This window comes from Camelus ferus, chromosome 25, assembly GCF_009834535.1.
Source record: "Camelus ferus isolate YT-003-E chromosome 25, BCGSAC_Cfer_1.0, whole genome shotgun sequence".
NCBI classification, from domain to species: Eukaryota; Metazoa; Chordata; class Mammalia; order Artiodactyla; family Camelidae; genus Camelus; species Camelus ferus.
In genome coordinates, this window is record NC_045720.1 from 1,205,747 (window position 1) to 1,268,483 (window position 62,737).

The 62,737-nt window shown below is 57.9% G+C and overlaps 3 protein-coding genes and 1 long non-coding RNA gene across 12 annotated transcripts; 2 read left to right on the plus strand and 2 right to left on the minus strand.

Moving 5' to 3' along the window:
* Positions 1-1,024: 1,024 nt before the first annotated feature.
* Positions 1,025-12,506, minus strand: RHPN1 (rhophilin Rho GTPase binding protein 1). Of its 3 annotated transcripts, none has more exons than XM_032467798.1 (15): positions 12,326-12,506; positions 9,323-9,438; positions 8,163-8,291; positions 7,831-7,906; positions 7,132-7,209; positions 6,588-6,712; positions 6,328-6,494; positions 5,891-6,084; positions 5,315-5,471; positions 5,128-5,241; positions 4,656-4,850; positions 4,108-4,184; positions 3,768-3,914; positions 3,502-3,663; positions 1,025-3,075 (listed from the first exon to the last, which is right to left on the minus strand). In XM_032467798.1, the coding sequence occupies exons 1-15, from the start codon at positions 12,404-12,406 to the stop codon at positions 2,911-2,913; spliced, it is 1,983 nt and encodes a 660-aa protein (XP_032323689.1). In that variant the 5' UTR covers positions 12,407-12,506; the 3' UTR covers positions 1,025-2,910. The 3 variants fall into 3 exon arrangements, with proteins under 3 accessions (XP_032323689.1, XP_032323687.1, XP_032323690.1); XM_032467796.1 differs by having other exon boundaries at positions 5,315-5,474; positions 6,588-6,715; XM_032467799.1 differs by lacking the exon at positions 8,163-8,291 and having other exon boundaries at positions 5,315-5,474; positions 6,588-6,715.
* Positions 12,507-12,712: 206 nt separating this feature from the next.
* Positions 12,713-26,660, plus strand: LOC116659819. The gene is made up of 6 exons (XR_004315183.1): positions 12,713-13,192; positions 14,562-14,896; positions 20,485-20,583; positions 20,932-21,031; positions 21,487-21,577; positions 24,154-26,660. It is a non-coding gene; the product is annotated as an uncharacterized LOC116659819 (long non-coding RNA).
* Positions 26,661-29,068: 2,408 nt separating this feature from the next.
* TOP1MT (DNA topoisomerase I mitochondrial) lies at positions 29,069-43,225 on the plus strand. The gene is given in 16 exon segments (XM_032468010.1): positions 29,069-29,344; positions 32,335-32,447; positions 33,975-34,096; positions 34,897-35,019; positions 35,471-35,658; positions 36,315-36,420; positions 36,422-36,460; positions 36,749-36,888; positions 37,112-37,298; positions 39,114-39,181; positions 39,439-39,554; positions 40,127-40,254; positions 40,615-40,709; positions 42,563-42,642; positions 42,645-42,708; positions 43,126-43,225. Coding segments are annotated over 14 exon segments (1,500 nt in total). The 5' UTR covers positions 29,069-29,344; positions 32,335-32,447; positions 33,975-34,030.
* Positions 43,226-47,620: 4,395 nt separating this feature from the next.
* ZNF696 (zinc finger protein 696) lies at positions 47,621-58,526 on the minus strand. Of its 7 annotated transcripts, XM_032468002.1 has the most exons (5): positions 58,264-58,426; positions 57,271-57,330; positions 56,288-56,328; positions 53,301-53,405; positions 47,621-49,354 (listed from the first exon to the last, which is right to left on the minus strand). In XM_032468002.1, exons 1-5 carry the CDS (start codon positions 58,326-58,328, stop codon positions 48,249-48,251), a joined length of 1,377 nt encoding a protein of 458 aa, XP_032323893.1. In that variant the 5' UTR covers positions 58,329-58,426; the 3' UTR covers positions 47,621-48,248. The 7 variants fall into 7 exon arrangements, with proteins under 7 accessions (XP_032323893.1, XP_032323898.1, XP_032323899.1 ...); XM_032468007.1 differs by lacking the exons at positions 57,271-57,330; positions 58,264-58,426 and adding an exon at positions 58,442-58,524; XM_032468008.1 differs by lacking the exons at positions 56,288-56,328; positions 57,271-57,330; positions 58,264-58,426 and adding an exon at positions 58,442-58,526.
* Positions 58,527-62,737: the final 4,211 nt, after the last annotated feature.

Genomic DNA, 62,737 nt, shown 5'->3' on the forward strand with positions numbered 1-62,737 from the left:
CCCCTCCCTGGCCCCACCGCCTTCCGCCTGCTCCTCTCCTCACATTAATCTGCACCGGCCTCACTGCTGACCCAAGCGAAATGGAGTTTGCCTTTTCCCCTCTCGGCAGTTTTCTGTTGGCAAAGCAAAAAGGATCACAGCGCGCACTCACCCCAACCTCCCCGCCCAGGGAGGACCACTCTGGAAAATGAGATGCCCCTGCATGGGGCTGAGGGGTGGGGAGGGGTGTTGGGGGCAGTGGCACATGGCCGCGTGCACGTGCCCTCCCTGTGTGCTGTCCCTGGGTACCAGTCAGCACAACGTGCTCAGCCCCGCACTCTCCCACGTCATCCATGGGTCCTCCCCGCATTGGGCAGTGTCCTGGGCTGTCTCGGCAGCTCCTGGGCCTGCCCCAGGTGACACACAAGTGGGACACTCGCATCTCCCCAGGTATTCATGGAGTTTCTGGATGAGCTGGCGTGATCCCTGTCCGTGACCCATGGCCCATCTGTGACACAGCGACAATGGTGACGTGGCTAAGCCAGAAAGTGGGGGTCTAAAGCCGAGACATGAGAGGTGGCTAAGTCTAAGGAAGGCAGAGGAAGGCAGAAGGCAGAGTGAGACTGGAGCGCTGGTGCGGGCAGGCAGATGGGAAGTCTCGGGGAACTAGGGAGATGCCAGGAAAACTGGACAGGCCAGTCCGTCCCCGTGTGCCGAGATGTGGGTGGACACAGGGTGGCATTCCTCTCTTAGGGCCCAGGGACAGCAGACAGGTGCCTCAAGTGGCAGGAAGTATGCAGGCAGAGACTCCCACGGGCCCTGAGGGGTGCTGTTTGGTCTATGGCCCTCAGTCAGCACTTCCTTCCCCTCTGGAAAAGGGGTTCATTGCTTCCTGGAGAGCTGGGGCTCCCCTGGATGCACAGCCCAGCCCATCCCTGAGGAGTAAAGACCCTGGCTTGCCTGAGGGACAGGAAAGAGGCCACTTGTCTGTGTAGGGGCTGGGAGAGCCCTGGCAGGGCCTGAGTGGGGAGGGTGTGGTCTTTGGGAAGGGGCCCTCCCTGCCTGCAGCAAGAAGCAGGTGGCAGCTCCTGATCCCCCTCAGGGCCAGGCTGGCCGCAGGACGTGGGGGACTTGCTGGATCTTGGACAGGACCTGCCAGCCCTGTCGTCCCCGATTAGTGGGTAATGGCTTCCTTGACACACAGTTTTATTAATCAAATTAATAAGTGCTGAGGTGACCTTGGCTGGTTCTGCTGAGAGGGGCATTCTCGGAGCAGGTGGGTCTGGGAAGGACACACCTGGATGCCCTGTCCCCAGGCGCAGGCAGGTGGGGGAGCCCTGCCCTTCCATTTGGGAGGCTGCTCTCTCTCAGCAGCCCCCATTAGCACCCCCACAGGTCCCCCCTCCCCAGGAGCGCTGAAGTCAGGACGCAGGCAGTAGGTCACAGGGGCTGGGCTCCCAGGACTGCTCTTGCCTGGGGACCCCACGGAGGGTCAGGGACGGCACCTGGAGAGAGGGGGTGGGGCTTGGCCTACAGAGGTCTTCCTTGCTCTCCTGGGTACCGTGGCCTGCCCTTCACAAAACCTGCTGCTGCCCAAAGACCCCGCCCCTCCTGCGGCCGCTTGAGCAGGCAGCGGCTGCCCCCTGGTGGCCACGAGGACCCCCCCACCCCAACCTGCCTAGGGCCGCGGGCAGCACCCCTCCCACCTCTCACTCCTCCCTCTGAGGCCAAGTCCTGAGCCATATCTCCGCGGGACCAGGACAGTGTCCCCTCCGTGGCACCTAAGGGGCTGTCTCCAGGAGGTGCGGCTTGGGGACACTGAGGGCTCACGGTCCAAGGAGCCCAGTTTGGTGCCACAGCGGCAGGGATGGGGTCCGAAGGGGCCAGAGCACGTTGGAGGCACCCGGCGCAGGGGGATAAGACGGCTCCACAGATACCTGCCTGTGGGCTGGAGCAGTGGCCTTGGGTGCCCCAGCCCCACTGCAGGGCGAGGATGGGTGGGGCGGGGCCTGGGGGAGACAGGGATGGAGACAGGGTGAGGTGGGGGCCGAGCTTGGCAGGGTGGGAAGTCGGGATGGGGCAGGCAGCAGGGACAATGACTCCACTGCAGGTTTGGATCTGGGATCTGCCCTGGTTGCAGAAAGGGAGGGGCCTGTGAGAATGAAGTGACTGGAAGTACAGAAGCAGGAAGGGGTCCCCGTTCTGTGCACAGAGGGACAGTAAAGGGTGTCACAGCGGCTGGCCTTGGTGGTGCTGTGGGCACCCCAGGCTGCTGTGTGGAGGCAGGGGCCGGGCAGAAAGGGAGCTGAGCCTTCTCCAGTGTGTAGGGAGCTGGGTGGGCTGGTGGGAGGGGTGCCCAGCAAGGCTCACTACGGGACAGGCAGAAGCTTGGCTTGGGGTTGACCTAGCCCTGAGGGCGGGTGTGGACAGGGACATGCTGGAGGGCACGGGGATGGGAGCCCAGCACAGGGGAGTGGGCACCTGGGCTGCAGGGGCCTGCTGCCAGCACATCGCCAGCCCACCCGGCTCTCCGGGGACGGTTCCCTCAGGGCCTAAGGGGAGTGGCTGGACACCCCTACCTGGGAAGCTGCCCTCCTCGAGTGGGCACTGGGGATGCATGAGGACAGGGGAGCCCAGAGGCAGCCTCTGGCACCTGGGACTGAGGGTCCAGAGCGACTGTGACACTTGCCGCATGCAAGTGCAGTGCCTGGCCGCCAGCACTGGGCTCCCACAGCTCATCCGACACTGTCTTTAATGGGCAGCTCTGGGCACTGGGCGGGGTGCAGCCAACCGGCTTGAAGGTTCTCTAGAGTGGGGAAGGCATGAGTGGGGTCCTCATTCCCAGCCAGCTGAAGCCTGTGCCCAGGTGTGCGGGGAGCCAGCCCCTCACCATCACCCTGAGCAACCCAGAGGGCGAGAGCAGCGAGCAGCTCAGGGCTGTGGGGCTGGGGACAGCCTCCTTCCAGTCTTGCCCCTCTTGGCCTTGCAGCTCCAGCCAAGGAGGGGCCTGGGGCTGGCTCGGGCAGGCCCCGGTGTCTCCCGGCCACACTCCTTCTGGCTCCTGAGAAGCGCCCCTAGGCCTGGCCGGCGGGCCCCCTGTGTTTGGAATGGAAACAGGCACCAGTCAGCACCCCTGGCCTGACCTACTTGGGGCCGGCCTGGCGAGCATGAGGGGATGAGGTGGTTGGTATACGGGGGATTCTGGGGGTTCCTGTGAAGGCGGCCATGCAGCAGGGCCCCCAGTGGGTTTGCCATGCTGGGGTGGGTGAAAGCCAGGGGTCAGAGCTCCTGCAGCAGCGTCTGCCTGGGGCCTCTGGGAGTGGGGAGGCCACTGTGGGGTGGGCAGGGGCCTCATCGAGGGCAGGAATTGCCGCCTGGTGGAGGCTGTGGCACAGGTGGCTGCTTGCCTGGAAGGCCATCCCAAGGCCCTATTAGCACCTGGGGATGTTCGGGCCCGGCAGAAGGCCCAGGGCCGGGGTGGGACAGGAGGTGGGTACCCCCTCCCAGGGCCCTGGGGCTCACCAGGCCGGGCGGCTCCACACTGGGCAGCAGTGTCACCACCTGCAGGCTAACGCCCTCATCACCCATGCCCTTCAGCTGGGCCACCACCTCCGCGTGCTTCCACCACCGGCACGGCTGCCCATTCACAGACACGATGTAGTCCCCCTCCTTCAGGCCGGCGGCCTGCAGGGAGACAGGTCAGTTGGGGGTCTTGCGGGCACCCCTCCACCCCAGCTGCAGACCCACCGTCCCCTTCATGCATTCGGCCCCGGTCAGGGGGCCCTTACCTCAGCCTGGCCCCCCGGCACGACCGCAGCAATGAGGACGGGCGAGTCTCCCCGCAACGTGAAGCCAAAGCCCCCTTCTCCGCGGGCCACGTGGATGGGCCCCACCAGCCGCCAGCGGTTCTTGGCTGAGAACACGGACAGGGGCCCCTGGGAGGGTCAGAGGTCAGAGGCTTGGCTGGGCTGCAGCATCTGGCGGAGCCCTGGCCCATAGCACCCTCACCCCAGTGTACACCCTGGGACAGAAACCAGTGGGGTCTGCAGAGGGCCGGGGCGTGGCCACCCGTCGTGGGCCTGCTGAAAACACGGAGAGAGGTGGGGGTGGCCTGGGAGGGGTGCTCACCAGCCGGTGGAAGATGTCAGCCACCTTCACCCGAGAGAAGCTGGGTGCCCTGGCCTTCGGCCTCTGATGTGTCTTAGCTGGAAGGGTGAAGGTGAAGGGAGGGCAGGGCTCAGCCCAAGGCTCATGCCCCAGAATTCTGGGACGCAGCTGGATGCAGCTTGGCCAGAGCACAGTGGGTGACTCAAGGTGCAGGCTGAGCACACCGGACCCTCTGCAGACCTCTTTGGCCCAACTGCCCCCTCACTACCAGGAGGAGCCCCATGTGGTTCCTGGGCCCTCAGCTCCCCCTGGACATCTGGCCTGTGGTGTCTGTCTCCCAGGTGGCAGCTTCCCATGGGACAGGAAACAGGTGCAGGGATGGGGCGGCATGGAGGGACCGGGGAGCGAGCCTACTGTTGGCCTGGGCTTCCCCCAGGCGGCCTGCTCCTCCTTCCAGGGCCCGCAGCTCCTGGGAGCTGATGGCAGGGGCCTCCACCCACAGTTGGGCCTCCACCCACAGTCGGCCCTCCGGCCAGGACACACCCACCCCTAGGGGCCTGGCTGCTCACGCTGGATGTCAGGGGCCTCAGTGGTCTCGAAAAAGTCATCCTCGAGGTCGAGCTCCGAGTACTTGGCCAGTGAGCGCCGCAGCGCCTGGGCCAGCACGGCCTGCAGCAGGTCCACCCTGCGCAGGGCCCGGCACACAGCATGCAGCCGCAGTGCCTCCTCCTGACCCAGGATGGCCCGCTTCAGGTGGGCCTTGCCTGCAGGGGACCAAGCTGTCACACGCTGTGTGGGGCCCTGGCTCCCCCCGCCCCTAGATGCAGCGAGAGGAGAGCAGGTGGGGGCTTCCAGTGGGAACAGCTGCCTCTCACGTGTGCCCCCACCTGCCTGTAACGCTCGCTGCCCACAATGCTCGGGCCCCTGCTCTGGGCATCGCCCACCAGTGCTGGGACACCAGGACTGCGAATGACAGGGTGGGGTGGGTCACTCACCTCCCACCCCTGCAGGGGCCCCAGGACCCTCCTCCTGGCGCCTCACCCAGCTTCCTGCTCTCCTCCCGCTCCTGGGGCAGCGCCGGGCCCCTGGGTGCTGAGGAGGCTGAGAGCCCGAGAAAGACCTGCTCAACGGCTGGGAGCTCCGCCTCGGCTACCACTAGGGGTCAGAGAGAGCCATGAGCCACTGGCCGGGCCCATCCGGCACAGGGGCAGGTGGGCGCGGCACTCACAGGGGCCGTCACACAGGGCCAGGGCTGCGTGGTAGTGCGCCAGGGCGCGGAAGTACTCAGCCTTCACGTGCACCAGGGTGGTCCAGGGGAAGGGCACGTAGTCTTGGACGGGCGGCTGGGCCATGGTCTGGTGCACCAGCCGGTACTCGGCCGCCACCTGCTGGTGCACATGGCGGGACATGGGGCCTCTTGCGGGACACCGGGACCAGCCCAGCAGCCTTGGCCCCAGCCTCTCCTCACCCTGGGGCCTCCACCCACCCCCACCAAAGCCCCAGCCGCCCCGCCTCACGCTCAGCTGAGCTCTAGGGTTGAGGCCCCCAGCTACTGCTTTGATTGGTATTGCCGCAGAAGCAGGGACCCAGGACCCTGGGGTCCTGATCAACCCCACAAGGCACAGGACAACAGCTGGCTTTGGGAGTCAACAGAAGGAGACGTGGCCACAGCACTCTGCCCCTCCTTGCCCAGACCTCAGCTCTGCCCGCTCAGCTCCAGCTGGCACCCCCCACCCAGGCCCTGCTGCCTGCTGAGCCACAGCAGCTTGGCCTGTCTCCCAGGGACAGGGGCTCCCGTGCTCACCTGGGCGGCTTCCTGGGCCAGGTGCAGCTGGGCCAGGCAGTCATAGGGGTCCGTGGGGGCCTGCAAGGAGAGGCCCTCGAAGACACACTCCTGGGCCTGGGCAGTCATGAGCTGCTCCAGCATGGAGAGCGAAGTGGGGCTCATGTCGGGGCTGGGCGCGTGGGAGAAGTTCTCCCTCAGGAGGCCGAAGGCCCCTGCGGAGGGGGAGGGGAGCTGACAGTGGTGCAGCAGGGTGCCCCCACCTGTGCCCCCCACACATGGTCGGGGAGCACCCTCTGCACGCCTCAGAGAGGGCCTGTGCGTGCTGAGCTCCGAGGGTGGCGGGCCGTCCTGCTCATCCCCTCAGCTCTGACCACAGAGAAGGGCCCCTGCTGCACGGGCCTAGAAGCAAGGAGTGTGCTGGCACAGCCACGGGGCTGGGGTCCGGGCAGCCTCACCAGCGGCCCTCTGAAAGGCCTTGACAGCACGGCTGGTGCCCCTGGGGCAGGAGCGGTCCTGGCGAGCCCCAAGCTGGGTGTGGAGAGCGCCGATGTTGAAGAGCACGCTGCCCTTCTCGAAGGCCAGGGCCTGCTGCTGGGCTGGAACACCCGTCAGCGAGTCATACCTGTGGGGTGGGGTGGGGTTGGGCAGAGTTCTGACAGCAAGAAGCTAGGAGTCTCCGAGGTGGCCCCAGGGCACCTGGCCACTCCCGCCCTACCAGTGGAAAAGCAGCCCCAGGCTCCTGGCAGGGGTGACGAAGCGCGCCTCCAGGAAGCAGAGCTGGTTGTAGTAGGCCATGAGCAGCTCCAGGCCTGCCTCGCTCCGGCTGGGGGTCCGCACGGCCTGCTGGGCAGGAGTCGCTGGGTCCCACCACCCCAACCCACCCACGGCAGGCACACCACCCTGGAGCCCCCCTGGGAGAACTCCGGGGTCTAGGGGTCAACAGGGTCACACCTGCCCTCCCCAGGGCTGCTGTGACCACACATGCCACTCCAGGACACTGTAGGGCCCAGGGGAAGGTCGGCACTGGGCGCAAGGCCCAGGCAGGATCCCTGGGGAGGGGACAGGCAGGGAGCAGCCACTCCCAAAGGGCCAGCAGCGTCCCGTGAGGACGGAACTCCCCAGCATACACAGAGCCCTGGGGGCGCCGGGCTCCCTGCTGCCCCAGGCGGGGACTGCTGCAGCGTGAACGTCAACACCCAGCTCCCTTGCTTAGTCCCTGACTGCGCCTCGGCCTCTCAGACTGGGAGGAGCCCACTCACCTGCCGCAGCTCCTCCAGCTCCCTGATTTCAGCCTCGTAGGAAGTCCCATCCTCTCCGAAGTGCCCCGAGATCAGCTCCTGGTTCGGGGGGGACAGGCACTGGGCTTCCCTGGGACCTCCCAGCCCAGCAGCAGTGAAGACCCACAGCAAAGGCAGGCGCAGGGCCCCTGGAGAAGGGCCGGCGCGCGCCCTGACGCGGGCCCCGCCAGCACCACAGATGTGGGGCCCAGAAGCTTGGTAACGTTTCTACCCAAATTCCCTTAATAATCCCCACGAACAAGTGCTGTCTGCCACTCCACAGGAAGGGACACTGAGGCCAAGAGTCAAAGCACCTTTCCACCCGACCTGGCAGGCAGCGGCAAGCTGCTCGGGGCAGCCTGGCTTGTGAGACCCCACAGGGACCCCAGGAACCCGTGGGTTTTCTCAGCACAGGTTCTGACTGGAGGGGGCAGCCCCCAGCCAGCGGGACCCTCAGAGCAAGAGTCAGGGGACCCTATAGCCATCTTGGGGCTTCTAGGGCGTGCTCCTCTGCCAAGTCCACCCCATCAAAATCCCCTCCAGCCTGGGGAGGCCAGGCGGCTCCAGGTCAGACCCTTCTTCCCTCTGGGCCTCAGAGTCTTCGTCCACTCGGTGAGACGCCTGGACCAGGAAGCCTCTAAGATGCCCCCGACCCCGGGGGGCTCACAGGCCAGCACTCACCTTCAGGGGTGTGGCCCAGTCCAGCTGCTTGGTCTCCTTCAGCCCCAGGGGGATCATGGGGACGGTGACGCCTTCACTAGAACAAGAAGCGTCGAGTCCGGACTTGGGCTGGATGGACTCTGCCGTCCCCAGTGGCCAAGGAGTGCACCCGCTACTGCTCCTGCTAGGTGTGACACTCCTCTCCTCTGATTCTGATACGTGTGCTCGCACACCCACACACATCACATCCCACAGGTGCTGCCCGGCTGGCATCCTTGCACACAGGGGCCCCCACCATGCTCTGTCCTGGGTCGCGTCCTCCCACACATGCACACGCACACATGGACACACACCTCTCGGGTTGGTCAGCATCCATGCTGCCATCCAGTCCCTCCAGCTCCTCCTTTAGCAGCTGCAGGCTGGAGTTGACGTAGCTCAGCTCCAGGGCCACCGTCTCCCTGACCTGTGCATTGCTGGTGGCTCTGGGGGAGGCCAGGCTGCAGTGAAGCCCTAGCCCTGCTGGGGGACCACAGGCCCCTGGGCTTCACTGCAACCCCACACCCCTGGGGTGGGGCACAGCAGCAGGGTCCAGGACCCACCAGATGAATTCCCCTTCCCTGTGTCCCCCCGTAGTTCATGCAGATTCCTGTCCTCACGTGTAAGCTGTGACTCTGGCCCAGGTGCATCTCCTCAGACCTAGGACTTCCAGGACATAAATGCCCTCCACCACCTCTCACTCCCCCAGGACACAGCCCACTCCTGCTCTCCACAGCGACTGGAAGCCCACTTCCTTGGAGGCGTGGGGATCAGACCCTCTCTGTGCCTGCCAGAGGGGCCGGCGGCCTCCAGGAAGGCAGGGCTGCTAAGGGAAAGAGGGGCCTGTTGGGCCCAGCAGAGCCTTGTCCTGGAGCTGGCTCTGTTCTCACCGACTGGGGCTGGAGCAGGCTGGGCCTCGGGCCATCACCCATAGAATAGGTGAGTGTGGAGGTGAGAGCACACACGCTGCTCATGTGCTCTAAGGTGGAGCTGCCTCCACGTCTGGAGGACCATTTCCCAGGTCCTCAACTTCAGGATGCCTGTAACCTTCCACAGCTCAGCCTAGAAAGTACCCTTGCTGGTCACCATGAGCATATCAGAGGCTCCCACACTGCACACCGGTGTGGACACCCCTCCAGCCCGGCTCCAGCCCAGCATGGAACTCAGCTGGCCCTGAGCTGACCCCTGCCAGTGAGGGCCACCAAGGTGGGGCCTGGGTTATCTGTGAGGATCTCAGCTGAGCAGCACGGCCACCCTAGACCCTGGTGGGAGGTGCAGCCCTGCCTCCTGGGAGCCCAACTGGAGGCCACAGTCATGGACTCACATGTGGACACAAGAGCAGGCACCCACCTGGGTCACTGCCCTGCCCCCATCACCCAGGGGCCTGGTTCGCAGGGGCCTCTGGGAACACGGCACCACTCTCCTAAGAGTCAAGGGTCAGGGATGGCAGCAGGTGCCCCACGTGCCCAGCACTCACCTGTACAGGTTCTCGGCGCCAGTCCGCATCCTCAGCTCCTTGTTGATCTGCTGGTGGATCCGGGTCCTGCGGCTCTGCAGGTGGCTGTCCTGCGAATCTGCCAGGAGGTCGCAGCTCTGCAGAGAGGCCACAGGTCACAAGGCCAGTCCCGGAAGGCCGTGGTGGGTGGAGGCGTGGCTGGGACAGGGTCCCGGGAAGAAGCTGGGACTCTGGGTCTCAGCAGTCCAGCCCGGAACCTACCCCCCAGCCCCTGGCGGGAGATGGCCAATCACTCACCACATGTCCTCCTGCCCTTGTGAATTCCTTCTGTAACCCCAAGACCCATCCGCCCACACAATTACTTGGCCTGCATGCATTTAGGTGTAGGGGGTGCCCTAGCCCAGCTCCTGCCCGGGCCCTCAAGGAGAAGGGTCTGCCTGCAGGGTGCTGGGGCTCCTCTGGGCCACATTGAGCCTGGCCGTGCTCTGTCCCAGCCGGCTGCTTACTTGCCACAAGTACCCAAACCTCAGGCCCAGGGTTGCTCGGCTCATGGGCAGGAGGCCAGGCCTCCCAATGGCCCTCCTGTCGGCCCCACCCACCTCAGTGAGGGTTTTGCACTGCATGGGGACCATCCTGCCCACGTCTTGGAGCCCCAGGCAGGGAGCTGTGAGGCAGCTTGAAGCAGCAACAACAACCTGAGGACTCTGGCCACGGGGGTAGGGTGGGGTGGGGGGCGGGGGAGGTGATGAGAGGCTTCCTCCACTGAGGGGAGGGGCTTTCACGGCCCCCGTAGGACTGATGCAGCTGTGGCCACCACCTGGCATGGCTGGCCATTCAGACACCTCCCATTTGGGTCAGTCACCAGCCCAAGAGTTGAGAAGGGCTTCTCAGAATGCACTTTCCTGGGCAACGTTCTCTTGTGGTCACCCAGCCCCTGACCAGAGCAGGGATGAGGACACAGTGCCTCCCAGAACCATGCCTTGATGACATGGACAGGCAAAGGTTTTATTCATGCAGGCCTGACATCAGCCTCCCTGCAATGTCCACTGTCTTCCACATACCTGAGGAAGTGTGCCCCCCACCAACACATAGAGCAGTTTCAGACCCTCTGGGGGCTCTAGCTTGTCCCAGCCTTGCACAGGGGGCACCCAGAAGAAGGCCTCACACCCTCGCACACACAAGGCATGTGGCCACCTTGGATTACAGCCCAGCATCTCCTCCAGACTCCAACATTCTCAGGAGAGGTCAGTTAGGGAGGACTTCCTGTAGGAGGAGGCATTCTTCTGGGACTTGAAGGACAGAAGGCTTCCGAGTGGTCCTGAGGTAACTAGGGAGAGGGGACTTGTTCCCACTGAGCAATGAGAGAAGGAGCAGTCAACTTGGAGGACGTCCCACTGTGGGGCCCTGGGTGGGCCCTCCTCTGCAGATGGGACGGGGTGCTGGTGTTGGGGAAGCACCAGGAGGGAACAAGACAACACATGGCCCTCCTCTCCCTGCCCTGCTGATTGAGTGTCTGTATTCCCACTGCCTTGCGCCTCTTCTCCATGGTGCCTCCCACACCCGCTCTGCGCAGGAGGGAAGGAGCAGAGGACATAGGCTGTCTTCCCTCCGGGAGGCCTGAGAATCCTGGGAGGGAAGGGAGGGAAGGCCACAGCTGAAGCTACATCCTTCTCCCTCCAATGGTTCCACTGCAGAGAAGCAGGTTCTAAGGGTTCTGGGTGGGCAGCATGACTGTCTGCCTGGGCAGGGGCAGCCAGCTCAGCAGGGCTGTCCTCATCAACACAGTTCATTTGGTCTCCAAAGTCAAGTGCTCCTAGAGAGATGTGTTGGAGGTGGGAGATGGCAGCTTCTGAGCCAGGATCCACTCTGAGCTCTGCAGCCAGCACCCCTCATGGCCTCGCAACCCTCAGGCTCCCTCCAGGAGGCCAGCTGGCTGTAGGACCTAGGCCCTGGGAGGGAGGTGCGACTGCAGCCCAGTTTGCAGTGCTGGGTGGTAAAGGGATCTGCCCACATGTGCCACAACCCCCACCTTGATGGAGAACAGAGAAGTGACACCCAAGCACCCTCACTGCTGCATCCCTGACGGGCAAGGGTCTAGCGGGTCCCCTCAAGAAACCCAGGAGGAAATGGCACGGATGGCGGCCCAAACTGGCAAAGTGTGGTGACCACTATGCCAGCACAGGTCTTGGAACAAACAGCAAGTCAGTCAGCAGTGCCGGTTCCACAACCTTGTGGGTGCGGGTGCCACCTCTGCTTGGTGGCACAGGACTGAAAACACTGGGGCAGCCTCGTGGTGATTCCCAGGGGACAACTGGGCTCTGGGCTGCAGAGTGGAGTAGCCTGAGTGCCCCCTCCTTCCGAGGTCCGGACACCTCCTCCTGAGGTCCCCACCTCCCTCACTCCCAGCTTCCCCAGTGCTCCTGGAAATGATCCACATTCCGCACTGCACAGGGCCAGGGACTTCAGAAGGAGGCAGAGGTGCAGGGAAGTGAGGATAGACAAAACTGTCCAGCTGGGAAGTCCTCCAGCCATGTCCTGTACCCAGTAGGTTTCAGCCACCCGTTGCTAAAAGTTTCATGAAATACAGAGCTGGGTGCCCAGTGCAAACCTGAGGCCTGGAAGAGAGAAGGAAAAGCTAGGAAAGGAGGAATGTCGGGGGCCAGGAACAAACACGAGGGCCACGAATTGTCACTGACCAGAGCCGATCACCTGCCAGAGAAAGGGGTCTCAGAGCGTCGGAGAAAACCACGCGCCGGATTTGCGCTCCCACCCATTCCTGGTCGGTACAGGATGGGTCCCCCAGGGGAGAGAAAGGAGCTCAGTCCAGACAGGCAGCCCGGCTCAGTTTCCCCAGAGGGAATTCCAGTTTGCCTCTAGGGGTAAGATGCAGGGATCCGCCCGAGTCTAGCGGCGCGCTTGGACGGGAGAAGCCAACACCGGCTCCGCAGCCTCGTGCGCGCCTGCGGCAGATGGCGACAAGAGCGAGCCCTTCTCCCGGTGCCCCCAGCCCCCGGGGGCGCCCACCTTGCGGATGCTGCCGGCCGCCTGCAGCCGGGCGCTCTCCTCGCCGGTGCCCGGACCATCCGGCTTCTCCTCGGGAACCATTCCTGCCTCCTGCCCGGGCTACACCCGCCTGGAAGCCGACGCCAGCGCAGGCTCTCCCGACGCGCAGGATCCCGCACCGCCCTCTCCCGGCGGCGGCAACCCAGCGGGCCGGAGGGGAGGGGCGGGGTGCTGGGGACCGAACGTGAGAAACTTTCCGCTGCCCAATCGGCGGCGGCGGCGGCTCCGACGGACAGCAGCCTCGACCAACCAGAGCGTGGGGGAGGTGGCTCCGTAGACAGGCCCCGCCCGCCGTGCCCGCGGAGTCCCGGGGGGGAAATGTGGTCGCCCCTGGTAACCGCCGGCCGGCCGAAAAGTGAAAAACAAGGCGTAGCGCCGGGCCCAGGGCAGCGCGGGTTTCATCCTCCCTGGCGGCTGGGCCTCTGCGGGACGAGTCCGAAAACGTTCGCGATGGGCTTAACGGTTTTGCTAGAGCGAGCGCCCGTGCAGCGCTTGAGGTCCGTTTTCCTCTCTCTGGGTGGGGACCCGGGCTCCGGCCTGGCCTCAGAGCGGTGTGGTGGTCGGCAGTCCATTGTCACGCCGCCAGAACCTTCCTCCAGAACCCACCTGTGGAGCCCACTTCCCAGAACCTTCCTCCAGAACGCTTACAAAATCCACCCCCCAAGAACCCTCCTCTAGAACTCGCCTCCACAACCTGCTTCCAGAACCATCTTCCTCTCACAGCCTACTTCCAGAACCGACTTGCATCCAGGAGCAGCCAGCCTGCGGAACCGGCCTGCTTCCAGAATTGGACTCTCCGCAGCCTGCTCCCTTTCATTACTTCTCTAGGTATGGTGACTACGGACCGCACTCAAACTTCACGTGGGGCTCACCTCACCTAAGAACACCGTTTGTAGGGGCAGCAACACCAGAGCATAAGCAGTAACCACAGCTAATCTTTATCAAGTTCCTGTAAAGATCCAGCCTTGTCCACCCTCACCCTCTGCCTTGGTGCAGAACCCTGGGCTCCTCTCCCCCAACATGCCCGCCTGATGCTGCCCTTCCCCAGAGCTAAACCCTGTAAACTAAGCTCCTTGGCTCACCCTGGCCATCGGCAACAATAACAACAAAATAAAATTATTCTTAGCTCCAGGGAAAATTGAAAGTAATCCTAGAAGATGCTCCCACTCATACCCCAGGACAAAGCAACGTGTTTCTGTTAGGTGGGGAAAGGTGAAGCTTCCTTCTCCTGAGGCTAAGTCAACAGATAAGGCCTAAATTAGAAAGCAGAATTCCAGATGCAGAAGCATGTGGTTTGGAATTTTGGAATTCAGTGCCAAATCAGCAGCTCAGAGTTACAAGAAGTTGCCTCTGGGGAGGGCAGAGGGGCCCTGGGGGAGGCTCCTGTCTGGCTAAGTGGGTACTGTAGAGCTAAGGTTGGTGAAACTCCACATCTTCTGTAACAAGAGAATCCCAAAGCTTGTCTTTTGAAGTGTGGAGGTCTAGAATTTGACAACGAAAAACATCCAAAATAGACCGTAACCATTGGAAATAAAGAGATATTTCTAAATAAGGTATGAATTAAAGGAAAGAACACAAACTGCACATTACCTAAAAAGTAAATAACATTATATAAAGTGTACGGAATAAACCAAAGGAAAGTCTGTAAACTTAGGGGAGTTGATTACTATACATATATAATGCGTATATATATAAAGTAAATCAACCAAATTAAAAAAAAGTAGTAGGAGGAAATAACTGAAGATTAAAAGCTGACATCAGTCACATAGAGAAAAAAAAAAAAACCCGAGTATTTAAGGGAAAAAAAAGTTGATGAATTCCTGAGAGGGTCCATTCGAGAAAAAAAGATTGTATCATGTAGGATCCACCTCTGACTGCAGGGGACTGGGATGTGGTGGCCTAGCACGGGAGTGAGATACTTAGCATTTCCCCAGGTCACCATTCAGAAGTGGGCGGTGGTGGCATGGGTACGGCCACAGGGGTGTCTGCTGTGCACCTTCAGTGGAGACGAGGTTACTCTGCCTCTGGGCTCATGTCTGGGTTCCAGGGAGGAAGAAGCATCAGGAGGAAAGCAAGATGTCCCCCAGAGTCCCCCAGAACTTTGTCACACAGCCACACATGGCTGCAGGGGAGGCCAGGAATGTACTGTCCTTGCTGGCATGTGCTGTTCCAAACTAACTGGGGTTCTGTCTCTCAGGAGAACCAGAAGGGCTTTGGATCCCCACGAGTAGCGGCTGCCTCAGAGCGAAAACACAAACACACCACATTAAGAAAGGAAAACAGAGCAATAACCAAGACAAACTGTGAGGGAACATCATGACAGTAAACTGGAAGAGCCAGGGAAAACCATGATCTTGGACCAAAACGTAAATGATCAAAGTTGACCCTGGAAAGAGAGGAAAACCAGATTAGACCAATAACTGTAGAATAAACTGCTGAAAGGGGCACCAGACTCTAACAGTCACGCAGCAAGTCCTCTCATCTGCGAAGGACAGACGCTGGTGAAGGGGAGGGACACCAGCAGCTGATCAGGTGAGACGCCACGTTTCATGAAGAGAGGGCTGAAAACACTGCATGGATTTCACCCACACACCTAAGTGGCAGACCCCGTTGTTGGTGGGGTCCTGTCCACTTGCCCTGCCTCCATCCTTATTCCAGGGAAGGACGGCAAGTCAGCCCCAAAAGGTGGAAACCTTGGTAAATAACCAAAGCGTGTCGGAACCACGTGGGGGCTGTGTAGGGCAGAAGCTGGGGAGGTTAAATGCCTTTTAATGTCAGGGCATCCCAAAAACATCGGCAGGATGTAGTGACCCACAGCAGTGCATACCAGCTGGTCTCCTGTAGGGACTGATGGCGAGGAATGCCACGGGTGAGCCGCAAATGCAATCAGAAGGCGGCGGTCTGGACAGAGACGTGGACAAAGCAGCTGGTCCTGGAAGACCCCCCTGCTGGCCGGGTTTGGGCCACTTTGATGCTGCCTCCTTCTCAGGAGGTGCAGGAGAATTTGGGTTTTGGGTCTTTTGGTTCAGGGCTAACTGCTTGGTGACTTGGTGAAAAGTGGTGGCACTTCTGTCGACTTTCTCTCTGGTCCTGAGTGTCAATTAGGGACAGCGCTGACACTGTTTATTTACCTTCACATTTTTTCAGAATGAGGGGCAGAGGGGTCAGGTGCTGGAACACGGGACTGGCACAGAATTCCCTCACTCCTGTGTTTGCTGACCTTTGTGGCAGGCTGGGATTTTGGAGTTTGGGGATGTGCCTGTACTTAGAGGGCACGCAACATAAATTGAAGAATAAATAATTGTAAAGCCGGAAGGGAACATGATATACTGCTGTGTGTGAGCCACTTGTCTGTGACAAATGGAGTCCCAGGCACCTCGGAACCACAGGAAGCCTTAATCAATGGTGCTAACAGCCAGCAGTGCATCAGCCATGGGGCGTCACTGGGGAACGAGGAGGCCAGAGGACAGGACGTGAAAAAGGAATTGTTTGTAAATACGATCAACAGTTTTGTGTTTCTGAGAAACCCATTCATCATTTGGAAACCACCTTTAGTAAAAGATGCACCTGGCTTCCCGGTGAGACAGGACCATCAATCCCACCCTCGTCCTGGGGCCAGCTCAGGGCTGTCAAAGCCCAGGGAGCAGACACGCATATTTATTCTTATTTGAAGGCAAGTTGAGAGTCATTTGGGGGGAAAGAAAAGAGCCATTGAGACCATCGGCTTGCAGAGGGCACCTCAAAAAAGCCACTTGGGGGCAGAGGGAGCTCCCAAGAGCTGTCTTCTTCAGGGTGCCCAGCCCAGGGCCCTGGCAGGAGGGGCTCTGTGGGCCCTGAACAACCACCACACTCCGGACCTTCCCAGGCCAGGTCCGCACTCTCGTCCCTCCTGGACACAAAGGTGCTGAGTGCACATGTGGGGAGGGAGGGAGAGGTCTCGCTCCAAGCAAGGAAGGTGGCTTCTGGGAAAATGGCACTTTTCAGGGACGAGGGCCAAGAAAAGCGGGGGAGATTACTGTCCTTGTAAATTTGGCAGAGTGGCCTGGCTCCACGGGCCTTTCTCTGGCCACTTTGGGGAACTAGTTTCATCCTAGAACAGCATGAGGTGAGGACGCCCTGGGCTGCCCAGAGCACTGGTGTCAGTAGTTGGCATTTACTGGTCTGATCTCGGGCAGACAGCCAAAGCACCAGCATTTTCTTCCCCACTGGGGCCCCCCTACAATACTCTGCATCAGATCCTTGGACTCTGGAGGGGCGGAGGCCAGGCGGGGAGCAGGCTGCAACAGAGCCACGTGAGCTGGAAGTCACAGAGGGCTGGGCAGCGCGTCATGGTCAGGAAGACAGGGAGCCACTGGGGCAGCAGGGTTGGGCCAGGTGCTGCCCGGGAACCTGGGGAGGGATTGGGTCCACGGGGAGTGAGTGACTAAGACATCACCTCATGCTGCTGGCGGTCAGCAGAATGAAGCCAGGGAATGTGGTGGAGGTTGCTGGAGACCTTGCCGGGAGCAAGGAGTCTCAGTGGGACATGGGGACAAGGGGCTGCTTTGATGAGGCTCAAAAGTGAGCCAGAGGAGAGGAAGTGGACACGTGTCTGGGAGTTCTGCCCAGGGTGGGGGAGAGCACAGAACTGGCGTGACACCTGGCTGTGGGGTCAGGGGAGGGCCGAGGGGCTGGCTGGCCTTTGACAGAGGGACGAACAGTCCAACCACAGGAACAGGAGAGGGCAGAGGGGTGGGGGCCACAGGCAGGGCACGCGTGGGGTTGGGAGGATGCAGATGCTCCCTATGGGCTGTTCCTACACAGGAAGCAGGGGCCCCGCTGGGAGTGGGCCAAGGAGGGGTGCTGGAGGTCACAGGAGGGGAGGAGGATGGCTCAGGACAGGGAGCGGGCCTTCCTGGTGGTGCAGGGCCCCAGCTGGCATGTGGCTGCTCAGAAGGCATGGAGCAGGGTTTCACCAAGGTTTGAGCTGGTGAGAGGGCACGGACAGCCAGCTGAGTGATGCTCTGGAAAATGACCATGCCTCACTGATAGCCTGGGATCCTGGGAAGGAAAAAACCCTTAATTCCAAGGACTCTTTTTCTTCTGTGACCTAATCCAGAAAGATTCAGATTCTAGATGGAGGTAACTGATGTCACAACTGAGTACTTCATTGTCAGACGGTTTTGGATATAATTTATAAAATATTTTCCACATGTGCCCAGCCAGTCAACTGACAAGGCTCTCACCCCAAACCCGGGACCACGTAGACACAGCTACCCTTGAAAGTATGTATCATCAGAAAATATGCATCATTTATTAACCAAGCGAAAAAAAAAAGGGGGGCGTAATTCAGTGGAGCCAAAGCTTCCCTCTCCCTGAAAACCTGTTTCTATTTTCCACGTATGACTAATTTTTAATCTCAGTGACTGAGCGGTAATGCCATTGTCACTGATGCTGACAATGGGGTTTTTTAAGAAGCGTATGATAGATGTTGCCTTCATGGTATCCTTTTTTGGTTATCGTTCCTGTGGCGTTCTGAATAAAATGAGTTCAGCCTCCATGGGGCTCTAGCAAATCCAGGCACAATTGTAGATTAGATGCCATCTTTATGCAAAGCTTCTGTGGCACACACTGTCGGCTGGCAGTGTGAGGCCGTCGGCACAACAGAAGGCTTCCGTCTGGCCATTATTCACCAAAGCTGGAAAACAGCTATTTACCTAACGTCCATTTGTTAAGAAGGCAGGAAAAATGGCATCTTTAAGAACCTAAGACAAAGGCACCAGAACCTGTAAAACAACAACCAAATTGTAAAATAAGGGAGCATGTTTGTAATAGCCTCCTCTATTTTCAGCAAAGGTGTTTTTAGGCAGTTTTCCTTGTGGTGGGTTTTAGGGGTAGAGGACAGCCCCACCCACCCAGCCATGTGAACTGGAACCTGGGTGCCATCCTGAACACCTCTCTTTCCCACCATCCTCAGATGACCATCCTCACTCCGTCCATCTCCTACCGGACCAGGCGTTGAGCTTTCTGCAGGCCCTCCTGTCCTGCCCATTCATCGCCTGAAAAGCAATGGAAGCAGGTTGTCATCATTCCTAACCTGACAGTGCCCCCCCAGAGCCTGAACCATCCACACCCCGCCAGGCCCTTCCCCAACACCAGCCCACACACTTTGGCCAATGCTCTCAGCACCCAGCTCACATCTCCTGGACTCTGGCTGTTTCCATGCACTCCACTCCTCCTCCCTGCGGGCTCCTCTCAGTGCCCAGCTGTGCTGGCCTGTGCCCAGGGCTTGCTGTAAGTGCCTCGGAGCTGATGGCGCAAAGCAGCCCCAGGCAATGACACACAGGAGGAGCCTGGAGCTAACTCACTCTGGAGGTGTGTTGTGTTCTCCCAGAGGCCCCACGTGGGGGCCCACAGCACAAACCTACTCTTCAGCACACCTGGGATTGGCCTCTTTCCCTTCCCTAGTCCCCTACCTGTGCTTCCTGGGCCCCCTGCCCAAATAAAGTATTTCACCAAGGGTCTTCTTCTGAGGGAACCCAACCTCAGAGCTTGCACACACGCTGTGCTGTGCCTCCGTCCACACAACTGTCTGGGGTCCACTCTACCAGGCCATCCTGGCCAACATCTACTCAACTTTCCAGACTCAGCTTGAGTGTCACCTCCTGCGACCGCCTCCCCAGACCCCAACGTGCTTCTAGCACAGCCCCTGTGTGTTAAGGATGCTCCCCGCCTTCTCGACACCGAAGAACATGCCTTGCTTGCCTCGCACCCCCAGCCTACGGCCTAGGGCGCAGCTTAATGAAATCACTCGCATACCCAACGTCCCGAGTGGGCGCTCGCCAGCTGGCCCGTGGAACCCGGATCAGCCCACGCTGAGCAGATTGCTACGGGAGCGTTTCTCACACTTTACTATTCAGCGTTCAAAGCCGCCCAGAGCACCTCCACGCCTGGGTCTGGGGAGCACCCCAGCCCAGTGAGGTCTGCCTCGGCCCGCGGGAGCCCACGAAGCCAAGCTTCGCAGACCCGGAGAGGGACCCTCTAGGGGGGTGTCCTGGCCCTGGGCGCCCCCTACCCACCCTCACCACTCCGCGAGGGCCCAGCTCTGCCTCCCCGCCTGGTTCAGGGTGTCCCTTCCCCTGACCTAGCTGGCCGCGCCCGCGCATGCGCGACCCCGCCTTCCCGGCGGCCCCCGTGGTGGCGGCCTGGCGCGGCACGTGCGGGCGGGCAGGGGCGGCCTGGGGCCTCGAAGAGCAGGTGCGGCGGCCTGAGGGCGCCGCGGCGGTGTCCGGAGCTGGACGTTGCCCCGAAACCCCCTTCTCTGCTCGACTCCGAGTGGCCCGCGGGGCCCCCTGCTCCGGCGCTGGCCTGGCTGGCCGCCTCGGAAAAGGGCCTGGACCCGCGCTCACACGCGCAAACCCCTCTGTCCCCGGGCTCGGTCGGGGCGCCGCCCTGGAACCCGAATCTCTCGCACCGGCCTACCCCAGGGCCTGGGTCGTCCTCGTCGTGGGGGCACTGCCCCCTTTCCTGAGCTCCATCTGCCTTCCTCTTGTAACACTGCGAGTTTACAGCTTTTTTGTTTGTTTTCCTTTTGATCTGATGTATCTAAAGCCGTAAGTACTCAGCTAGAATTGGCAAACAGGTTATTTTTAGTGGAGTTTATGCCTACATTCAAGATACTTAATTGTAATATTTAAAAATATAAAGATGATGTTATATCTCAGTGGTAGAGAGCGCACTTAGCATGCATGAGGTCCTGGGTTCAATCCCTATTACCTCCATCAAAATGAATAAATTTAATTACCTCCCCCTCCAATATATATAAAGATGATGTATAAAAAAATACCTTTAAACTGTTCCTGGAGAGAGTAATTCTGTAGTAATGTCAAGAATGACTAGCACCTGTTCAACAGAGACCTCGTGAACAGTGTGCCTTTACTCCTTTCTTGGTGGTGGGTTGATGTGAATTAGCTGTTGCTGTGTTTTAGATGTAGGCTTTGCCGGTAGGACCACCAGCCACAGGCGTGATGGGCCATAGACTGTCCCTGCCGTACGGGCCTAGGCTCACCTCCTTTAGGAATGAACTGCTACTTGTCCGAGGTCCTCTGGGATGCATCTGAGCTCTCTGTGCTTTCTTACAGTTGGAGACAGACAACTACAGATAAAGAAGAGGCGATGGGAGACGGTCAAGTGTCCGATTCGAAGGCGTTCTTGGTAAAGGATAAGGTTGCCCTCACAAGGTAACTGAATACTTTTGGGAAGAAGTGACCTTTGCTGGGCGAATTGTGATTTGTATTAATGAGCTGGTCTAGATCTTGAAACAGCCTGGTCTAACTGATCCCATCCCTGCACTAGTGGAAGATGCGCTAGGGGTAGCATGTGCACAGGGACACGAGCCAGGTGGAGTGGAACAAGGAGCCTGGTGTTGGGCTGGAGAGGAGAGGGGCCAGCAGTCCTGTCACTTTTCTGTGCAGTGTGTGTTTCTTCAAGTCAGAGACCCCATATCTGTGTTGGCTTTGCATTTCCGCCCTTGGTAATCACATTACAATATTGCTATATTTCAATAAAAAATATTTCTTTCACTAAAGGAAGAGGGGGAATACTGACCAGCTGAAGCTGGAAAATCCAAAGAAACAGAAAGTGAAGGAGCCAAACCAAAAGAATCAGGGAAGATGTGGGAAAGACCAGGTTTGATCCTTTTATTTACTGTTAACGTTCCGTTTTTAAACTTACAGTCTTCAGTGTGTTACAGCTTTCTTTTTTTTTTTTTGCCCATAAGCCTTTTTTAGTTTCCATGTCATTCTGATAGTTTTAAAAATATACATTTTCTGTTCACGTAAAGTACATTTTTCCCCCCAGTTTCGGAAGGTGTGCTGCTTCCTGTGCTGTGCCTGGGCTCAGAGTCAGTTTGAGGAGGGGTGGGTTTGGTGAGGCACTAATTGGAATCCTTTGACTCGGCTGCCGCCACCCTTTTGCTGAGTTCTGAGGAATGGGCAGCCACTGGCTGGGGGTGTCATGGAGGCCTGGACCTGACCTGCTCACTTCCTACAGGTCATGTTCTCCCCAGGTGTCATGTGCAGGACACATTGGTGGTGGTCTACTTAGTGTCTTAACAGAAGTTCTAACCATTTCTTGCCACACAGAGACGTTCCTGAGTAAGTGAACTCTGTGTTCTTGTGACTTGTAGCTGTGCCTGAAAGAAGAACGTACATTCTCTGTTTCAAAAGATACCAGGTAAGGTTCATTTTGTGTCCCTTCTCCGTGCAGGAGGTGAGGTGGAGATAGTGAGGATGAGGCTGCAGGAGCGGCAGTGACACCACCTTTTGTCCAGAGTCCAGCCTGGGTAGTAGAATTGGAACCTGCACTCCCTGTTTTTAACCAGTCTTTGCTTTCACTCAGAGTTAAGAATCCAGTAGAACCATAGAGCAGTTGGTCACGTGAGCTGCTGCCTACCGCAGAAATCAATCTCTTGCATGTTCTGTGAGAGCAGAGGAAGAAGGCTGACGTCCTGAGGACCGGCCCCTGCCTTAGCTGCCTCCTTTTTCTTTTTAATAAAAATCAGAAGTAATCGTAAACTAGGTAACAATCAGTGTAACCACATCTTGTCCAAAGACTAGAACCAAAAACATTTTAAAAGGCATTAGGTGTACAGTTGTCGCTGACCTCCCTTTACCTCCCCTGTCTGGTTTCTACCACGTTATTGTGTCAGGTGATAGCGTCAGTAGCTCCCTTTGTCCAGTGGAACAAAGGAAAAACCTGATGGAAAAAACCACGGTAGGTTTTGCTTTGGGGAACTTCAGTGCTGGAAACTGCACGGCTGCCTGGCAGGCCTTGTGCGCCAGTTGGTGGGGAGTGGGGTCTGAGCTCTACAGTTAGTTCGAGCGGTGTTGCTCGAAGTAGTATTTCCAGTTTGGGGTGAATCACTTGGCCTTGGAGAACAGAAGTAGTCTAACTGGATGTTTTCTCGGAGTTTGTTAGTTCCCTGTAATTTGCTCTCAGGGGAGATGGGCAGCTCCCTCTCCTGACTTCCCCTTGCTCCTACCTCCCACGTGCCCTGTCGTGAGCCGTGGGCGCACTGCTGTGTGGGCGCATGGGTCCGCAGGCCCACGTGCAGCCGAAATTGGGACTGTTACGGTGAAATGTCTCAAGTGTCCAGCGTTGCTGAAATCTGACAAAACTGCTTGGCCAGAAAAGACAGAAACATGTGGCCCAGGAGCGGCGCGGGGCCCTGCCGCGGCGCCCGAGCCATGGATGGAGGCAGGATTGCTGCTGCGCCTCCTGCTCTGTTCCAGCTCTCGCCTTTCCCTTGTGGGAAATGTCAGAGATTTGGGGAGACCTTCCTTTCATGTTTGTTTTTATTGTGATAACAATCATGTGATGTAAAATTCATTGTTTTAGCCATTTCAGAGTGTTCAGTTCAGTGGCATTAAGTATATTCACAGTCCTGTGTGACCATCACCACTGTCTAAGTCCAGAATTTTTCATCACCCCAAAGGGAAAGCCCCTGTTTTCCTCTTCCCCCTGGCCCCTGACAACCACTAATCAGCTTTTTGTTTCTATGGATTTGCCTTTGCTGGATATTTCGTGTAAGTGGCTCATACAGAATTTGTCCTTTTGTGTCTGGCTTCTTTCATTTAACATGTTTTTGAGATGCATCCACATTGTAGTGCATGTCAGTACTTCATTCATTTTTAAGGCTGAAGGTATTTTACTGTTTGGATATAGTACCTTTTGCTTGTCCATTCTTCTTTTGATGGACATCTTGGGTAGTTTCCACCTTTGGGCGCTTGTAAATATTGCTGCTGTGAGCAGTCATGCGTGGTACGCGTGTGAACGCCTAGGCATGGAGTTGCTGGGTCTCGTGGTGATTCTCCGTTGCCTTGTTCAGGAGCTGAGACGCTGGTTTCCGGGATGTCTCCTCCACTGTACGGTCCCACCAGCAGCGTGTGAGGAACTGGATTCCCCCCCCCCGCCCCTGTGCCCACACTTGTGGTTTTCCATCTTTGTTGCTGTAGCCATCCTAGTGGCTGTGAAGTAGGCTGGTTTTGGGTGGTCAGTCAGCTGGCCTTGCCCTCAGAACCTAGTGCCTGCCCCACCCCGGGCCCTTTCCATGCGACTGTTTGTGGGGGCAGCGGAGATTGTGCCCCATTCCTGCCTAGGCCTTATGTCTGGTCTTCTCTCGGTTTAGCTTGGGTTTTGTTTCTGAATGTGTTTTCTCACACTTACTACTTCTTAAAGGTTACTTCTGAAGGACTCTTTTTTCCTTTTTGTTTTTCCAATCTTTTTCTTTTTTGTGGGGAGGGTAATTAAGTTTATTTATTTACTCATTTTTATTTATTGTTTAAACACAGGTATGGGGGATTGAACCCAGGACCTCATGCATGTTAAGCATACGCTCTGCCACTGAGCTGTACCCTCCCTCCAGAAGGACTGTTTTTCTAAATTCATGATTCCTAGGCAGTCATAGTATTGATGGGGCAGGCCTGATGGGTGACAGGGCTGGCTCCACCGGCCACTCTTTCCACAGCCTCAGGAGGTCTCCCACTGGCAGGAGACGGGCCAGCTTTCATAACTCCAGCAGCTCAGTAGTGCCAGACTGGAGCTGTGCTCATTAACCGCCTGCCCACGGCTGTCCTGTGAATATGCTTATGTTTACCAAGCATATTATGAAGAATAGGAAAAAGCCCCTTAAAAAGATGGGAGACTTCATAGTCTCCAGTGTCGGCTATTTTGAATCTTTCCTTCTGATTTCAAAATGGTAGTCTTTCTAAGTGACGGGAGACGTAAATATTTATGACTTTGTATTCTAGATCTGCACAGACCACCAAGCCAGTGAAGACAAAAAACCACGAAAAGCCATCCAAGAAAAAAGGCCAGGTAAACATCCTCAGGTGCGATGTTCATGACCGACTGTAAGCATTCTTGCTTGCGTGATGTTTGTTCTTGCAAATACGAGAAGACAACGAATGGCCTTATGTCTTAATGGTCTGATAGGAATTTATTGTGAAACGAGTCTGAGGAGCCTAGCAGGGGTGGGGGGGATGGCATCGGAATAGCTTCTCCTCGCATGCCCTTCCCCAGAGGTATTTGTGCCCTGAGGCGGGTGCACTGTCCTGGGTTCCCCTCCTGCCATGGCCACGAGGGCTGAGACACAAGCCGTTTTCCAAAGCTCCATCAGAGGCAGTAGAAATGCAGGGTCTGGGTGTGGGTGATCCTCTGATGGCAGCCCCTGCAGGGGAGGGCAGAGCAGGATGTAGCGAGTGAAGTGGTCACTGCGGGTGTGTGACCCTGTGGGCACTGCCTGTGGCGTGTGGCCCACTCATGGTGCTCTCTCTCCTGTGCACGGTTCTGAGGCCCTGGAGAGGCCCTGGAGACCAGAGGAAGATGGCGCTTGGTGTTCTCCAGGTGTCCTCTGGGGACAGGGCCCTGCGGGCCAGCACCCCAGGAGCGGGAGAGGAGGAGCACGTGGATGCAAGCCAGGGAAAGGACGGGGTGAAAGTGAGAGGCAGATGGAAGAAAAATAAAGAAAGAAAATTGGAAGAGAAAAGGCGGGAAGGGCTTGAGAAGAAAGGCACTGGGAGACAGACCAGGACATGGATGCTGCAGAAGGGTGGCGGGGACCGGAGGGGGCCGCACGGCCGCGGCAGGAGGGCGGCTGCACAGAGGGGCTGCGGGCCGGGAGCCAGCAGGGGGGGCGCGCAGCCCGTGGCCAGAGAAGCGCCCCTGACAGGGAAGCTGGCCACACTGGAGGGGTGGGAGGCTCGGTGGTGAGGAGGCAGTCACAGGGTGAGGATGAGGAGGGGGAAGACATGTGGGCTGAAGAAACTAAGAAAGAAGAAAATGAAAAATTCGGAGCAGGTAACGAGTCCGCAGCAGAGACTGCGGTTTCCAGAAAAGACAAAAGAAGGAAGAGGGACAACGCGGGCGGGGCAGGAGCTCCAGAAGCAGAGGAACGGAGACAAGGGGATGGAGAGCCGGATGGAGAGCCGGGGACAGATGCGCAGGCAGAGAGGGCAGTGCGGTGTGGACGCCCGCGATGTGGACACGGCCCTCCCGGAAAGGACGTGCAGCCGGAGAAGCCACGGAAAGAGGAGAGGAGCCGGTGTGGGCCGGAGCAGGGCGGGGGCTGAGAGGAGGAGGAGCCGGCTGTTGCAGCATCCGGAGAGAGACAGGAAAAGGGACCGCGAGGCCACCAAAGGGCCGGACACGGGAGAAGGCAGGTGGAGATGGTATGTCCGTTGCGGCCCCGCCCACAACCGGCACCACCCTGCAGCCTTGGCCCCGCCCCTGCCCCGTGTGCATCTCTGCCTGCAGGGGTCTCTGGCCTCTTTCAGGCCTGGGATGCTGGCTGTGGGCCTGTTGGGGAGGCCTGGTGGGGAACTCCTGAACGCTGCAGTGCAGGAGCAGCTCTGAAATGTAGGTTTCACCAGGTGCTGTCGAGAACCAGTATTCACTAGCACCCCTGAGATGATGAAGCTCTTGCTCTGGTCTGCATCATTTTAGCCAGCCACTGATGAGGCAGGTGCTGTTATCTAAACTTTCCAGATGAGAAACCAAGGCACAGAGAAGTTAAGTAACTTGCCCATGGTCACACAGCCACTAAGCAGAGGAGCAGACATTGGACACTGTTATCTTAACCATTACCCCTGGGCTGTCCCATTTGCAGCCACCAGCCACCAGCCACATGTGGCTTTGAGTGCCTGAGATGTGGCTGGTCCCAGTGGTGACATGTTGTGGGTATAAAATGTATGATGATTTCAAATAGTAGGAAAAAAGAATGTGCACTAACTCACCAACTTTTTATATTGATCACGTTGTAATGGCAATATTTTAGATGTATTCGTTGAGATTAAGTATATGTTAAAAATCAAAACTCAGATTTACCTGTTTCTTCTGGTTTTTAGACGACTTAAAATCCACATGTGGCTAGAGTCGCGTTTCTGCTGGGCATTGCTGCTTCATACCTCGTGAAGGGGTGACTGCAAATCGTGTTGCCAGCTTCGGGGTCAGAATAGTCTTTACTGGTATCATCAGCTCCTGCATTCAGCAATGGTGTGATTCTGGGGGAGTTAAGTTTCCTGAGCCTTGTTTCTCTTGTATGTAAAACGGGGTTTCTCTTACCTGCTGTGTGGAATTGCTGAGTATGAGGAGACACGGAAAGGCCTGCTAAGTGGGTGGGTGCGAAGTCGCTCACTGTGGGCTTGATCAGCATCTCCTTTATGGCTGATATTGAGCGTCTTCTGTGCTTACTGGCCATTTGCGTCTCTTCTTTTGAGAAATATCTGTTCAGTTCCTTTGCCTGTTTTTTTTTTTTTTTTCATTTGTCTTTTTATTCTTGAGATGTAAGAGTTCTTTATATGTTGAGATGACTAGGCTATTCTCAGATACATGACTTGCAAACATTTTCTCTGGGTTGTCTTCTCACGTTCTTGATGGTGTCCTTTGAAGCAGCAGAGTTTGATTTTGATGAGTCCACTTTGGCTGTTTTGTTTTTGCTTATACTTTTGGAATCATATTTTAAAACTAGTATCTAATCCAGAATCATGAAGATTCACTTTTTTTTTTCTCTTAGAGTTTTTCAGCTTTAGTTTTAGGTCTTTGATCAGTTTTAAGTTAACTTTTGAGAATGGTGTCTAATTTTATTTTTTGCATGTGGAACGTCCAGCACCATTTGTTGAAAAGACTATTCTTTCCCTATTGAATGGTCTTGGTACCCCTGTGGAAGGTCAGGTGGCCATAGAAATATGGGTTTATTTCTGTACTCTCAGTTCTACTCCATTGACCTATATGTTTATCTTTATGCCAATACCACGCTGTCTTAATTACTGATGCTTTACTGTGAGCTTTTAAATCAGAATGTGAGTCCTCTAACTTTGTTATTCTCTTTCAAGATTGTTTTGACTATTCAGGATGTCTCATATTTCCATGTGAATTAGGATTGAATTGGTTGTCAGTTTCTGCAAAGAAGCCATCCTTTTGGTGGGGATTGGGTTTCGTCTGTAGATCACTTTAGGGAATATTGCCATCTCAGCAAAGTGAAGTCTTCTCATCTGTGAACATGGGCTGACTTTCCATTTATTTAGATCTTCTTTAATTTCTTTCAGCATGTTTTGTACTTTAAAGTGTGCAAGTATTTTACTTACTTAGATAAATTTATTCCTATGTATTTTTTTTTCTGGTGCTACTGTGAATGGACCCCTTTCTTAATTTCATTCTTGGGTTATTCATTGCAGGTACGAAGAAAACTGGTTTTTGTGTATTGATGTTGTGCTCTGCAACTTTGTTGAATTAATTTATTAGCTCTAATAATTTTTCTTTGTGGAATCTTCCTGGGTTTTCTATACACAAGATCATACCATCTGCAGGTAAAGACAGCTGACTTCTTCCTGTCAAACCTGGATGCCTTTTATGCTGTTTTCTTGCCCGTGGGCTCTGCGTAGAGCCTCCCGGACCATGGTGGACAGCAGTGCCGATCCTGCTCTCAGGGGACGTGGCGTCCTCCCACCTCTGAGTGTGACGTCACTGTGGGGCTTCAGCTGCTCTGTCTCAGGTTCAAGGGGTTCCTCCTCCTACTTTGTTGAGTGTGGGTTGTTTGTTTTTATCATGAAAAGGTGTTGGATTTTTTTCAGGTGCCTTTTCTGCATCTGTTTAGAGATCTTATGGTTTCTGTCCTGCCATGTCCCTGTTTGTTTGAATTTGAAAGCACCGTGGCCTCAGGATTGTGTTGAAGGCATGGTGAGCCTGTGCTGGGCTGTACTGCCTGATCTTAGAAGGTTACGAGATCACATGTGAGGGCTCTAAGCCTGCCTGGCATGGAGCGGGCCTTATGGAGCGTCCACTGCTGCCGTCCTGGTGTGTGTCCAGCCAGCAGCTGCGTGGCTCTTTCCAAAATGGTGGTGACCACTGTGGCCGGCCTGGGTGCGTAGCTGTGGGCCAGTGCTTCAGCCGCTAGATGTCAGTGGGGACTGAGGAATTGGTGGCAGTAGTGGGGGTTAGTGAGGGTGTGGGCGTGGCCTTGTCTCTGCTGAACTCCCCCTGGGTGATCACAGCAAGTGAGCCTGGGCCTGCTGTGTGCTCTGCGGGTGGACACTTCCCCCAGTCCCTAGGCCCATTTTGCAGATGCAGGGAAGTTGAGCACCTGCCCAAGGTTGACAGGTGGTGGAGCAGTGTGACCCGCTGCTGGCTCAGGGCCCACAGATGAGCACCCTGTGTCCCTCTGCCCACCAGGACCAGCCCTAGAGGGCTTGCAGCTGGGCCAGGCTGCCCAGGGCAGAAGGAGGTGTCGGGCCCCGGGACAGTGAGTGTGGAGGGAGGCTCAGCTGCACAGAGGTGAGAGGTGAAGGGCTGGTCCTCAGTGATCGTGTTGCAGCACTTGTAGGGACAGTTACCAAAAGGCGCCTCTTCCGAGAGGCTGCATGGGGGCTGAAAGGAAGGCCCCGCTGGCATTCACACGCGGTGCCCTTACACAGCCTCACCTGCCTGTGGCGCTGTAGGGCCCCTGACAGCCTGGAGGTGCCTGTCTCCCATGTCTGGCCTGGGAGCGTGAGATGACAGAGGGCCTACCAGCTGCCTTCCGGAGCTGGGGCGGGAGGTGGGGGAGTAGGGAGGTGGGCAGCACCGAAGATGTGCTCCTGGGTGTTCCGGCAGCGCCTACCGAGTGAGGCCCGCGCTGTTCCCAGGCTGCCTTCCGGGAGGAGCCTCATACCGGCCGTGAGCATCCCGCTGCTCTGGGCCAGGGCCTGATGACGAGGGGCCGGCTGGACTGGACTGGCTCCTGGGCTTGTCCGTCCACAGCGTCAGGAGGCTGGACCAAGAGCACAGGGAAGTGGGCGGAGGAGCCAGGCGGGGACAAGGGACAGCGCCAAGAGCCTCCCTGGCCCTGCCTTGTGCCTCCGTGTGCCGCCTGGAAGACGCCCCCACCGAGGAACCCCTGCCCGGCTCTCCTCGAGGCCAGCCGCGTCCGCATCCACGTGGGGCCTTCGGGGCGGGGCTGGCCCTGCGGTGAGGGCTGGGGGCGGGCCGTGAAGGGGCGGGGCTGATGATGAGGGGCGGGGCGGGGTGCTTTGCACGTGGGGGGCAGGTTCTGGCTCCCCGGGCTCCTGAGGCGGGAGAGCGGATGAGCGCCGACGCCCCCAAATTCCCCCAGCCCCGGGGGAGGGTCGTCAGCCCAGCTGGGTAAGGTGGCCGAGGGCGCCGGGCCGGGTGGGAGCGCACCGGGAGGGCTGGCCTTGCTCAGGTTTCCCTGGGTGTGACCTGAGACCGCAGATGCAGCACTTGCTGCTTCCTGACCCAGGGCGTGCGAGCCCCGCCCCGTCTCACCCCTGCCCCCCGGGGCCCCCACGTGGGGGTTTCTTCCCCGCGGTTTTTCCCTTTGTTGCTTAGGGAGCTGTGCCTAGCGTGAGTCCTGTAGTGTTTGGTTTGAACTTGGTATGTCTGTGGTCTGACGCTGGCTGTTTCATCTGTGCGGGATTCTCAGTTACTCCTTTCCAGGAGTTGCAGCTCATTCTCATCGTGGGCACGTACCACGTGTCCAGTCGCCCCTTAGTGGCCATTGTGCTCTGAGCTGAGGCTGGCTTCTGCCCACAGTGCTCCAAGCTCTTTCGTGGGGGATGTGGTCATGTCGGGGGTGAGTTGTGAGGGGGTGTGGGATAGCTGGAGGGAGGTAGGGTTCTCCTGCGCGTGAGTTGTTAACATTTCCAAAGACCTGGGTGGGCTCACACCCCCCACCCCCACAGGGCTGTGCTCAGGAGCTCCTGTTGGAGCTCTAATGTCATTAACTTAGTGCCTACAGGATGGTGTCACTGTGGCCTGAAGGGCCACCATCCTGTGACCCAAGTGCTGTCAGTACATCCACTTTACAGCCAGGAGCCAGAAACTGGGCATGGTCACACAGCGGAAAGGTCTTGTCTGCCTCCGGGGGCTCTGGCCCTGCTTGAGGTGAGGAGAGACAGCCCCAGCAGGGTGGGTAGGATGGCGTTCTGGGAACGGGAGTCGGACCCACACATAGAGCTGGGGCACCCTTGGTAGACACGATCCAAAAAGAGCTGTGAGCTGCAGTTGCACAAGGTTGGGCAAGTAGTTTGGAGCAAGGTCTCCCTTAGAAAGCCAGCTTGCCTCTGACGGCAGTGCTTGGTATCGCTATCTGTGGAGGGACAAAGGGCCAAGTGCGCAGGGTTGGGGCCTTCTGGGCCCCCCTGGCCCTGCGGTGAGGGCTGGGGGCGGATCATGAAGGGGCGGGGCTGATGCTGAGGGGTGGGGCTCCCTGCAACATGCAGGGCTCTGCTGAGCGACAGGGCAGGCCCAGGTCGGCTAGTGGCCAGTGAGTTGCTAGACCTCAGCTCCTTGTCTGTAGTAGGGATGATGGTAGCATCTGCCAGAGGTTTTGGTGAGAAGCTCAGCCCGCTGCCCAGCACCTATTGATTGCCAGTCAGACCTGAGACCTGTGTTTTGTCACATTTCTGACATCTAAAACAGGATGTGTCTTCCCTTGATTCAGAAAGAAAGTACTGTTGTAGTTTACGTTCTTGTTATTAATCACTCACCTACCATTAGCACTACCCTAGGTCTGCTGGAACAGTTCAGCAGGATGACGTCATAAAACCAGTGAGATGCATGGTGCCTGCTCCACGTTGGGCACAGGCCCTCCCACCCCCTCTGCCTCTGCTGCGGGGTGCTCCCGCCTTATCACCAGAGCCCCTTGATTCCACCCCAGAACATTCTTAAACTACTTGACTTCCCCCAAGTCACGGGCTCCACCTAAATGCAGCCCCTCTGCTCCTGTTCCTGTGTGGCCCCAACCCTCCTTGCAGAAACAGCTGGCAGGGTCTTCTCATAGACGTCTGTCTCGCTTGTCCCTTCCTTCCTCAAGCCCTGGGGGGCTTCCTGTAGCTCTAGGGTACTCATCTGAGTAGCACAGGCTGAAGTGTGAGTCTCCTGGGCCCACCTCGCCCAGGCAGCCTGAGCCTGACAGGTCTCCTGCCTCATGGTGCCGATGCCGAGAGCAGTGCCTGGCGGTTGGGGAAGGCCCAGAAGGCTCCCCGTGCTGGCAGCTCTGCCAGGCCGAGGCCTTTGCCGTCCCAGGGCCTCTGCACCTGCTTTTCCTTCTGCTGGGAGTTGCTTTTCTCCTGGCTCTACCAGTAGAACTTAACTGGCAGAAACCCTGCCCGCCCCACTGCCAGCCACCCCTCTACCCTTCCATCTTTGCTAAGACAAGCGTCTGTCTGAACTCACCTCCTCCCTCGCCTCAGTTCCTTGGGAAGGGGCTTGTTGGTCATCTGTGTCCCAGGACCCAGCAAGCACTGGCCCAGGGCAGCCCCTTGGAAGAGCTCTGGGGCCAGGGGGTAGGTGACAGGGTCAGAGGGAGTCAGGCCCTCCTGTGCTGCCTCAGGAAGCTCTGGGGACAGGTAGGGGCAGGGATCTTGGCCAGGCTCATGGGGATGTGGGGCCACACAAGACCTACAGCCAACAGCAAATCCCTTCCTAGGGTCCCCAAGACTCGCACCCCTGGGTCTCTTCTCTGCTGCTATGTCTGCTCCGTCCCTGTCCTCTGTGGGCTGACCCGGGCCCCTGTGGTCCTGGCCACCCCTCTCCTCATAGGCAGCTCTGCCCACCTCCCATTCAGCCTGGCTCCTGGGAGGCAGGGCCGCAGCTAGGCCTTTGTTTAGGAAAAAAAATGGTCACAGGGCACACGTCTGTGGCTCCTGGAAGGGCTGGGTAGGGGGTGTCCTCTAGAGACAGGCGGGGGCTCTGGAGCAGCCCTGAAGGCACCCAGGTTGGGGAGACTCCCTGCCCAGGAGGTGTGGTTGTTGGACAGGGGTGTGGTCTGAGCTCGGGCAGGTTAGTCCTGGCGCCCCGCCCCTCGTGGACGACCCCGCCTGCTCCTCACTGGCTTAGCTAGGAGGTGGAGTCACAGGCCTCCACTAGGGACTCGCGCCCAAAGGCCTGCGGTGCGCAGGTGCGGAGTGAGAGAGGAAACCTTGTGGGTCCTCCAGGTGGGAAGAGAATAGACCAGGTGGCGTGAAGTGGACGCAGTTGGAGCACAGAGGACCGTGCTTTGCGCCCCCGTCCGAGCCCCTTCCCGCCGGAGTTCGCTTCTATTACAGCGGTGAGAACAGCCCCCCGAGGCCCGAGGGACCAGGGGCCAAGGAGCCGCCTCCGCACCCCGTGACTGGTGGTCCCCTGGGCCTCCTGCTCCCTCGGAGGCTCTCCCACCTCGGCGCCCTGGGGGAGCTGGCCCACGGAAGTCTGGGAGGCCTGTGCACCTGGGGGACAGTTGACCTTTGCTCAGGATCCAGGCTAGGCAGCCTCCAAGTCTGCAGTCCCGAGGTTCCTGGAGAGATCACGGGGCCTCTGTGCTCCAGCAGCTGCAGCCTGGCGCCCCCCAGAACCCTGGGCGTGCGGAGTTTCCAAGGGCTGCTGGGGGCGGGGATGCATGCAGCGCGCGACGGACCAGGTGGTGTGTTCCAACTTACCCAGCTGGGTTCTGCCACCCTTGCCTTCCTGCTGTGCCCGCGTGGCCCTGCCTTGGGGACTGGCCCTCTGGGAGAGGGCCTGAGTCTCTGGGCCCCTGGGTGTTGGAGCACGTTGCCTGTGGGCTCCCACATTCACTTCCTAACAAGCAACTGAGCGGGTTACTGCGGGCCTGTGGGTGCCAAATCACCTGCCCTCACTGCCCTGCCTCGGCCCTCATCCTCTCCACCCCTTGGGCAGGAGCTTCTGCTTGGTTTTGTGCTGCTAGTTTGGCCCGTTTCCCCCCACTTGCTGCATCCGTGCTTGAGCAAGGCTTCTGAAGGTGCCCTGCGCTGCATGGGTGCCTGGTAGGCACAGGCCCCACTGCCTCTGCCGCTCCAGAGAGCAGCTCGCTGCCTGGGACAGGAGTGGGGAGTGGGCGGCCCGGGTGCCCCGGCGTGGGGAGGGGCTCACAGGGCAGGAGCTGACCCTCGGGCCTTGGCTGCTGCCCCAGTTCTCTGTTCTTCCGAGAAGCTAGTTTTGGGAAGAACTGCTGTCTTATCACGAATGCCCTTTTCCTTGTTACCAAACGACTGCATAGTTATGTTTCCAACATTTTGTTACGAATATTTTCAAACACAGCAGTTGAGAGCACTCCATGGTGAACCCCCCTCACCCACGTCGGCTTTCACCCTGCTTTGATGGACGACCTGCTCTCCGTTGAGCCGCCTCTAATACACGCCGATCCTTGGAATGAAATGTTGAAAGAAGCTGGGCAAATGGGAGGCGCACCTCTTACAGTTCACACGTTTTTGCTTTAAAACCTTAACTGTTGTTCTGCTTCTATAATTATGTGGTGACGCGTGTTCTAAAACTGCACGTGTTGTTGAGCTGTAAGCTTCCACGTGAGCACGGTAACAAAACAGTGTTAAAGCAGGACACGTGTGAGCAGTTGTGGCCGCTGGCACCTTCCACGGGGCCCAGCCCGTAATCCGGGGTGGACGCCTGTGTAGCGAGTGTTCGCAAGTGTAGTCGTTTTCTTAAATTGAGAACGTGCTTCTTGATTAAAGCCAGAATTCCTTGCTCTTGGCAGCATGTGTAACTGATTTAAAGAGCAGAGTTCTGTGGGCTGGAGGGCGAACCGTGCCAGCTCACTGAACCACGTGTCTCCCGATGCCTCCAGGAAAGCCTGTCGAGTTGAGTTTAGCAGCAGAGGAGGTCACCACGTTTTATGGGAGGATGTTGGATCACATGTGCACAGCAAAGGGAGTTTTCCAGAACAACTTCTTCAGTGACTGGCGGAAGGTGGGTGCTACGTGGTCTCAGTTTCTCAGTGGCCCCGTTTCACAGCTTGGCCTGGGGCTGGCAGTTCCCTGCCTGCCATAGGGGGCCGGGAGGGGTAATTTTAGGCTCCCAGGAAACAGAAACATTTGTTGGGAAGCTCTCTGAAGATAAGGTGCTAGTTAAGTAGTTTTTCTCATTTAAAAAAACTGGGTTATGTGCGTGTCTGCACCCACCTCGTGTATACCTGTGGACTTGGCTGGAGAAGGCACGCCCCAGGCCCCTTCAGGGCTGCTCTCAGCAGGACGCCAGCACAGCACGTGTCCACTTCTCAGCTGACGGGCACTAGGGTTCTGACAAGGGATCATGTGGCTGCGTGCCCACCCCTCTGCAGGGACTGAGGGCAGGATGGTGGGGTCATGGGCTACACGTATGGCTGGGCTGGGGACCACCCAGCAGTTCTGCAGTGTGGCTGTCATGTGCACTCCTACCGTGTGGGGAGTGGCAGGTCGTCTTCCTGAAGAGTGACTGAGGACCCCTCGGTGCTGGGCATGGTCTGCAGGCCCTACGGCAGCAAGTGGGGCTGGTCTTCAGATGCGGCTGTGTGGCCCAACTCAGAAGGCCACTGGGACCTGGCCACCTGCTGGAAAGGCCATCCTCTGGGAGACAACTACAAAGGCTGCTGGACCGGACGGACTTGGTGCACTCAGTTCTGTTCCTCTGGCTTCTGCGATGTCACCGTGTCCTGTGGAGGGCCCGGCTGTGGTGGGGAGGTCCCCACTGCCCACAATAGATGCTGAGAGGCATGTCTGGCTCTGGTGCAGGAGATGACAGCAGAAGAGAGGAAAGTAATCCAGCGCCTGGACAACTGTGACTTCACCGAGATGCACAGGTACTTTGCGGACAGGACCGCCGCCCGGAAAGGCCTGTCCAGGGAGGAGAAGCAGGTCAGGCTGTGCAGGGCCCAGTCTGGCCTGGGCTCCTGGGCCGCAGTGGGAGGCTGCTGGTGTGCGTGGGGCCGGAGTCGAAGACCCCATCCTGTCAGGATCGCCATCCCTGTGGGATTCTTCTGGTTGAGCCTGCGGAGATGTGGAGGAGGGGCCTCTGATCTGGCCCCGTCATGGTCTCGGACACTTCCGAGTTACGTGCGTCTCAATGTATTTAAAAATGCTGGGTCTACCCAGGGCACGTGGGAAGGGAACCCGCCGTGTGATACAGTGGGAGGATCAGTCCACTCTCCATGGTGTAAGTGCCCAGACCACAGGGACTGGGCCCCTGCCCAGCCCTTGGCCTGCCGGTCCTCACGGGGCTCCCGAGCCCGGCTAACCCAGCACACTGGGGCATCAGGCCCACCCTGTCCCCCTACCACTAACGTCTGTGTACTATTTTATTACGCAGAGGCTCAAAGAAGAGGCTGAGAAGCTTCAGCAAGAATTTGGCTACTGTATTTTAGATGGGCACCGAGAGAAGATAGGCAATTTTAAGACTGAGCCCCCAGGGCTGTTCCGGGGCCGTGGCAACCACCCTGAGATGGGGATGCTGAAGAGGAAGGTCATGCTGGAGGGCGTGACCATCAACTGCAGTGGGTGTGTGCAGGCCACTCGCGTGCGACCCTGCTCCTCACCGGGGGCGGGGGGCCTGTTGCCGAGTGTGTTGCTGTTACGCAGGGCTCTGAGGGCTGGGCGGGAGGGCGCCTCTCCCCCGGGTGGCCGCGTCTGCTGCAGCCTGTGTGCTGTTAGCTGAACCAGCCCTCACCACTCTGCCCCCGGCTGGAGTTTTACCCCAGCAGGAGAGTGTCTGCATGTTCTCAACAGTTTTCTGCATTTCAAGTTCCTGGGATAATCTAGTAACACGCGAGTGTCTGGAACGTGTGGGAAGAGAGTTCCCGTGAGTGCTGGCGGGCTGTGCTCCAGCAGGAGCTTCTGTCCCTCCGCTGCGTGGACGCTGCCTGGCAGGGTCAGCGGAGGTGTCCCAGGAGCTGCTGAGACTCCTGAGATGCATGTGGCCCTGGGGATGGCCACCCTGGCCTCCACACATGGGGGCCGCCCTGAACAGGCCTGTCATGCCTGCGAAGCAGGAGCTAAGAGGCGAGGAGGCAGTGCCCGAACAGACTCGGGCTGACCCTGGCCAACGCTGGGCCCCTGTGCCTACGCCAGCACAGCATGGGAGGTGGGGGCGCCTGGCTCATGTTTCAGGGAGCAGGGTGTTGAACTGCTGGGTTTGGGTCACTTTCCTGCTGCAGGGACTCAAGAATACCCAAGCCCCCGGCAGGTCACCAATGGGGGGCGGTGCGCTCCAACCGCACGGTCACGTGGCTGGCGGTGTGGACGGAGAACGTCCAGAACTCCCATCAAGTACATCATGCTGAAACCCAGCTCCAAGCTGAAGGTGAGCCCGGCTCGGCCTGTGCTGCCCCCGGGAGCCCCTCCCTCAGCTCGGGCCGGGCGCTTTGGCAGGGGTTCTCTCAGACTGTAGGCGTGAACAAGCCAATTTTGAAATCATATTGTGTCCAGTGGCCATTTGTCTTTAAAAGCAAGGAATTACATTTACATCCACCGTAAGCCTCACTGAGTTTGGCGTCTGCTCCCGGCCCTGGGCCGCGAAGGTGAGAGCGGGCTGGGCCGAGGGTCGGCAGGAGTGCCGTGCATTTCTTTGCTACTTGTTCTCTTCACTTAGGGGGAGAGAGACTGGGAAAAGTACGAAGTGGCTTGGCGCCTGAAAGGGGCGGTGGGCACGATCCGTTCTCAGTACCGGGCCGACTGGAAGTCTCACGAGATGAAAGCGAGACGTGCCGTGGCCCTTTATTTCATCGACAAGGTGTGGGGTCCCAGAGGCTCTGCCGGTTGCACAGACCTGGTTGGGCAGGCAGGGCAGCAGAGGGCATGGCGGGGCTTCTGTGTCCCCAGCCAGAGCCTTGGGCAGGTGGAAGGGCGTGTGTGTGCACGCCAGTTACATGTGTGTATGTGTGTCAATGTGCATGTGTGTGTGTGGTACTTGCCTGCCTGTGCACCTGCCGTGTGTGCCCGGCCCTGCCCCCCGGCTGGTGCTGCGAGCCGGGCACGAGGAGGAGGAGGGCGAGACAGCGGACGCGGTGGGCTGCTGCTCCCTCTGCGTGGAGCACGTCCAGCTGCACCTGGAGGCTGACAGCTGCCCATACGTCGTGAAGTTCGACTTCCTGGGGAAGGACTCGATCCACTACTACAACTGAGTGCCAGTGGGGAAGCCTGTCAGTGCTGGTGTGGGTGGTGAAGGTGGTAGTGGTTTCTGTAGTCTTCCCGTGGTAGCTGTGGGCAGAGACTTGTAGCCTGTCTGTCCTAGCTCACTGTCTGTCCCATCCTGTGTGGCAGGGAGGGAGGCCTTGCTGGGGTGAGTCAGTGTGCATGGGGAGTCACGCCCCTTGGCTGGACCGAACCCGCCTTCCTAGGCACCAGCGTGGTCATTGCTCTCCTTGTGGGTTAGGGTGGCCGCTGTAATTGGGCCACAACATGTCCTTCTGGAGGCCTGGATTCTGAGAGTGGGAGGTGACAGGGCCGTGCGCCCTCTGCAGTTCTGGGGAGAACCCTTCCAGGCTCCCCGGCATCTGGAGGTGGTGGTGACCCTCAGTCTCTGGGCTTGAGGCTGCATCACCGCGGTGTCTGCTCCCCACTGGCCATCTTCCCCCGTGTGTCTGTCTCTCACGAGGAGTCAGTTTTGTTGGATTAGGTCCCACCCTACCCAACGGCGACCTCATCTTAGTTAATGGCATCTGCAAAGACTATTTCCAAAAGTCACCTTCTGAGGTTCTGGGAAAGATGTGAATTTAGGGGGACACTCTTCACCCCAGCACACCTGGAAAGGGTCTTCTGGCCCACTGGATATGCGGCTCGCAGTGGTAACTGGTGGTGTCCCGGGTCTCTGAATGGTGAGGTTCGGGGTCAAGCCTGCTGGCTGGCTGCTGTGCCGACACCTGCCTGGCCCCCACTGGGTTGGGGTAAGCTTCTGGTTTGCAGAGGGGTCTGAAGGGAAATCAGAATTTGGGGAATACCCTCCTTCTGGAGTGGTGAGCCCCAGAATGACAGTCTCCCAGCCCCAGTCTGGGTGGGCACCATGTCACAGCAGTGAGGGTAGGCCCAGTATTGACTGCTGGCAACTTACATGCACCTCATAGGCAGACATGGTCTCCGGAACACAGAGCGGGAAATTTAGGGAGACTGTCGAAGGTGACAGAAACGTCCACTCAGGAGGGAGCACCCTGCGCCCCAGAGTGCCCAGCGTGCCTGGGCCTCTGAAATCTGATCAAGGGTGTGGATGAGTAGGGAGCTGCTGGGCCTGCCGCGGGGCGGGAGGAGTTGAGTAGCAGAGGAGCCTTGTCAGGTGTCTGAGTTTTGGCTGCTCAGACTGGGAGCCTCATAAATGGGCACTTATGTCTCAGGCTGGAGGCTGGAGTCTGGGGTCAGGGAACCACAGGGCTGTGAGCAGGTGAGGCCCCTCCCTGGGGTGGCTGGGCCTCCTCGCTGTCCTCACTGGGCAGAGGATGGTGGGGCACTTTCCTAAGGCACTAAGCCACTCGGTTCAGGAAAGTTAGGGGACATGGTGCTGAGGGGGCTGTGCTGGTCACTCTGTAGCTGGGCACTTGGTGTCCAGCCTGGTGGGGCACATGCGGAGCTGGCTGCCAAGAGGGGCCCAGGCAGAGGGGAGCCGGGAGGATGTTTGTGCTCCCCTCAAAGGACTGACTTGAAAGTGGGTGTGCAGCATGGCCACCGAGAGCCTTCTCGCAGTAGGACTGGCCTGTGCAGATCAGGGGAGGGTCCTCTGAGGCCCTGCGGTGTCAAGCAGGTCTGACTGCAGACTTGGGGTCACCTGGAGGAAGGGGCAGGTGTGCAGGGGGAGAGGGTGCAGCCTCTTCTCCACAGCCTGGACACACTGAGGTGCGCAGACCACCTCCCTGGGAGGAGCCTGACCCCTGGCCTCCGAATGCAGATGCCCCTTGGGCTCCCAGGAGAGGCTGCTTCTGTCTGTGGGCCAATCGTGTCTTTCTAAGGGGTTCCTCTTCCTGCCACAGGTGTACAAGAATCTGCAGCTGTTCGTGGAGAACAAGGAGCCTGGGGACGAGCTCTTTGACAGACTGACTGTAAGCCCCGGGGCCTCAGGGCAGTGCTGATGGGGTAACCCAGGGACTGCCAGCGCAGCTCAGCCCATTTGTGTCCAGAATGGCCAGTCAGATGAGATGGGGCGAGTGTGAGCATTGAGTCTGCAATAGGAAGGCTGAGGGCCATCTGTCTAACCACCAGCTGAAGCCCCTCTGGTGGCGTGGTCAGGGTGCTGGGAAATGTTGTGGAGCTGCCCTAAAGGAACACGTTTTGAGACCCATCTTCCCGGCATGTGCGTACTGCCAGCCTGAACAAGCACCTGCAGGACCCGATGGATGGCCTGACGGCCAAGGTGTTCTGGACCTACAATGCCAGCGTCACCTTGCAGGGGCAGCTGCGGGCACTGACCAGAGGTGAGCAGGTCCCCAGCCTGGGGCTGGTGCCTGGCTGCTTGGTTGGTCGGAGGATGTATCATGGCCAGTGTCTAGGGGCAGAGTGGGGCTTGCCTGGCCCAAAGGGGACGGTCCAGGTTTGAGCCCAGCAGGAAGGGTGAGGGGCCCTCAGGACCCGAGGCTGAGCCTTCCCCCAGGGCTTGCTGCTCCTGGCTGGGCCACCCCTGCTGAGCACCCCCTTCTCCACGTGTCAGCCCCGCAGTCAGTCAGGCCCCTGCCCAGGCTCTGTCTTCTCCTCCGCAGTCACCTGTGAAGCACCAACCCAGCTCTGCGTGTCCCTCCTCATGCGTGGGACCCTCCTCACCATTGCCCAGCTGCCCAAGCTTACCCGACCTCTGGGCCCCTTGGTGGGGGCTCCTTGATGCCGTCCCACTGAGCTCGTGCCAGGGTGGGGGGGTTCTGGGGAGGCCCCAGCTCCGCCCTGTGTGGACTCCTTGGACCAGGTACTGACCGAGGCCCCTCCTGACACGGGGTGGGGCTCCCGCAGTGACTCGCCCAGTGCCTGCTGCTCCCAACACACCCTTGCTTCTCAGCTGAAGACAGCGTAGCCGCTAAGATCCTGTCTTATAACCGTGCGAACCGGGCCATTGCTGTTCTCTGCAACCATCAGCGGGCAACTCCCAAGACCTTTGAGAAGTCAGTGCAGACTCTCCGGTCGAAGGTGCACAGTGGGCCTGGCCAGCTGCTCACAGTGGGAGGGCCTCTGGGTGCCAGGCGCCACGGCTCCCCTCTTCTGCCCTTGCTGGGGCTACATGGCCCTCAGAGGTGCTTGAGCAATCAGGGCTGCCCAGGCCAGGTGCTGGCTGGGAGGCGGTTTCCCTGAGGGGAGGGAGTGGGTAAGGATGTGGCTTTCTGGTGAGCAAAGGCCTCTAGTCCAGGAAGGAGGTCAGTGGAGCAGGGGGTATGTCTGGGACCTCTTGGCCTCACCCTGTCCCCTGGCCAAGGAGTGACCGGTCAGGGCTAGCACTCAGTACCCTGACTGGGTGGGGCAGGAGCAGCCCTGGCTGGGCCCCCTCTGCAGATAGAGGCGAAGAAGTAGCAGGTGGTGGAGGCCAAGGCAGAGCTGGAGAAGGCAAGGGCCGACCACAGAGCCAGCGGGGACAGCAGATCCAAGAGGCAAGTGTTGGAGAGCCCAGCCCGTCCAAGTTGGGGTGGCTGTGAACCTGCTTTTCCTTCACCAGTTCTCTGGTTTTCTTCTCAGTCATATTTTGTGATTGAAAAAATACAGACTGCCTCATTTGAGTCAAAGAGCAGAGCACTGTGAAGTGCATGAGACAAATGTGGGCCTTACCGGGTGGTCAGCCTGTGCCTGGTGGCCAAGCTCCAGGGCTGGTGGACACTGTTTACAGCCTGCGGGCGAGTGGCTGGGCGGCCATGGCCGCTCCCAATTTTAGAGCCTCTCCATCACCTGCGACAAACCCTGCGTCCTGACTCTCAGACCTCCCGTGCCCTCAGCCCTGAACACCTGCAGTGCCTGACCCAGATGGGACCCACCGTCTGTGGACTTCGGCTTTTGTTAGCATGATGCCACCAAGGTCCCCTTAATGCAGCCTGTCCAGACGTCACTCCTTTTGACTGTCAGCTATCCTGTCGTGTGGCTAGACCACCTTTTACTGTCCCTGTATCTGGACATTTGGGTGTTTCCCCTTTGTGACTTTTGTGGGGTTTTGGGGTTTTTTTGGTGACTTTCTTTGTGCATGACTTTTGTGGCTTCGGTGATTTTTGTGGTTTTCAAGGAGTGGAATTGTTGGGTCACTTGGTAGCGCCAGGCTGTTCTCCGCGGTGGGTGTACCAGCGCTCGTCTCGCCGGCCGTGCACAGAGGTTCCCGTGTCTCCCTTCCCCTTTCCCTCTGGCTACAGCCCCGCTGTGTGAGGCGGCGTCTCAGTGCGGGCGGAGTCTGCGCTTCCCCGATGGCTGGTGACCTGTGCTCGCTGGCCACTTGTGGGTCTTCTCTGGAGAAATGTCTGTTCAGCCCCTTGTCTGTTTTTCACTTGTGTCCCTGTCTTTTTACTGCTGAGTTGTAAGAGCCCATTATTCATCCCAGATGCAAATACCTTTTCAGATGCATGATCTGAAGATGCTTTTTCCCATCCTGTGTTGTCGTTTTACTTCCTTGGTGGTATCCCTCGAAGCGCAAAATGTAAAACTCCTGATGAGTCTAGTTTTTGTTGTTGCTGCCTTGTCTGACCCAACATTGTAAAGATACATTCTTAGGTCTTCTCGTAAGAGTTTTATCATTTCAACTTTTGCATTTAGGAAGCTGATTCCTTTTGAGCCAGTTTTTGTACATGGTGTAAGGTAAGGGCCTGAATGCATTCCGTTTGTGTGTGGCCAGCCAGTGTTCCCAGCATCATTTGCTGAAAGGACCATCCTTTGGGCATCGAATGGTCCTGGCCCCGTGAAAGCTGAGCTGATGATAGATGTTTTGGTTTATTCCCGGGCTCTGTTCTGTTCGTCTCTCCGTCCTCACGCTGGTCTCGATTCCGCCAAGCTGAAGTCGGGACGCGTGAGTCCCCTGCGCTCTGCTGCACGTCCGCTGGGGCTGCTCCAGGCCGCCTACCTGTGTCCAGGTGGATTTGGAGCCCGAGTTCCTGGGAGAAGGACCAAGGTTGAAGCTCATGTGCATGTGGGCTTGGGGTCTTTGGGCAGGGGCCGGCCCTGCACCCTCCCTGGGGCACTGTATCCAGCGTGGAGGGTGGAGGGAGGGTCTGGCTTTAATAAACCGGCTTTTCTGTGAAACATCAGGAATGAGGGCTGAGCATCTTTCTGACACAAGGCAGCTCTTCTGCTTGGTTCTGTGCTCTGCTCTCTTTGGTTGTGGCCTGTGCGTGCTTCATACGTGATTTCCTGTGACGTCAAGGCCGGACGGTCCCTTCATGCTGAGGGCAGCCTTCCCTGTGTCCTGACCTCCTGGAACTTGCCTAGGGGATGAGGGAGAGCTGTGGTGCCAGCGCCTCTCCTTCCCTAGCTTCCTGGAGAAGAGGGGACAGCTGCTGGAGAGACTGGAGGAACGGCTCCTGAGGCTGAGCACACAGGCCACGGACAAGGAGAGCAGCAGGTGGCCCTGGGCACGTCCAAGCTCAACTGCCTAGACCCTCAGATCAGCATCGCCTGGTGCATGGACCCAGGTCACCCTGCCTGCTCGCAGCCTCGAGGAGGGGTCTGGACTCCCCAGGTGGCCCCAGTCCAGTCCCCTGTGCCCAGTGCAGGTTCCCCTGTGACAGGAACACAACTGGCTGGCACGTCTGAGGCCAAGCCCTGTGTCGTCAGTCCTCTCTTCCTGAGAGCCTGGGGTTAGAGGAGGGCTGGGGTGGGGCGGGGACCAGAGCCCAGTGCGGTGTGGTGACCCAGAGCTGTTCCCGAGCTGCCCACCCTCTGGGGGTGGGGTAGCTGGGCTGCCTGTGTGCCCAGTCAGTGTTCCCTGCGAGCCCCACTGGGAGGACACAGGGCTGCGCTGGGGGAAGCTGCCCCCTCCCTGATGCCCCTGGGCTTTTGGCCACGTCCTGGCCGCCTCCCTGCCCCTCCTGGCAGGTGTAAGAGGTTCGGGGTGCCCGTGGAAATTTACAACAAGACGCAGAGGGAGAAGTTCGCCTGGGCTCTAGACATGGCAGATGAAGACTTTGAATTCTAACGAGCATCCCTCTGCCTCGTTGGAACTTTTTTTTTTTTCACTATTAAAGCAGATTGGGGAATTTTGTTTAAGAAAATTTCACTGCGAGTGTGTTCTGTGTCATCACACAGGAGGTGGCTGATGCCCATGCCCTGTGCTTTGAAATGTGTCCCCTCCCCCAGCTGGTGCCCTTTTTCAGGGTTTCTGCAGAGGGACGGGCTGGAGGCTGTGCCCACTCGGCCTGGCTGGGAGCTGGTGTGGCTGTGTGCCTGCCTGTGCCTGTCCATAGAGCCTGGCTCACTGTGCATTGGGCTGCAGGGCCAGCGGGTGGGATCCCAGATCCCAGGCCCTGACATGGGGAAGGGTCGCACTGTCCCTCACTCCCACTCTGTCCCAGCACTGGGCAGGGACCCCTCAGACATGCTGAACCTCTTTCTCTGAACACATGGGACAGCAGGGCCCCAATGACCATCTGAGCCTGTCCCTGGGGACGGGCCGCCTGAATGCCCACAGCCGGGCTCTCCCTCCAGGCTCTGACCTCCCAGTGGGGAGGCGGTGGCCCACTGGGGTAGGCAGAGTCCATGTGTCCCCGAGTGAGCAGTGGCAGCATGTGGGGCCATCCTGAGTTCCTGGCAGGCAGGAGCTGTGGTAGCTGTGGTGGCAGGCCACCTCAGTACTGCACACAGGCCGGTCTTGGCAGAGCCACTGGGAAAGGTCAGGTGGGTGTGCACTGCCCAGTGGCTGAGGACATGCGGGCCTGGCTGAGGACACACTGGGACCATCACAAACATGGGTTGGAGGGATGTCCCTGTCGCAGCTGGCCCCCTGCCTGCCCGAGGGTTCCTGGAGCTGGAGGAGGGCAGGGGCTGGGAAAGGTATAAACATTCTAGGTTGGGGGCAGGTCATTTCTCTTTATAGCACAGGTTTCTGGCTCAAGAGGCACCTGTCCACAAAGACCAGGTAGAACATGGGAGAACCACCTTTGAGGGGCTACAGCAATTGCACAGGACTTGGGGCGCCTTCAGGGAGCATGTTTTGCGTGATGAAGGAGAGTGAGTGGCTGCGGCTGTGGGTGGAGGAGGGAGAAGGAAAGCGGGCAGTCACCACAGTGCCTCCACCAGGTTCTGCATCTTGTCCGTCCCTGGGGCTCCCTGGCCCCTCTTCTTGCAGCCTCTGGAAGTTTCACAAACAGCAGCGGGGAACGCTTAGTGAGTCCGCACGTCTGAAAGCGTTACCCCCGCCACATGGGACTGCTGCCTTCAACACGTGTAAACTTTGAGGTGACATCGCTTTCAGAGTGCTGTCCCTCGTCTTCCAGCTTGGGGTGCAGCTGATCAGCTCCCCGGGGTCCGACCCCTGGTCCTCCGCGGCCGCCCTCTCCCTCCCTCCGACTAAGGTCTCCGCCTCTGCCCCAGCCCATCTTCCTCCCTGATCTCTGGAGGACTCTGGCAGGTGCTGCTGCCCTGGTGACTCACATCTCAGTTCTGTGGAAAAACTATTCTCCAGTACTTTCCACCCCACCATTCTCTGCTTTCTGTTTCCCCAAGAACCCCTGGTAGTCTTAGTCTGCCTTACCGTCTACCTCCTTATGTTGCTGGTTATTTAAAAAGATTTTCTCAGCACTCTTATTAACTTGTTTTAACTCTGGTGATCACGTTTAGTATCTGAGATGCTTACTTTTGAATTGCTCCTGTGGAAACATGTTTTATCTTCTAACAGACAAATTCCCTGTCCATCTCCCGAGGCGCCTGGGTCCCCGTGGACTCAGGCCTCTGCCTACTTCATCTTCACACACACTGTGCTTCTGAGTCACAGGCTCCTCCTGCCACCTTACTGTCTTAACTGGAAATTTCATCTAGTTGACTGTGATTACGGACCTGTTTGGGTGGTTTCTGCCATCTTACTCTGATTATTTGCCCAATTTTTTCCTGGATTTTTCTCTTTTCTTACTTTTAAAATTGGTATGTTTTTGTTCATTTAAAACTACTATATATATATTTTTTTCTATTGGGTTGGAAAAGTACACACCGTTTAGTAATTAAGGTTAAACTATACTGTGCATATTTAAAGACTAGAATTAAAGCGTCTTCCCAGCACAGGAGGCTCTGACACCCTGAAAGTCTTCTAGCCATGTGCTCTCATGCTGCATTCAGGCCACGCTCACTGATCCTCTGTCTTGTGTCGAAGGCCATCCTGCAGACACTTTCCTTCTGTATCACAGACTTAAGAAGTCTTTTCAGTGAAAGTTGCTTAAGGATAAACTATCTCAGATTTGACTTATTTATAAATGTGTTTTTTACCTTATCTATAGAGTATAATTTTGCTGGGCCTCCAGTTCTTGGTGGGACAGGTATTTTCTCAGCATGCCAAAGGCATGACTGCTGTCCCGTCTGATGATGGCTTTGAGCAGGGGGCTTACAGCGTGACTGACGGGGCCTTTCTCTGGCTTCTCAAGGTCTTCATGGTTGGTGCTCTCACCCTGTTGCGTCTCAAGTGTGGATTTCTCTTAATTTATGCTGCTTCATATACATTGTACTTCTTGGATCCGCGAGTTTGCTTTTCACTGAAGAGAAGGCTTGCTGGAGCACTGGAAGGGGGTAAAGTGCAGTCGCGTCGCTGTGGTTGAGGTGCCGATGCCACCGGAAGCCATGGGAGTTGATCCAGGCTGGGCGTCAGCTGTAGGCGGGCACTGCTTGTTGGCAGTGGTCTACTCTGGCTTAGACACTGAAGGCAATGATTCTGGGTCTCGAGAATGGCTGGAACTTCCAGGGCATGGTAACAATTTCGACCTTCTCTCCTTGTTTCACTGGCCTGCGTACGGGGAGACTGAGCGAGGTTTGAACTGTGGATGCAGACACTCAGCTTCCCCAGATGGGCTTGCTGCTGTCCCCCTGCCTGACCTACCTCCACCCCCACCCTCAACCCTGCAGGAAACCAGCCTTGGCCTGTGGGAGCCGACCTGCGTCATCACGGGGGTCCATGTAGGGCTTTGCTATGTCTCCCCTCCTCCTCCGGGGACTCCTGTCACACCCACACATCTCTGAAAGTTCCCTTCACGTTTCCCCTCTCATTGTTCCCGAGGGATCCTGGGCTTTGGATCTTTCTCCTACCACACTGACGCTTTCTTCAGCCATCACCCCTGCTACTGAAACTGCCCGGTGAGTTCTAACTCAATGGTTTTATTTTTCAGTTCTGAAAGTTCTTCAAAAGCTGTGCCTTTCGTGCCTGATAGCCTCTCACTGCTTTCTTGTCCCCATGTCTGTCTGTCTTCTTCAAACACTTCACATACATCTGGCCCCTTGCCTGCAGTTTCTTGTGGTTTACATCCTCCTTTGCTGACTCTCATGCAGTGAGCCTTATCGTCCTGTGTACCTGGTGATCTCTGCACACTCACTGCTTCACCTCACGAGAGGGACACTGCAGGGTCTAAGGGGGATCTTTGCTCCGAAGAGCTACCTGGGAGGCACCACAAATCTGGGGCCCTTTAGCCCCCGAGGATCCTGGCTCAGCATGGGGGTCCCAGGCTCTGCCCTCCACCTCACCTTGGCCAGCAGCCCAACAGCTGTGGTGCCACTAAATCCACTCAGAGGGCAGCTCTGCCCCTACAGGCTGCACAACCCTGTGGCCTGACCTCACATCTTGAAACGAGCCCTAGAACTGAGCTACTCTTTTGGAAGTCCCAGCTGCCTAGCAGACCCAGACAGTTCAGTCAGGAGTGAAGCTGGAGCAGACACGTCTCATGACCACAGCAGACCACAGCTGGCCCAAGACAGATTTGGGTCCTGGGCTGGACCCCGGGGCTCGTGGCCAGGTGCACAGTCCTGTTAGCAAGCTCTTTTCTTACCCTCATCACACCCCCAAGCGTGCCCTGGCCTTTGCTCTGCATGTGTCGTCCACCTGCTGAGAGCAGCTCAGGAACGCCCTCTGCAGGCGCTCCTTCCAGTCTGCCTCCTGCCCTGTCTTGCCCACTGCTTTCCTGTGCTGCTGGTCCCCGTGTGTGCTTCTGCTGGCTGCTCCGCTTGTCCGTCCTGCCCTCTGACTGGTGCGGCCTCCCCTGCTGCAGGGCCATAGAGCCTGCATGGCTCAGGGACATCTGTTCAGAGTACGAACGTCTCAGACTTGCTGTCTCGTCCTGCTTCCCTGAGGCCGAGCAGAGTTCTGCATCCTCCAGAGCGGGGTGAAAACCAGTGACCGAGGACCTCTTCTCTGGCCAGGCCCTGCGCGTCTCACGGACTTACAGGTGTGCCCGCCACAGAGGAGCATCCGGGCTGGGCTAAGGAATTCTCACTGCAGGAGCATGCGCTTTGGTAGGACGACACAGACATAAACATACAACTTTGATACAAGGCAGAAAGTGACTCTTGCCTTTTCAAAAGTGCTATGAAGCTAAAAACAAAACAAAAAACCCAAAACTAATAATGGATAAACTTCAAAAACATTAAAGGAAAAAGACAAAGAGGAGTATGTTATGTTGCTCCACTTATATAAAGTCCTAGAAAAAGCAAAGCTATAGAAACAAATGGGAGCACTGGCTGCCTCCGAGGGTGAGGGGCTGACCCGAAGGGGCGGAGGGAAGCTTCCCGGAGTGCTGGACGCTGGCTGCGTCCTGACAGCGTGGTGCTCATCAGGGTCAAAGCACGTTATAGTTGTCAGAACTCAAAGCCAACACTTAAGAGCTGCATTTCACCGTGTGTAAATTGTATTTCAGGAGAAAAGCCACTGCTATGGAAGTGAAATGAATGAACTGCAGTGGCACCTGGCACCGTCACGTCTCTCCCTTGGGAACACCTGGGTCCCCTCTATGGCGCTGCCTTCCCCCAGGCTCCTGTTTCTCTCCTGGTGCTCCTGGCCAGGTGGTAGGGGATGAAGGCAGGAGTGCCCCCAACATGGGCTGTGGTGTTGACCACGGGATGGCTTTACTGTCTATCTTCTTGCAGCAGCAAGCACACAGGCCCAGGGCTGTGGCCAAAAAACGAGGGGCCTCACCAACGCCTCCCCACCCATCTTGCTGTTGGAATCTTCTGTCCCGCTAGACCGCCCAGGCTCACTCTGGGCCGTGGACCCGCTGGTGCTGGATGAGGTGGAAGCTCAGGCGGAAGGCCCTGCCGCACTTGGCACAGTGGAAAGGCTTCTCCCCGGTGTGGATCCTCTGGTGCCGGAAGAAGCCTGACAGGGCCCTGAAGGCGCGGCCACACTCCCCGCACTTGTAGGGCTTCTCCCCGGTGTGGATGCGCCGGTGCTCACTGAGGAAGGAGCTGCGGCTGAAGGCGCGCCCGCACTCCTGGCAGGAGTAGGGCTTCTCGCCAGTGTGGACCCGCTGGTGCTGGATGAGGTTGGAGCTCTGGCTGAAGGCCTTCCCACACTCTGGACACGCGTAGGGGTTCTCCCCGTGGTGAGTCCGCTGGTGCCGGACCACGTTTGAGCTGTGGATGAAGGCCTTCCCGCACTCGCTGCACGCATACAGCCTCTCCCCAGTGTGGATCCTCCGGTGCTTCGCCGCGTCCGACCTCTGGCTGAAGGACCGGCCACACTCGGCGCACTTGTACGGCCTCTCTCCGGTGTGAGTTCTCTGGTGTCTGATGAGGTTGAAGCTCTGGCTGAAGGCCTTCCCACACTCCGGACAAACGTAAGGCTTCTCCCCGCTGTGGGTGCGCTGGTGCCGGAGTACGTGCGAGCTGTGGATGAAGGCCTTCCCGCACTCGCCGCACTCATAGGGCTTCTCCCCGGAGTGAATGCTCCGGTGCTTCACCACGTCCGAGTAGCACTGGAAGCTCCTGTCACAGGAACCACATTGATAAGGCCGTCTTTTCCAGGGGCCTCTCCCACAGGCCGCAGAGCGTGTGTCCAGGGTGACCTCTGACCTGGATGTGCTGGTCTTGTGGCCCTTCTGCCCTCCAGTTTCCTCGTAAACAGCTTGTCCCCAAGGGGAGCCCCTGGGCCCCTCTCCAGCATCCTCATTCCCACGAGGGTCCGGAACCCCCAGTGCCAGGGGAGGCCGCTGTGGCAGTCCCAGCCCAGCCTCTCCACGGCTTCCACCTTCCTCCAGAGCCGCCCGCCTTGGGATCAGCCCCGTGCTCTGAGCACCTTGCTCAGCAGCTGTTGCAGCACAGCTGGGGGCCTGGCCACCCGCCAGTGCCCGTGCCAGGAACGCTGGAAGAGATGGCAGAGACGCATGACTCAGAGAGCACAGCACCGTCAGCGACACGAGGCGCCACTGGAGAGCGGCGGTGACGACGGGGGAACAGAGTCCACGTGCAGCAGATGCCTGCCGCCCTGTCTCCCACTCCTCACACCCAGGGGCCCAGGAGTGGACGAGGACTGGAGGAAAGCTGGTCAGGGTCCTGCCCTGTGACTCCAGAAAAGGCCCAAGCCTCCATCTCAGCTGCCTGACCACGGGAGTAGGGGAGACCGACCCCCAGGCCCTGGGGACTCCCCGGCTCAGCTTTATCGCCTGGAACACAGAGAAAGCTGGTTGGCGGCAGAGCAGGATGAAATCGAAGCATAGGTATGGGAGGCGCAGGCCCGGGCTCCCCGAGATGACACTGTGGCCCAGACTCCCTGGACACCCTAACCTCCAAGGGCAGAGACCCTTCCTCAGAGTAGTAGAAGCGCCAGCAACAGCCGTCGAGGGACGACGGAGCCGCGGGCTGAGGCGGGGCCCTCGGTCCTGACTGCTGAGCAGAGCAGCTGGTTAAACAAGGCCCCGCTGGCCCCTGGGCACATGCCCATTTAGACAAAAGCTTCAGGGACGTGGTAGCGAAACCGCGCTCAAATGCGGGGTGCTTACTGCCACCTCCACAGGGCTCTCCTATCACAGGTGCTACCCACCTGGGCGGTGAGCCAGGGACACTCACGAGGTGGCTCAGTACAAGGCCACCAAGGCGAGCGCACCAACCAGGCTAAGAAAAAACCCCTCCGTCTACGGGCAGGAGCCCAGACAGCTGAACCAGAGCAGCCAAACGCTCAGAAGCCTGCAGTGGCCAGGCTCAGGACACCTGCGGAGCGGGCCTGGAGACAAGGATGCCATTCCCAGGCAGACGGGAGCAGACAGGCGCCCACAGGCGTTTCCATCGACTCCCCAGCAAGCACGGTGTTAAGCTGAGCAACAGGCAATGGGGAGAGGCCCCTGAGATGGGGCTAAAGAACAGGAGTCTTCTGGGCAGGCCCAGCCCTGGCCTTGGGGTTTGGAAGTTCAAGAAACTATCTCACAGGCATTGGTTATGAAAAAGTTATTCAAAATTAAAATGAAGCCACACACACTTTACTTCACCAGGCCAGGCTTCAGGTCCTAGGAGCTGCTTCTCTCCCAAGACAATCACCAGCACCAGCAGGCAGCCCTGTGCTTCGGAATCCTGCCGGTGACAGCCCTCGGGGGCCTGAAGGGCACTGTTCTCAGCAGGGACAAGTCTGCCCCAGCTACGTGTGGCCTGGAAACACTAGGTGTCACAACCAGGAGGGGTGCTCCTGGCACCTAGTGGGGAGAAGCCAGGGATGCGGCTCAGCACCCCGGAAGGCACAGGAGCCCCTCAACAGAGAAGCCACCACTCCACAGTGCCCGTGTGAGAGGCCCTGACAGAAGTTGTCCCAGAGGGCTGACCTGGGCTGCCTGACGTCCTAACCAAGCAGCCCATCCCTGGCACAGTTCCAGCCTTCAGACTCCCTGCCCCGCGGGCCATACGTCTCGGGATGTGTGCTTGGCCAGCAGCCCAGACGACGCTTTCTCCTTATTCCCTTTCAAAGTGGGTGGTTTTATCACGAGTAACCTGTTTTCCGTACACTCTGTGTATGGTGGCATTTGCTAAAATTATTTAGTCCAAAACTGAGAGACTGAAGAGCCGGTCTGGTCAGGGCTGGGCCCAGATGAGGGAGGGAGACTACAGCCCCCACTCACACCCTGAGGGATGACACGCAAGGACACAGCTGGCAGAGTCACCTGGCGCGGGGCTCTGTGACCTTAAGGGGGGAAAGGGCAGGTGTGCTCTGCAGCCATGGTCAGTCTCCCCAGGCTCCTGCTGCTGAACCAGAACCTCAGGCAGAGTTCGTGTCTTTGCTGAGGGAAGTGGTGGCTAGCACTGGTCGTGTGATGATTTAGCAACAGGAAACTGAATACAAACCCTCAGCTCTGACAGCCCCCAAATGTGGCCTGAAATACTCAGAACAGAGGGGCCTGAAGCCTGCGAGGGAGATAGCTAGTGGGTGGGAGGCCTGCCGGATTCTCACCCACCACTCTTCCTGGTCACCGACGCTGAGCCCAGGCCAGATGACACTGGTGGTCACTGGTGAAACAACACCAAGAATTAATTCTCATTCTACAAAGCTGGAGACATAACCCTCCCAGACTTCAGACAATACTACAGAGCTACAGTAATCAAAACAGTGTGGTACTGGCATAAAAACAGACACATGGATCATTGGGACAGAATAGAGAGCCCAGAAATAAACCCACACACCTGCCATCAATTAATCTTCAACAATGGAGGCAAGAATATACAACAGAGAAGAAACAGTCTCTTCATTGATTTGCATGCACAGCCGCATGCAAATCAATGAAGTTAGAACATTCCCTCACACCACCCACAAAAATAAACTCAAAATGGCTTACAGACTTAAATATAAAACAAGACACCATAAATCTCCTAGGAGAGAACACAGGCAAAACATTCTCTCACATAAATCATAGTATCTTCTTAGATCAGTCTCCCAAGGCCAAAGAAATAAAAGCAAAAATAAACAAATGGGGCCTAATGAAACTTATAAGCTTTTGCACAGCAAAGGAAACATAAACAAGACGAAAAGACAACCTATGGAACAGGAGAAAATATATGCAAACAATGTGACCGACAAGAGCTTAATTTCCAAAATATACAAACAGCTCATACAACTTGATAACAAAAAAATGAACAACCCATTAAAAAAAATGGGCAAAAGCTGTTGTGTTAATTTCTGGTGCACAGCACAAAAAAAAAAAAAGGGCAAAAGATCTAAACAGAGACTTTCCCCAAGACGTTCCCATGGCCAAAAGGCACATGCAAAGATGCTCAATATCACTAACTATTAGACAAACACAAATCAAAACTACAATAAGGTATCACCTCACACCTGTCAGAATGGCCATCATCAAAAAGTCTACACGCGATAGCTGCTAGAGGATGTGGAGAAAAGGGAACCTTCCTACACTGTTGGTGGGAATGTAAATTGGTGAAGCCACTATGGAGAACAGTACGGAGGTTCTTTAAAAAACTAAAAACAGACTTATTCTATTTTCTAGCAATCCTACTCCTGGGTATATATCTGAAGGAAACTCTAACTCGAAAAGCTACATGCACCCCCATGTTCATAGCAGCACTATTTACAATAGCCAAGACATGGAAACACCTAAATGTCCATCAACAGATGACTGGATAAAGAAGTTGTGGTGTATTTACACAATGGAAAACTACTCAGCCATAAAAAGGAATAAAATAATGCCATTTGCAGCAACATGGATGGACCCAGACAGGATCATCCTAAGTGAAATAAATCAGACAGAGAAGGACAAATATCATATGATATCACATATATGTGGAATCTAAGTATGACACAAATGAACTTATTTATAAAACAGAAACAGACTTATAGAAAACTTGTTACCAAGGGGGAAAGGAAGGGGAAGGGATAAATTAGGAACTTGGGAGTTGCAGATGCTAACTACTATGTGTAAAAATAGATACACAACAAAGTCCCACTGTATAGCACATGGAATTATATTCAGTATTTTCTAATAACCTATAATGGAAAAGAATCTGAAAAATAATATATATGTGTAACTGAATCACTTTGCTGCACACCTGAAACTAACACAGCTCTGTAATTCAACTTTTCTTCAATAAAAAATACATATATATATATTCTCGTTCTCAGAGGTCTCCAGGCAGGGGGACCAGAGAAAGTGGGAAGTGGAGTGTGGCCAGGAGAGCGGAGGCGGGGCTGTGAAGTGTAGGAAGCTGCCCGAGCCCGATGACACCCCTGTGGCAGCCAGACTTGGGAGCCCCAATTCCTAAGCTGTCCCCAAGTCCCTGACCCCAGGACGGTCCTCTGGTCTGGCTGTCCCCCTCACCTGTGCATGTGTCCATCAGGGTAGCACCCTCCGTGGCGTTCTGGAGACCCAGGTCGGGGCTCCGCTTGCTGCTTCCTGTAGAAACACCAGCATGGGGACACCTGCCTGGGTGAAAGAGATGGAAAGGGGAGAAAATGTCACAGAGAGTGGGGTGAGGTCAGAGTACCCTCAGAGAAGGGGGCCTGAAGGAGCCACCTCACTAGAAATCAAGGTCCTGAATAAACAGACACCCCAGAAACTAGCGTTCCATGGGACATCCTCCGGGAACTCTGTCTCGGCCATGAGGACTCCCCCGATCCTGCCCTCAACAGACTCCCAGCAAAGACAAGTGTGGCAGCGCCTGCTGTGGCCTCAGCTCCACCGGGAACCAATCGGCACCTTCAATCAGTCCTCAAATGTCTGGAGAAAGTTTTATGTATTTAAAAATCTGATAATTTTAAAGATTTGAGTATAAAAATATAAAACTAAAAAAAAGATTCACTGAATGACCCAATTGTGGACTGAGGAATGCTTCTGCCAAGCTTGACACCTGAGGCAAAGTCTGACAGATTCAACGACACAGGTGTATTCAGTGTAAAAAAAAAACAGATTTAAAGGAACAAAACAAAACGGGAGGCAGATATGCAACATAAAGATTCATAAAACATAAACTACATAAAACCACTATATAGTCATGAGACCATGAAAAATTGTAAAAGACACGTAACTCACAGAAAAAAACAAGCAGTCAATATATTCTTTTAACATAAGTTCCAGGGGGGAGGGTAGAGCTCAGTGGTAAAGTGCGTGCTCAGCATGCACGGGGTCCTGGGTTCAATCCTCCGTACTTCCGTTAAAAAATAAAAACATAATTGTCTCCCCTCCCCCAAATGAAAAAAGAAACCAAAAAATCCCCCCCAAACATGCTCCACCTTGTCCTACTTCATTTGCAATTTAAAAAGTAATTTAAAATGGGTTTCACGCTGAAAGCAGCGAAGACCTAAAACCAGCGGCGGGGGGTTAGAGCTCAGCGGCAGGAGCGCCTGCGCGCGGTGCCCCCTCCCCAGCGGCACCTTGTGCGCAAGATTAGGGGAAACAGGCCCCGTCACACCCCGCCGGAAGGAGGGAAACCGCCCGGGCTGTCGGGTAATTCGACGGCTCACAAAGGCCTTCAAGTCACACCGACTTCACCTCAGGAACTAACCGCGCGAGGCCGCCCCAAGGCCGGGGGCAGTGCCGGCGCCCCGCCTCCGCTCTCCTCCCGGACGCTCGCCCTTCCGCGGGGAGAGCCCAGAACAGACAACGGCTGCAGAGTCCCGCCCGGAGACGACCTTACTCCCCGCCTCTCCCGTCGCTCAATTGCCGGCCCCGAGCCCGCCGCCATTCGCCTGCAGCTCCGCCGCCCCCAGGAAGCGCCGCTCCCCCTCCCCCTCGCGCTTCCGGTGACGCTCTAGGGCGCCGAAGGGCCTCGCACTCAGCTGCCCTGGAGGCCGCAGGGGGCGTGCCTCGGTCTCGGGGCGGATTTCCTGACTGTGCGAGCGAGACCCTGGGCGGCGGTTCCGCCGCCTTCCTGCGCCCGCCCCCTGCAAGTCCTCACTCCCCAAGCCTCTGGGACCACCACCCCCGGCCCTCCCCTGCCACCCGGCTCCCCAGCCAGCTCCAGGCCTGAGGTCCGGGAAGTAACCCGGGGTGTGGTGACCAAGCTGACAGCGCAGTGAGCGGATGGATAGAGGAAGGGGCAGCGCCCGGGGCAAGAGGCGGGCAGGACCGAAGGGACCGTGGAGACCCCTCCCCGGGAAAAAGGCCGCCGAGGGGAGGGAGCCACGGACCCCCGGCCCGCGAGCCAGAGCCTCGCAACCGCAGGCAGATCCCCCGGATGAGCCACAGGCCGCGCAGAAATCCCAGCGCTCCTGGTGGGCTCCGGCCGCGGCGGGGCCGACACCGCGGCTCTTCCGGCCACACAGTTTCTCCCCTCGGCTGCGGGGATGCCACTTTCTCCTGGTTTCCCTCACGCCGGTTTTCAATGACCACACACTTAAGGGCTTGAGACAGCACGCGTTTATGATCTCAGTTTCTTTCCAGCACAGCACAGCCGGGTCCTGTGCTGGGTCGCTCCTAGGCCGCAGCTGAGGTGTTGGCCAGGACTGGGGTCTCCCCTGCGGGCTCCACGGGGAAGCATCTGCTCCCAGGCTCACGTGTTTCCGGGAGCTCTCTGTTGCCCACAGGTGAGGTGGGGATGCGGCCTTGAAGTCTGCTGCAGAGTGGATGCTCTCGTGTGTTGGCTGAATCCCGGCTGAGAAACCTTTACAGCATAGATACGTGTCCTGGGGCCTGGGCTATGAGTGGCACGTCTCCAGAGGGCCCTCGAGTGGTCTGTGTTCCCGGCACTTTCCTGTGGATGACTCACTCCTGTGGTCCCTCCGCATTCTAACCTGCTTCTGGAAACCCCACAGCCCAGAGAGCCCCTTGACACGGCCCCCTGCTCCTTGACAACGTCCCTCTACTAGATTCTCCCTCTAGGGAGATCTGGGACTCTGGCTTCCACCCCGCTCACCACACAGAAGCACAGATGCTGGGCGGGAGTGTGGCATCCTCGCAGCGGGGCTGGGCCTCGCTGTTGGCCACATAGGATGCCAGCTCTCTAGAAACCTGGAGCTCCACATCATCGGCAGTGCCCAGTGCATGGATGGCCGCTGGCCTTACCTCGATCAGCCTGACGCTGGCCCCTCGCCTCCACCCGCCTCTCTAGTCTCACCTCTTCCTCCCACTCCCCCAACTGTGAAACCAGCCACCAGGCCCAGAACACGCCAGGTCCGCTCCTGCCTCACTCTGAGCCTTCGCCCATTCTGTCCCCGTCCTGTCCTGGAGGCGTCCAGGTTGTGCATCTCCAGCTGGAATCCTGCAACGCTGTGTCCTCTGGGTGTCACATGGAGGGACATGGTGTCCGTCAGCTCCTCACTGACCAGTGATCATTCTGATTACACAGTTGGTGTTGTCTGGTGTCTCACCTGTGGGGTTACCATTCTCCCCCTTGCAATGAAGAAACCATCTGTGGGGAGAAAAGAATAGCTGAGGAGTTGAGCCACACTATGGATTCCTAAGGAGATGTGGCAACCAAAGGCAAGATATGATCACTGGTGGGATCCTGGGTCACAGGGAAAACGCCATGAGCAGGATCAGAAGCCTCACTTTGCTGAGCGCTGTGTCGACATCAGCTTCCCCCGGTTGGGCAGCTGCGCTGTGGTTTCGAAAGAGAATATCCTTGAGTCTAGGAAATACACACCGAAGTGTCATGGGGCCAAGGAATGTAACATACGTGGGCCATTCCTAAGATTTGGGGGGAATAATTTGTATAGATACAAAAAATTAAAAGGCACATTTCTGCCATGTGGTGTGGACTAGTGATTTCTTTCTACCTTTCTCCATTTCCCAATCTTTCTGCAGTGCATTCTGTTTACACAATGGGGAAAAATGGGTTTTGTCAAAAATTCTGGCAAAAAAAGTGAAATTGTGACAAACAGAAGTAAAAGAAGTCATTGATGAGCTTGTGAAAAGTGGAGAATGCTAGGGAGGAGGGCATGGCTCAGTGGTAGAGCGCCTGCCTAGCATGCATGAAGCCCCTCCATTAAAAAAATAAATAAATAAACCTAATTACTGCCCCATCACCAAAAAAAGAAACGATTAAAAAAAGAATTAAAAAAAAAAAAGAGAACAGATTAAAAAAAAAATAAGTGGAGAAAGTCAAACACGCTCAAGCTCCAAAGCAAAGAACACACTGTACCGCTGGTTCTCAGGTAACTGCCGCGAGACTCCCCTGCGGGATATGAACTGGCCCTTCTTTTCTCGCAGGTTTGGGGTGCACTTGGGGGGGCCTGTGGGCCCCTTCCTTCTGGGGAGTGCTCCTCTCCTGTTCCCCTAGATCATTCTGTAACCCTCCCCTCCCCTGCCTCCCCAGGAGGGGCCTATGACCAGTCTCTTTAGGGGTATTCACCGAAGCTGGTGGGGGAGAGGTCTCTCGCCTCTGCAGCACCGGGCTGAGATGGTGTCAGACCTAGGGGAGGACAGTCAGCGGTTGGAGCCTGAGGCCACATGGGGGCTGTAGAGAGGAGAGGCGGAGAGGTGACGGGGGACCTGGTGACATCAAGGCTCATCCAGGCCAGAAAACCTGGATTCCTCGGGTTCCCGAAGCAGCCCCCCGATCCCGTGTGCTGCCTGAGACAGTGCAGAGGAGCTCCTCTCGTTTGGATAGTGCTCTGCTCAACTTCAAGGGTGCAGGCCTCGACCTCAGAGCGCTGGCAAGGCCCAGAGGAGCTGAGAGGCCTCAGTGGTGCCAGGCAGGGCTACGCGATGTTAACAGACAAGCCAGCAGATCTCCGTGGCTGAAGACCACAGAGGTCCATGTTCACTGCTGCTCAGTGGGCTCCGCTCTGTTGGTTTCCCTTGTTCCAAGGCCAGGCCGGCAGAACAGGCACCGCTAGAATGCTGCTGTGGGTGGAGGACAGAGATGGCGAGGCCTGCTGGCTCTTCACGTTTCCCTTTTATTGACAAAGCCAGGTTTAAGAGCCCTGGGGCATGCAGCTCTGCCACCCCTGGGAGAAGGGAGGCGAGCGCAGCACTCAGTAGACAGGACTTTTGGCGGCTTCTGGTCACCAGCAGGGCCAGGAGGGAAGGAACACAGGTAGTCTGAATCCCACTCACTGCCAAACAGTTACCTCTTTGGGCCCAGAAATAGCTTCAGAACGCAAGAGCAGAGGGCAGAGTGCAGACACAGGGCGCATGCCACAGAAGGGCATAAGCTGGAGCAGCCCCGAAGCCTCAGTGCCTGCAGCGGACGATCTTCCCACCTCTGCACTCCCCGCCATCCCCGGGGCCCAGGTCGCCCTCCGGAGACTCTCCTGCAGCCCTGACTGGTTCCCAGCACGGGTCTCCCGCCAGCCCACCGTCGGCATCCTGTGTCTTGAGGCTTTATCACTGCTTTCCTTACCATCCAAGAGGAATACCTTGGGTGTTTGGGACGGTTGCAATTCCCACGAGCGACACTCCAAACATTCAAACTAAACCTCGCCCTCCAGAGACTTAGCTCCTGCCAGCCGCTTGGCAGTCCAGGTGCTTCACCTGGGCTCAGCCGCACTAGCTCCACCCCGCGGCCACTTCCGGAATACCTTCAATTCCGAGTCACGGGTCCGAAGTTCTGGGTGGGCTGCGGTCCTGCCCAGCACAAGTTAACAAGCTCCAGCTCCGCCCCTCACGGCGCTCCGCCCCTCACGGCGCTCCGCCCCTCACGGCGCTCCGCCCCTCACGGCGCTCCGCCCCTCACGGCGCTCCGCCCCTCACGGCGCTCCGCCCCTCACGGCGCTCCGCCCCTCACGGCGCTCCGCCCCTCACGGCGCTCCGCCCCTCACGGCGCTCCGCCCCTCACGGCGCTCCGCCCCTCACGGCGCTCCGCCCCTCACGGCGCTCCGCCCCTCACGGCGCTCCGCCCCTCACGGCGCTCCGCCCCTCACGGCGCTCCGCCCCTCACGGCGCTCCGCCCCTCACGGCGCTCCGCCCCTCACGGCGCTCCGCCCCTCACGGCGCTCCGCCCCTCACGGCGCTCCGCCCCTCACGGCGCTCCGCCCCTCACGGCCCCTCACGGCGCTCCGCCCCTCACGGCGCCCGCCCGCCCCTCACGGCGCCCCGCCCCGCCCCTCACGGCGCCCCGCCCCGCCCCTCACGGCGCTCCGCGCCCCACCTCCAGATAGCTAAGTGCGCGCCAAGTGGCTGGGCAATGGCTATAAAAGGGAGGTGACTGTCTTGGGGAATAAGTAACCTGAGCACAAGCCGACTTTTTTGCAAAGGGCTGGACAGTACATGTGTTTTGCCCGCAGTAGCCCTATTTTAAAAATAATCCTCAAAATGCAAATACCATCGACTGCCTGATAGTTGTTCACAATCAGGCCACAGGCGCTGGTCCCTGATGTCTCAGCCCTGGTCTAGGCCTCGGCCAGGGCTCACATCAAGGGACCACGGCACCCTCAGGCCCTACATTCCCCTGCATGTCCTGTCAACAGCAAGGTCTCCCAGAGAGAGAGAGGGCACAGCTCTCCCGCCTCGATCTTCAGTCCCGCCCCCGATCAGGACTCTGCTCGCACTTGTTCCGCGTGGAAGCCCAGAGGGCAGCACAGGCCGCACTGAGGGTGGGGGCGAGGGGACAGGCGCAGGCATGATGACCGGGGTGGGGTGGTGGAGACGGTGTGCCGGCCAGTTTCAGATGCTCCCCCCAAGCCCCAGCAGGGGGCAGAAGGCGTCCACAGCGCCCTCTAGCGCTTGGTCCACTCGGTGCAGCAGAGGCGCTCAGTGCACCCCTGGGGACCTCCCCCTCCTCCCGCCACCTCAATTCACTTGGTGCTGTGAACCCACTGGTGCTGGATCAGGTGCCAGCTCAGGCGGAAGGCCCTGCAGCACTCGGGGCAGCGGAAAGTCTTCTCGCCAGTGTGGACCTGCTGGTGCTGGATGAGGTTGGAGCTGTGGCTGAAGGCCTGGCCACACTCCGGACACACAAAGGGCTTCTCACCGTTGTGGAAGCGCAGGTGCTGCGCAAAGTATGAGCTGCGCACGAAGGCCCTCCCACACTCCCCGCACGCGTAAGGCTTCCCGCCGGTGTGGATTCTCTGGTGCTTCACCACGTCGGATTTCCGCCCCAAAGCCCTCCCGCACTCGCTGCACTCCTGAGGCTTCTCTCCGCTAGGAGGCTTTCGCTGCTCCAGGACGTGGGCCCCGCGTGGGGAGGCCTGGTGGCGCACAGCTGGCTGAACTGCTTGTTCTCCCAGCTGGGTCTCCCACACCTGCTGGATGCTGAGTGCCTCTGCCAGCTGGAGTCACTGCTACCTGGGCTCCCTCCTGCACAGTCTTCCTGACAGGTCACCAGACTGGCGGTGAGGCTGGTTCTGCTTCTGGGCTCGTGTTCGCGGTTCCTCTCCTCCTCTGGAATCGCCTGGTGCGTGCTGGTCTTGTGTGGCAGCCCTGCCGGTCCCTGTGAGCCCCGATGGCTTCTGCAGGGACCAGCACGTCCCTGACCTTGTGGCCGGGGCCTTTGGAGCTTTGTCCGCCAGACACCCTGGGGTTCTGCCTCCTCCAGGGTTTCCTGCCTGGGAATATGCTCCTCACTCTGAACTCCGTCCTCATGGTCTGATACCAGAAAGGGAGGCAGCAAAAGACACCAGGCTCAGCCAGAGCACGGAGAGACTTTGGGGAAGGCAACATCATCTCATTTAAATCAGTGGCAAGGGATAAAGGAAAGCAGGCCCTCTGTCTGTGATGGGGTTACACAGACATCAAGGTCAGGTGCACGAACTCCCCAAACGCTGTTTAAGGAAAAGAAATCTGGGGGCGCTCCTAACCACTTCCGGTTCGCTGCTGCCTGATTCCAAATGAGTTTTGCTCAAACGAACTCTTAAAGTTAAAATAAGCAACAACAACAGAAATAATTCTGTTGAATTCTGTGCTCCTTGAATTCAATATCCCTTCAGTTTCGCTTGAGATCTGGGGCCTGGCTGATTCCTGGGCGAGGCAGCCGGGCAGAGGGTAGGGGTCTGGGCAGAGCCAGAGGAGGCTGCACACCAAGTGATAGGAGATGTCAAAATCAGAGCCCGTGGCCCAAGGGACAAAGATTGGGGCTCGAGAAGGGAGTACCGTGTCCCTGGATCCCCGCCTCCGGAAGAGGAGAGCCTGGCTGTGTCCCCTTGGAGGGCAGAGTGGGAGGTGAGGTCACAGCGGATGACAGCGCTGCCATCAGCGAGACGAGACTTCGTGCCGATCCCTGGAGAGGTTCAGTTGTGCAGGTGGGGCCGGGCCCAGAGCCAGATACTCTCCCCAGGGGCTCATGGCCTGGCCTTAGCCAGGTCTGTTCCTACACTCCAGGCTCAGAGTCTTCCAAAGGGAAATTCGGCCTTTCTCGAGATTTTCAAATCTTCAGGTGGACCCCCTTAAAATAGGAGGTGGGAAAAGCATGCTTCGGGAACCTGGCCTACGGCCAACTGGTCACTGTGCCCAGCGAGCGGGGGGCGCCCTCCTCCCCAGCGGACACAGCTCCGGGGCCGAGCGGTCTGAGAGCGGCGGGGGTCGCGGCTGGCTGGTCGTGCGGAGGGCGCTGCCAGGTGGCGAGCAGGCGGCGGAAGAGAAGGCCCGAGGGCCGGGCACGACGCCGCGTCCACAGGCGGCCCGGCTGCAGGGTCCAGCGACCGGCACCGCGGGACCACCCACCCGCCGGCCACTGAGACCCCGCGGGAACCGGAGCCAGAGCCGGAGCCGGAGCCGGAGCCGGAGCCGGCAGCGCGTGCCGGGCCCACAGTAAGCCCCGCCCCGCGCCGCTGGCACTTCCGGGAGCCCTAGGATGCTCGAAGGACCCGCTCCCGGGACCGGGCGGGGGACTGGCCCGGGGGACGGGTTCAGGGGAGGGGCTCGAGGGAGCGGCCCAGGGAACCGGCTCGGGGGAGTGGCTCAGGGACCCGGAGTGCCTCCGAGCTGTGGCCCTGCGCGCCGGGCGGGGCGGGCTGTCCCTGGAGCTGTCCGAGGTGCTGGGTTGGACTGGCGATGGGGCCTCGGAGGTGTCGGTGAGACAGAGACTTTGGAAGGGAACGAGCAAGGGGACCAGGCGTGTGGGGCCTGAATGTCGTAGGAAGGGCTTTGGAAAGCAAGCGAGGGACACTATTTCAACTTACGGCTCTAGAAGACTCTCTAGTCGATGGGGGTGGGGGCGGGGAGGGGAGTTCTGGTTTGTTGGAGGGGTCTAGGGGAGGAATAGTGCATGCTGGTTTGGACCGGGGTGAGAACATTACCGTCCACTGCTAAGGGAAGTCTATGAACTCTGCGGCCAGCTGAAAGAACTGAGTGCTTAGAAAAGAACCGCAAGGGGGAGGAGATGGACACTGGCGTGACCACTACCTTCAAATCCTGGGGGCTCTTCCTACCAGTGAGTGCAGCCAGGCTATGACAGGCCGGGAGGGCAGAGCTGGGAGCAGCTAGGGGTTAAAGGACAGATTCAGAGTTGTCCAGCGGTTCCAGTTGACTGTCCAGGTGGTGTCTGAGTAGGGCTTGGACAACTGCCTATGCAAGTGCACCTGCTTCGAGGGGCCAGATGAGACCAGAGAAGTTCCCAACCCTGGCACACTGTCAGCATCACTGGGGGTGATTCCCTGGCTGCACCCCAGGCCTACTGAATCTGTCTGCCCTGGTGTGGGAATTTATGTTTTTCAGCAAGCCCTGACACCAGCCTGGGAGATCCTCCTTCCTCAGCAGTCTGGGTCCAGCCCAGCCCCTCCTCCAACACAGAGACCCCATTCCTGAGGTCTAGATATAGCCTGGGCCCCTCTAGCTCAGAAAGCCAGTCAGAGACACCTTCTGAGGGGATCTGGGAAGAACAGTTTGTGTAGCTTTCCCTAGTGGAGTTGGAAAAATCCTGCCAGATCTGGTTTAGTCTG

Excerpts from the sequence above, each read along its gene's own strand:
- ZNF696 (XM_032468002.1), bottom strand. The coding sequence starts at position 58,328 with ATGTTTGGAGTGTCGCTCGTGGGAATTGCAACCGTCCCAAACACCCAA. Across the intron at positions 57,331-58,263 it reads CAAGGTATTCCTCTTGGATG|GTCTGACACCATCTCAGCCC; the intron begins GTAAGGAAAGCA and ends GTCCTCCCCTAG. Across the intron at positions 56,329-57,270 it reads CCTCTCCCCCACCAGCTTCG|ATGGTTTCTTCATTGCAAGG; the intron begins GTGAATACCCCT and ends TTCTCCCCACAG.
- RHPN1 (XM_032467796.1), bottom strand. The coding sequence starts at position 12,406 with ATGGTTCCCGAGGAGAAGCCGGATGGTCCGGGCACCGGCGAGGAGAGC. Across the intron at positions 3,915-4,107 it reads CTGACATCTTCCACCGGCTG|GGGCCCCTGTCCGTGTTCTC; the intron begins GTGAGCACCCCT and ends TGACCCTCCCAG. Across the intron at positions 3,076-3,501 it reads GTGTGGAGCCGCCCGGCCTG|GGGGCCCGCCGGCCAGGCCT; the intron begins GTGAGCCCCAGG and ends TTCCAAACACAG.